The 53,756-nt window shown below is 40.0% G+C and overlaps 1 protein-coding gene and 1 non-coding gene across 3 annotated transcripts; both read right to left on the bottom strand.

Moving 5' to 3' along the window:
- Window positions 1-11,662: 11,662 nt before the first annotated feature.
- On the bottom strand, window positions 11,663-11,799 carry LOC111756588 (small nucleolar RNA SNORA40). The gene has a single exon (XR_002791015.1). It is a non-coding gene; the product is annotated as a small nucleolar RNA SNORA40 (small nucleolar RNA).
- Window positions 11,800-16,569: 4,770 nt separating this feature from the next.
- Stambp (STAM binding protein) lies at window positions 16,570-45,373 on the bottom strand. Of its 2 annotated transcripts, none has more exons than XM_003468992.5 (10): window positions 45,288-45,373; window positions 43,242-43,459; window positions 32,594-32,669; window positions 32,210-32,305; window positions 30,737-31,103; window positions 27,227-27,351; window positions 26,034-26,171; window positions 19,743-19,855; window positions 18,951-19,050; window positions 16,570-17,212 (listed from the first exon to the last, which is right to left on the bottom strand). In XM_003468992.5, the coding sequence occupies exons 2-10, from the start codon at window positions 43,442-43,444 to the stop codon at window positions 17,156-17,158; spliced, it is 1,275 nt and encodes a 424-aa protein (XP_003469040.1). In that variant the 5' UTR covers window positions 43,445-43,459; window positions 45,288-45,373; the 3' UTR covers window positions 16,570-17,155. The 2 variants fall into 2 exon arrangements, with proteins under 2 accessions (XP_003469040.1, XP_063085668.1); XM_063229598.1 differs by lacking the exon at window positions 45,288-45,373 and adding an exon at window positions 44,446-44,684.
- Between the last annotated feature and the right edge of the window lie 8,383 nt (window positions 45,374-53,756).

The following is a 53,756-nucleotide window of genomic DNA, read 5'->3' as shown; positions in this document are numbered from 1 at the left end:
TGTTGTAAGATATATAGTTCCAATGCAAGGATATTCTGTTGGAAAAAGAAAATAATCTAATTTTTTTCTGCACTGACACCACAATCAATACAAGATGACAGCATACAATGTATGTGTAGATTTCCCTCACAAGCTAAGAAAGCAGTCAGTTCTGCAGCAGAGGACACCAGCTGAGTGTCCTCTAATCAGTTTATTTCCCTGGAGCTAATGCCAGGTTGAAGGCTCAGTCCCGAAGACTGACGGCTGTTAGACACCAGTCACAGGCCCAGATGGCTTTATCTGTGCTTCTGACTGACCGGCTCAAATTTAAGTTCCCACAGTGTCTTCCCCAATTAATTCAACTAATTTTCTTGAATGGCTCATAATATTCAAGGAAATTATGTTTGCTGACTTATTATAAAGGCTATTACATGGAATACACAGATGAAGACATGCTGGTACGGGAGAAGGGGCAGAGAGAAGGGCAGGAGCTCCCATATTTTCTCTGAGCTGCCACCCTCCAGGCACTGATGCCTGTTTAGCTACACAGAAGCTTTCAGAGCCTTGTTCTTTGGGGTTTTTAATGGAGGCTCCCTTGCCCAGGTGTGGCTATCAATAGACTGAGTGGAGACAAGGCCCAGCAAGGCTGTAGAGTTGTTTCTTGGCCTCTCTGGGCAGCATTGTTCCCTCCAAGGTACAGGCAGGACCCCTTTGGATTGAAGAGGGACCTACTATCAGAGAAAGTAGGAGGAGAATTTTTTTTATGGCCAGCTAAAGGCGGGGGAAGATTCGAGTTACTGTGACATACTTAGGGTGGCAGCCATGAGTCAGGAACTGTGGTCAAAAACCAAAAAATATATATCTTTGCATAAATGTAGTAAAATTGAAAGTAACAGTAACTAAAGAAAGCTGTATATCAACCATCGCTTATTAAGCCAAGAACAGTGATAAAAACTGAGACAATGTATAACCTGAGTCAGCTCCCTGAGGATGTGATTCTATATTTATATATATTTATAACTTCATAACATACACACACACACACACACACACACACACACACACACACACACACACACATACACATGAATCAACTAAACAGAAAGGAAAAATAAGTCAGTCATGGTATACACACCTGTTATCCCAGCTAACTCAGGAGGCTGAGGTGAGAGAATCCCAAGTTTGAGGCCATCCTGGGCAATTTACTGAGATCTTACCTCAAAATAAAATAAAACAGGAGACTTTAACACAACTTTTTAAATAACTAATAAAATAAGGAAGAAAAATAAATCAAGAGAAATACAGAGGACTTCAACCATAGGAGTAATTTTATTTATGTAACAAGATGTTGAATGAACATTTTTTTTTTTGAGACAGGTTTGCTCTGTGTAATTTGGGTTAGCCTCAAACTCCTATTGAATCATCCTGTGTGCTGGAATTACAAACACACAACACCATGCCCAGAAACGAACATTTTCTGTCTCTCTGAAACTGTCACTCAGCCCCAGTTACCAAAAAGTTCTAGGCACTGGCCAAAAATGGAGTCTTTATCCTAGGGCTGACTGAGAAGACCCCTTTCCCCAGATGTTGTAGTCAGGGGTTACAAGCAAATGGACACTTAATTTAACTAGGACACATAATTTATAGGATTATTTTATAATATTCACCCAAAGACTCATCTGCAAAGGGGTGTGGGAAACCTGTCCACACATTAGAGACTCAAAGAATCCAGCTGAGGGCCTGGGTCCCAAAGAAATGAGTCCAGCTAAAGACCTCGAGCCCAGGACAATGCCCCCCATGAGTCCAGCTGGAGGCCTACTGCCCACAACAATGTCTCATGCAAGTCTGTATCAAGGATCTGTGCTGGGAAGACCCAAAGATCAGTGGTGAAAGCTAGAAAGTCTGCATCAGCAGGATGAAGGATCTGCACTGGAGCCAGGAAGCGACATGCAAGGTAAAGACCAGAGCTCCTCAAAAAAGAATCACAGCCATCTTTAGCTATAGTGAAGACCTGAGCTCAGAACCATGCTGATTCAGTTCAGCTGGGTGTTCCAAGGTGTCCATTAGTGAAGAACATCATGGAGAAAGGAGATGGTCTTCTGAATCAGAGCCCTTGACACGGGGAATGTGGCTCTCCCCTCACCCCCATCCCTCTCTGGCTCTCAGAGGTAGACAGTAATAAAGACCCAAGTGGCCACAGTGCTGGTGACCTGGCTTAGGCAGTATCTGGACTGATATGCCCTAGCCTGAGAAAGTAGGACAAGATGAGAAGGGCCAGGGGGCAGTCTGTGGGCTGACTGGCTGCCTTTTACCTGGGGAGGCCTCTGGGGTCAAATGGGCACAGAGAAGGCAGTTGGAGTTGAACCTTCCCACAAATACCCACTCAAAAGAATGGCTGTCAGCAAGGGCTCCATTCATAAAAGGCTGTGTGTGGTGCACATGGGAAAAAGGAAGATAAAGGCACTTACACTAGACCAGTTGCTCTTATCGAGAAGGGATGCAGGCATGGTATGCACATGGCCCACAGAAATCTCCCTCTGTGGGTGCTGAGAAAGCCCGAATTTGGACAACCAAAGGTTCACAGAAACAGTTTGAAATTTTCCAGCTAAGTCAAAGACACATGTCTTTTTCCAGCCACTCCTTGGAAGAGCTTGGATTCCACCCTGGAAGAGCTAGAAACAAACTAAAGTCCTCTCGGCTTTCCAAGTGTCCTGAGTCTGGGGTTGGCCTGAGAGTTGCTCCAAAATCAAGCTCCCATGATACTTCTCCTTCCCTCATGAATGCCAGACTCAGCCTGGCAAGCACTTGGGTGTGGCTCCTTAGGTGTCTGTCCTTATCTAGTAGACAGGAAGAGCTTGGGGGCAGGGTATGGGGAAGGAGGACTAGAAAGCTTTAGAAGTATAGCTGGGTGTTATGGTTTATATCAAGAATGTCTCCCAAAGGCTTCGTGTGCTCAAAGATTGTGCCTTCAGGAAAGAACTGGGCGACAAGGGTGCTATAGCTGACTTGCTATTGGGAGAGGCAGGGGCCTAGTTGGGCGAGACAGGTTGCTGGGGACATGACCTGGAAAGGTAGATTTCTTTTGCTCCCTGGATTCTCTCTTCCCTCTCTGCCTCCTGGCCATCACACAGTGAGCAGCTCTCCTGTGCTGAGGCCTTCTGTCATGTGGTTTCTAAACCTGTCCTCCTTTAACTTGTGGGTGTTAGGTATTGTCCCCAGTGGTGAGGAAAGTGACTAAGACAAGGGGCTTCCCCGCTGGATTATTCTTTTAGAGGTCAGGCTCTTTACCTGACACTCAGGCCTGCCTGTTACTTTTCCTACATTTAGCTCAAGAAGAATTTTTAGGTAGCCAAAATAACCTTTAACGAGTTAAATGAAGAGGCTGGGGAAAAACCAAACTAGGCAAAGGCCGCTCAGGACCTCATAAAATGAAAGTTTATAGGGTAATATGTTTTGTTGTCTTAAAAGTACTTTGCTTGGCTGGGCATGATGGTGCATGCCTGTCATCCCAGCACCCAGAAGGCTGAGGCAAGAGGATTGCCATGAATTCAAGGCCAGCCTGGGCTACAAAATGTGTTCAAGGCCAGCCTGAACTGCATAGTGAAAAACTGTTTCAAAAAGATGATAAATAAATAAATAGACAAAAACCCTTTACTTCAATAATATCTTATAGTGAGAATTGAATCTGCCTGATAGATTTGGTGACAAGAGCAAACTCTGAGGAGTTTTTGTAGTTACCCTGGAAACGACTGGTCTAGACAACACCTAGAAAACACTTTCCTCTTGACTTCACAAAAGAGGTCCAATGCACCAAGCTTTTAAGTATGAGGTCAGTCTCTAAGGATAGTCTGCCTACAATAAAGCTTTGTATCAAGGGGGTTAATAGTCCTCCTAAATTATGGGTTTCAATCCTCAGTTTTATTTAATTGTTTTTATTTTTATTTCACTCTATGAATGTCTGTCTGTCTCTCTGACTCTGTCTCTCTTTCTCTTTCTCTCCGTGTAGTGCTGGGGCTTGAAACCGAGGCCTTTGCACTGAGTTACATCCCCAGCTCTTTTTAGGGTTACAGTTAGGGTAAGACAGGGTCTCACTATTACTAAATTGCCCAGATTGGGTTCAAATTTGTGATCCTTCTGCCTCAGCCTTCCAGGGTTCTAGGATTATAGGTGTGGATCATGATGCTCAGTTTTGATTCTCTTTGACTAGACCAAGATCCCAGTTTATCCACGTTGGTGGTGGTGATGGTGGTGGATTTGTGCCTTCCCTAACTCAATCAAATGGTCGATTTGTTTATTTGCCATTATACCCAAATTCTATGTCAACTCCTTAAAAAAACATGAAAATCAGGTCTGAGCAATTACAAAAATCATTGATGGCACATACCTATAATTCCTTGCTAGCACTCCAGAGGCTGAGGTAGGAGGGTCACTGTGAGTTTGAGGGCATACTGGGCTACATAGAGAGTTCAAAGCCAGCCTGAACTATGAAGTGAAACCTATCTTTAAAAAAAATCACTTGCAACTTTTATTGTGAGTTTTTTCAGTTCTGGGCCCCGGGTGAATGGATAGTGTACTGCTATTCTGCTTCATAGGCGAGAAGGGTAGAAGCAGCTTTCCTGAGTGCTCATCCAGGCTATGTGCTGGCACCAAGGACTTTTCCATTTATTAGAGAATAAAATCTAATACTGTCTTAGGGTCAGCTCATTGCAAAGCCCTTTACTATCTCATAGTGAGAGAGAGAACAAGAACGGGAACCAAAAAGAGAGAGATTTTTTACTCTGATAATATAGTCTTATTTTCTTGGACAAGGACTGGTCCGTACAAATATAGACCTTAGTTGATAATAATGGACAGAGAAGAGCTACAGCTCAAACTCTGAATGTTAAAGTTACTATCTGTGTAGGTATTACTGTAATTCCCATGCTATTCCCAAGTTCATAACCAAAGGGACAGCTACATTGTCCAAAATCTGATTTCCTGAATTCATTTAAACAGAGAGCCTTTGTGGTTACTGTAGATTCCTTTCTACTGTGAAGTGGAACTCAAGATGGTAAGTGTGCCAGGAGCTATGTTATTCCACTTTGGTTAAAACAAGACAAAACTGTTGAAAGTCGAGAATCTCAGATCTTAACCACCAACAAAGAGTGGTGGCTGCAGCCTTGGCACTTGTCAAGGATTACAATTTCAAGTTCATTGTCATTAAATATTTGTGAAAGTGTCAACAAAGACAAGCTCAAAATAGTTTAAAATTCATGCAGTTTGAGTGCTCAGATGTGACAAAATGCATCTCCAAGTTAAGCCAAGTTAGCAGACAAGTGCCTGCCTTAGCCTGACTATGCTGTGTCCACCCAAGTTCCAGGAGAAGTATTCTTAATGTTGTGAGAATTATTCTTAATGTTGTGAGAATTATTCTTAACATCGTGTTTTAGTGATAGCATCATTTACACAGAAAAACAGAGCCCTCTGCCTGATGTTCAGGCTTATTTTATGATATTATATATTCTGAGGCTCATCCATAGTGGAAATGTAGGTATCATGGTTTATATTATCTGCTTTTATCATCGAAGTCCCTTGTTGCCTACTTAATTCCTATAGTCTCTCTCCACCAGGCATGTTTGATTTATTTTCTCCTTGTAATATTTTATATATCCTAGTAATATGTCTGAGGTCCTTTCCACAAGGTATCTAGAGATGACCTAGGTCAAATCCTATGAGACTTATTTAGTAGGTTACAGTAATACTTATTCAATGTATTAAAATGTATTTTTGGAGTGTAAATAGCCAAAAATGAAAACAATGTCTCCCTCATATGGGTTCTCTTGCTTATGGGAAAAGTTGGTCCTCATTGTCCTGCGTATACTTGTCAATCAAGAAGAAATCACTCTGTGCTCTGTGGAGAGTGTGGTTCCTTTATTTTCTGCTTCTTGAGCACAAAGGAGGATAACATCTAATTTCTGCATACTTTGAACAGTGCTCTTATACACAGTAGGTGCTCAGAAAGTGCAAATTAAATGCATGATCCAGGTCTGGATGTATGATCCATGTTTTGGGAGTGAGGCCATTGCCCATAGTCCAGATGCTCTTATATATCTAAAGCCAGCAGAACTTGGGGATCTTCTTTACATTTTAGTCATATCGCCCACAGTGGTGATGGTAAGGCCCCAGGGTTTTCTTCTGGGCACCCAACATGGGTATCTGTTAACCTCTACCTGGCCAGCATCTATTGCTACTACTAATACCACCAACGTTTTCTTTGGAAACGAATGCTCCTCACTCTCACTGCATGTGGTTCAGATGTGGCACATTACTCAAGCCAAGGATGAAGTCATAACCAAAGCCATTACCCAACAACTCATTTCCAGGACTTTTGTTGGAATGATAGTACCCAGAAGTTTTCTTTTTTTCCTGCTGGATTTATCAAGACAACAGGCTATAAACCTGTAGCTACCAAAGCTATCCTAGTAGAATTACCTAATTAAATTAGTAAACATTTAACATAGAGAAGTCAAGAGATAAAGATAAAATGAGTCTTGATGACAGTAGACACCGGATCCAGCTGTACCTGAATGCTAATTTGAATTGAGTTTTCTGCTAATTTAATTAAAAGAATTTGAACTAACACAAGATTCTGTTTTCATTATGTGGTATCTTCTTGGGCCAAATGAAGTCTCGAGGGTCATAATCAGAAGCCTTGTTCTTTCAAAGCAACACTGGGATTGGGAACTAAAATATTTGTGTGATCTTACTCTGAGTTTACATGAATGCAATTTAAAATAATTTAAAAGTCCTAAATCATGGAAGGATGTGTGTGGAACACTAGGCTAGGTGAAGGAGCTCGAGACTCAGGTATATAAATAAAGTGAGCAGGAACAGGGCACTAAGAACCATTTAAGGTGGCAAGAAGACTAATACTGTGGACAGAAAGGATGGTGAATTTGGATGGGATTGCATTGGTATGAGGCTACTAACTTTTTAAAAGGCAAATTGAGATGAAAAGAGAAGCTGCTGGGTATGGCCCAGCTAACTACAGGGAAAGGTAGAGAAATTTCTAAGAATAGTCTTACTTCCTTTAGTCTAGGAGATGTTTCCATTTCCATCACCCACCTGATAAGCCACTACAATTTGTCCAACATAAATAACACCCTGTGCTCTTAGGTCCAGAAAAATGACAGAAATAACCATAGGTTATTGTAGGAGATCTCTTTTGGAAAAAGTAACCTTTCTCTAGGAATTATCACAGGGAAGATCTGCTAAGCCTATTTAGATATTCAAGACTTCTTCAGGCCGTAAGACCAGGATTCTCTCCTTAGGTTAGATCTTTCTTGGCTTTCTACTGCCAGGTTTTGTCCAAAGATCTCTGCTAGCTCTTACAGGCAAAGTTTATGTTGAACAGGGCCCAGCAGTGAGGTCACACTTGTGGAAGGCTTCCATATATGACATGGCTCTGCTGCTGTGCCCGAGAGCTTTCTTAAAGCCCTTTCAACAATGCTGTCCAAGAATAAGGTCTTGGCTGGGTTCCCATTTTGAAGGGACAGTGGAGTTGTGCTTTCTGAAAATAGAAGGTATTGTTCTTTTTGTCCAGTTAAAATGCAATGCCTGTTCTCTGTAGCACATTTGGAAAACAGTTTAATAAGAATAGAAGGAAAAAAATAGGCAGACATAGGGGAGAATAATCATCTCATAATTCTATTACCTATAGATAACCAATATTAATAGTTTTTTGTTGTTGTTTTTGGTGCTGGGGATCAAATTTATGAATTTATGCTTACCAGGCAAGTGCTTGAGCCACTGAGCTAAATCCCCTACCCCCTAATGTTAATACTCTTATGTTTCTCATAGTTTTTCTGTATATATGTGTCTATATGTATTTTAGAAAGTAACATTTCAGTGTAGTTAAGAGCATCTATTTGGAAGTCCAACACCATAATTTGAAATTCTACAGCCTTGGACAACTTAAATAATTTAAGTTTTGCTTATTTCCTTCAACAATAAAGTTTGTGAATTCTTTATATAGTCTTTGCAAGCATTGTGTTATTTTATCTTAGAGGTTTATAATAAGTTAGCTGAAGTTTCCCCAACATACTTTCAATTTTTTAAATGGTTATTTCATGTCTCCAAGATTAATTTTGAAATATGTTAAGCTTAAAAATGAGTTTTTTAGTGTTCTTACCTTTATAGTTATAGGCTACAGAAGAATTAACGTATTTAAAGCAGTATTTCCCTCATGAAATACAGTACTATCTTTTTTTTTTTTTTTGTCTTTTTCCTTTTTATCAGTACCAGGAATTGAACTCATGACTGCTGCTTGCAAGGCAGGCGCTTATGCCGCTGAGCTAAATCACCAGCCCCTACTATCTTTCCATTGATTTTTCGTCATGCATATCTGAAAAGCTTAACAGTTTTCTTCATAGAACATTCTCCTTTCCTCTCAATTTTGTTCTAAGGTATTTATATTTTTAGCTGCTGGGATGAATGTGATACCACTCCCATTACAATGGTTGTTACCTCTACTGGAAAGGTATTTATGAAGTTTTATTTTATTTTGTTTTGTTTTGAGACAGGCTCTTGCTATGTAGCTCAGGCTGGTGTGGAGCTCAGCCTGTGTATCCCAGGATGGTCTTGAACTCACAATGATCTTCCTGTCTCAGCCTCCCAAGTGCTGGGATTACAGGCATGTGCTGCCATGTGCAGCTGCAAAATCTAAAAATATAACATTTAGGGGACATCCTTGCAGCCCTCTTTTAGGTCCAACCACTTTCTAGAATTCTGACTTATAAGGTAGGCTCTAGTACTTTCTTTCTTTCTTTTTTTTTTTTTTTTGTCTTTTTCATTTTTATTGGTACCAGGGATCGAACTCACGACTGCCTGCTTGCAAGGCTGGCACTTATGCCACTGAGCTAAATCTCCAGCCCCTAGTACTTTCTTTATCCAACTTCATTTAATTGACTATACTACCCTTTGAGACACCTGTGGTAATCAGAACGGGTCTCTCTTACCCCTGACAACATTCTATTTGTTCATAGCAATATTAGTCAGAATTGCCAAGAGGTGGGACCATCCTAAGAGCCCAGTGACAGACGAATAAATAAAATTGGTATCTAATGTTACTGAATACTAATTATTAGGCCTTTAAAAGCCTGTCCCATGCCACAGAACAGATGAACCTTGAGGATGTTATCCAAAGACAAGCCAGTCACAAAATGACAAACAGTCTAAAGAAGCCAACTTCAGAGAGACAAAAGTTAGTGGTTACCTAGTACCGGGCGTAGAGGAAAAAGGGAGTTACTGTTTAGCAGGTACAGTCTCAGGCTTTTGTTCTGTTTGTTTTGTTTTCTCTGAGATAGGTTCTCACTATATTGTGCAGGCTGGCCTTGAACTTGCTTACACAGCCCACGCTGGCCTCGAACTCACAGCGATCCTCTTGCCTCCACTTCCCAAATGCTAGGATTACTGGCGTGTGTCCAGCATTTCAGTTTTCAAAGATGAAATTCTAGAGATCTGTTTTATATTTGAATATACTTAACATGACTAAACTGTACCCATAAGGAATTTAATCTTCACTGCAAGCTATTAAAAGGGTGGAAATTTAATCTGGCGGTGCTGCGAGGCGGGACCTTTGTGAAATGATTGGGATGATACAGTCATGAGAACTACGTTCCTATTGACTGAGTCCTAGTGACTTCCCAAGAAGAGGATGAGAGGCCAGAGAATGCACACACACACACACTCACACTTACACTGTTTCTTGCCATGGTCTTTACCAAATGTGGGCCCTTGATCTTGGACCAGAACTATAAGCCAAAATAAACTTTTTTTCTTCATTAAGTTATCCAGACTCAATTTTTTTTTGTTATAGGAATGCAAACCAGATTAAGAGAAATGTCATCTATCTTTTGTCATAATAAAAATGACTTGACAATTACATGTTTATTGAAAATGTGAAGGAACGCACTCATAAAAGCATGTAAAGATAATGTTCACACTTTTTCCCTCCTTGAAATCTTCCACTTAAGATAATGTTGGCATCACTTATATGTGTAATTTTCTTCTACCAGAAAATAATTTATTCATTGGCCTAGTTATATACACAATATTTTCATCATTTTTTTGTAAACCCTTGTACATTTCTTTTTATATATTTTCTTTGGTTACTTGATTGCTCTTCAAAAATGTCATTATGATTTTATCTACTTACTCTAATTTTTAATTTCTTTTTGAGACAGGCTCTCACTACGTAGTGCAGACTGCCTTGAACTCACTTATGTTGTTCAGGCTGGCCTCCAACTCATAGCAATCCTCTTGTCTCAGCTTCCCAGGGATTATAGGAAGGCACCACATCTAGCATTCTATTTTTAATTTTATCTGTGGTTTATTATTTCCTTTCTGTCTCTCCTAGTATATTTTATTCTTTTTATAATTGAAGTCCAATGCTTAATTCATATCTTTTATATGATATTCTTACAAGTAACTAAAACATTTGAAGTCCTTGGTAAAATTAGTAGAAATTTCAGAAGATCTAATTTGTGATGTTGCATTTTCATCTTTAAATGAAAAATGAATGGCTAGATGTGTAGTTTTTATTTTCTTTCTTGTTTTCCTTCTTTTATCTTCTTTTTGAGATGTTTTCACTATGTAGTCCAGACTGGCCTTGAACTTGTGATCCTCCTGCCTCAGCCTCCTGAGTGCTATGACCACCATATGTGCCACTATGCCCTGCTACTTTAGATGAGCTAACAGGAAAAATTCTTAATTACAACCTGATTCTTATGAACTTCAAAATGGGTTGCAGACATGTTTGCCTATTAAATTCACAGCCTATTTTAAGTGAATTCTTACCTCAAAATTGAAGAACTACATAAAGTATTTTCTCATTTGACATCAATTGTAAAACATAAACAAATACTTATTTGGATGTAAATGCCAGGCCCTGGTGTTATCAGTAAGAATAAAAGAAATTTATTACTTTTAAAATAAGTTTTACCCTCAGATTTATGAACTCTTATAACATATGTATCATTAATTGCTTTATACTACTAAATATCCCACCTCACTTTAAGTTATTAATTCAAACTCTGCTGTATGCTTGAACAAGGAAATTAAAGTTTAGATTACTGTGATAGACTCAGATTTAGGGCTTTCTAAACTTTTTAAGTAAAATGTAACTGGCACCATACTGGTATAAAATACTTGAACCCAAGATTGCTTTTTGGAAATCAATGTCCCTGCCAGAATTTAAAGAAAGTTACAAAAGTAATTTATTAAAATGAAACCTATGGAGACTTATTTTGATAATTTACCTCCTAGTGCATTTAAACAAACATGACCCAAACACTTACAGTAAGATATGACTTCAGCTGCAGACAGACCTCAATTTTTCAACTCAGAAGCCTTCAAGGAGGGAGAGACAAAAGCTACCCTCATCCTCATGTGGACCTATGTACAAACAATAACACTGTATCAATATAGCTGGACTTTTGGTCATGTCCTGTGATTTCTAATTATTAATTCTTTAATCTTGGAACCAACCTTAATGGTTATCAATATCTCCATCATTTTAAACTGCATCAAGTCTTCTTTTAGGCAGGGCCTTACCATGTGGTCCAGGCTGGCCTCAAACTTGTGACTCTCTCACCTCAGCCTCCAGAGTGAGGGATTATAGGCATGCACCTAAGTGCCTGGCAATAATATTCCTTTTCATACACATGAAAACTCGTACAGAATAATGAGCTCTGGGTTCCAGGAGTTACAAAAGAGAATTTACGTTTTGTACCTGCCCATAAATTTTTGTCTTCAAGTTAGATTAAAACAGACACAAATGTTCCCTTCTTTTATCTTCTGAGATAATCTTTTGTATTAGGCAGCTTTTCGTCATTGTGCAAAATACCTAAGATAAACAAAGGAAGATTTATTTTGGTTCATGATTCAGAGGTTTCAGTCTACGGTCAGTTGCTCCACTGCCTTTTGGAACCAAAGCAGACTATCATGGTGGGCAGTATGTGGTGGAGCAAAGCGACTCCTCTGCTGTGGCCAGGAGGCAAAGAGAAAGAGGAATGGGCCAGGGTTCCAATATCTCCTTCAAGGGCAAACCTCCAGGACCTACCTTCCCTTCACTAGGCCCCACCTCATGAGAGTCCTACCCCCGCCCAATCCTGCCATAGGCTGGTAACCAAGTCTTTCTCAGGTAGACTTCTGGGTGACACTTAAGATCCAAACTATAACACCATCTATGATTAACTTTGTTTTTCAAATTGTGTAATATTTAAAGCCATTATTGAAAATTTGCACACATCACTCTGTTTTCAAAAAAACAGTATTTACTTATTAGCTGGATAACTGGAAGAGTATGAGCATTGATTCATATCTTACTGTACGTCAGGCACTCTTCAGGATACTGAGGATACAAGATGAACCAGACAGACATGCTTATGAAGTATGCTGTAGATTTATATGCTAGAAATAAACAAGCAGGACCAATTTCAGCTACTGACATTCTACACGGACAGTAAAGAAGTGGATGTGATAGAGGAGTGGTATAGAAATACTTTCATTATCTGGAAAGGCCTCTGCTAACTGCCCAACCCCAGAAAACCTCTTCTGAGTAATATGGCAGCACTGATGTTCTTCTTGGTTTTTTGTTTATTTTTTTATGGTACTGCAGATTGAACCCAAGCCTCACACATGTGAGTCAAGTGCTCTACCACTGAGCCACATCCCAGGCCCCTGAAATCCCTCTTTAAACCACTGTCTTCCGTAGTTTCTCCAAGATAGTGGTGCCACTATCTCCCGTCTCCTATATCTCTCTGCCCTCGGAAGCTCTTTTAGCTTTGTTTGTATGTCCTCTGACTGCTCATTACTAAGCCTGTTGGTCAGACAACTATGCTGGTAATTATAGGGAGAGCTCAACTTTAGTACAAGCCCAAGATGTGGGGTAGGGCTTCTTACTTAAAAAGACAATAGGAACACATAACAAAACAGTAAAAAACAAACAAACAACAACAAAAAAACAGACACCAAATTGTGGGAAATAGACTACAAATGCCACTGGAGTTTAAGAAAGCCTCTTTAGTGAATTTAGCAGTAAAAGGAATCACTAGAAATTGAACTTAAAGACAGACTTAAGGGAGGCATGTTTGATCACCAAAGGACATAAGAGCCTAGGGCAGGGATGGTGAACATTTTAATGCTTTGACAACAAATAGCTGGCTTCCAAAGGTGCCATAGTCACCACCACTGGCCTAGAGTTATGCAGGGCCACAAGGCTTGATTCTGGATCTAACAGACTCAGTGAAGTTTAAGAGCCCATTTCTAAGCTCGGGTAAGAGAAGCCTAAAGTTTAGATCTTGGTTATAGGAGTAAAACTCACGTAAAGGTTACATTACATTCTTCCTTGATCTCATAAAATAACTGGAACAAGGGGGAGGTTTAAACAAGAGTGGGGTAGTACCAAGGGACAAAGAGGTGTGCAATCATTTTAGGTCCTGGCACTACTCTGGACCTTAAGAAAAATGAGAAGTTGAAATCATTCTTATGGTCCCCAAGGCCTTATTTTCTAGCTCAGAACGTAAGTGTAGGCCAGAGATTTGGAGTTGAAATCTGGTAGTAATAGAGAACATGGATGTGTCTGAAGAGTTATTTAGTTGGAAGTTGCACGGCACAGAAGGCCAGTAGGAGTTTCAAGAGATATAAAAAACAGCTTGGTGTGATGATGCATGCCAGTAATCCCAGTACTGTGGGAGGCTGAGACAGGAGGACTGCAAGTTTGAATCCAGCCTGGACAACTTTGTAACTTAGAGAGATCCTGTCTCAAAAGGCATGAGTTGGGGGACTGGAGAGGTGCTCAGAGCAAAGGTCCTGGGTTCAATCTCAGTATTGGAGAAAGAGAAAAGGAGAGGGAGGAAGGGAGAAAAGAAGGGAGGAAGGGAAAAGGGGAAGGTGAGAAAAAAACCAAATTCCTAAGTTTTTGTAGCATCTTTCAATTCTCATGGATCTTATTTACATACAGATGCCATTTTGTCCTCATTTGAGGCTGGCATATTACACCAACCGTATTTTATAGACTTTAAAAGAGTTTGGCAAGTTTTAGTTTTCACTTGCTGGGGAATGAAAAGTTAAGCCTAGAAGCATAGTCTTAAATGTTCAAACTGGCATTTCCCCTCCAGAGACAATGTTCCAATGATCCTGAATCAAACAGGCCCTCTTAATGCCACTAGCAAGGCTCCACACAGAAAGAAATAAGGCTCGGCCCAGAAGGTACACTCTGAGCTCACATATTTCAGATTCCTGGGCAAATGGTCTCTCAACCAAGGAAGGTTGAAACAGTGAGATATTAAGGGAAGGGGTGGCAAAACACCAAGACTGAATTTAAACTGTTTTCAAGGGAACATCACCTGGTCTGACCCCAAAACTGTGTTCTCAAAGATGAGAGCACTGGGCACAGTGGAACATACCTCTACTCCTAGGACATGGGAGGCTGAAGCAGGAGGATTGCCATGAGTTTAAGACCAGCCTGGCTTACATAACAAAACCTTGTCTCAAAGGGAAAAAAAATCATTTGAAACAAACTGGTTGAAAGATTCAGATTTTTATTCATTAAAGCTCTGCTCTCGTCAGTGTCTAGTCCTTTCAAACCTCACCTGAAAAACATCTTTCATATAATTCTATGAATTATGTGCCCTATTTAATCCTTCCCCTGGTAACCCTGGTCACAAGAGCTGGGAAATGAAACCCAGAAGCCATGAACGGCCAAGGGGAGCGGGCCTCCTATGCTCACTGCTTCTTCACTGTTCCGCTGCTTTCTCTTCACCATGAACTGTTTCTCCTCTGCGATGCCCCTCTGCCATGCTACCCTGCCTTGGAGCCTTTAGAGCATGGTACTCATGCAGCTGGAGAGAGAGCTGGCCTCTGAGGTTCTGGAGTCCAGGTATCAGCCTCTATAGCTGAGTAATCATAATCCTTCCAACACTGGCTTGTTCTTAGTTTCATGGTTTGAGTGCTTTTATTGAAAATATTGTTTTCCTTTTCCCCTAAAACTCTAGCTCCTTATCCCTTCCACTTGCCTACTCAGCCTCCCTGCTTCCAGATGGGCTGGTTTTATGCCACCTCTCTCCTACCGCGATAGAGTAGAGAGAGACTGAATCCTGTGCTCTCAGAGGTTACATAGTAGCAGGTGCAAAGAGGGATCTGTAGACTGATGTACTGCATCCTTTAGCAACTAAGATATCTTGTGCACAGTGGCAGAAGCAAGAAAACATGGCTGTTTGGTGACCAGCTGGTAATGAATGTAATTGTAATACCTTTAATTCACTTGGGCTCAAAAAACATTCACTGAATGTCAATGATGTGCAGAGATGGAAAATACTTCATAATTCTTAGATATGAAGGACTACTTTTTTGGGATTTTAGCTCTGGCTCCACTTGAGAATCTTAGCAGCTTTAAAGACAGAAAAAGAAGACAGAACAAAAACGATGTCTAGCATCCACCAGGTTTAACTGATGTGGGGAGGAGTATGGGCATCAGTATCTCTTTGAAAGTTCCCTAGGTATTTAAAAATATAGACAGGGGTAAGAAACTTATGTGGCCATTGGAGGAAAGTTCTGAGTAAAGGCTAAATTTAGATGCTAGTAGTTAGCAAGCCACTGTAGGTTTCTGAGCAAGAGAGGTAACGTGAAAATGACTATAATGTGCAGCACACACTGGAACAAGAGAGTTAATCCACACTTACTGCAAGGTCCAAGCAAAAAGTAATACAGTCCCAAAATAAGTAATAGAAAGGCATAGATTTCCTGGAAAGCACAGGAAATTTCAGGACTGCTCAGGACAAAGAAGAACAACCAGGCTAATTCTGGGTCAGCAGAGGAGTCTGACCCACTTGGCCTCCTCATTCCATCTTACCCCAAAAACTGCAGGAGAAAGAATTCCTGATACCTTGGGAATTAAAACTTGAAAAGAAGAAGAATATAAAGATTTGATTCTTCTAGGAGAAAGTTCAACGGCCAATAACTTAAGCAATAAAGACACAGGACACAAAACTTTACAATGAAGCAAAATTTCATATATTCACCCCCACACACCATTCTAATATAGAAATAAATCATTATTCTATTCAAGGTATTTACTGCGGTACCCTCATGTTAGGTGTCACCAGTGCCAACATTATTTCTCGGCCATCTCAGAATACTAGGCTCAGCTCACAGAAAAAGAAAGGAGAGTCAATGATAGCTTCATACACATTCCTAAGTGATGCTCAAGTCAGAAAAAAATAGGCACCACAGTGGAATTTGTGACAAGGGATGGCTAGAGAATGTTACCATTAATTGAAGCGTAACCTACTATCCTTAGCTGAAAGTTTGTGGGGTGTAAGGAGGAAGCAGAGGGGTGACCCAGTTGAGACAGCACCAGAAGAAAGATGACTTCATGTCCCTGGAAGGCAGCAGCAGACAGAGGAAAACGCTGAACAATAAGAGTGAAGTGGGACACATCTCAGTGTCAGCACATCTCCAATTCCTTTTCCCCGTACCTTTCCCAGAACCAGAGCTTTCATTCAACTTGTTTATATGAGGCTCCATCAAATGGATCACTCTATAGCCGAATAAGTTAAGTCATTTTATTATACAGGAGAAATATCCTGAAGTATTTGTTAAATAACATAATTCCTGATAACACCATTCTTCAGGGTTCCGAGGCCTCACCATCTGTTCAGACGTAGTGAGCTGCCCCTCACCCTTGTAATCAGTGCCATTAATATTGCCTAAACCGAAGGACAATCCCAAATGGTTTCTAAATGGCTTCCAAATTTCTGCATAGATGCCCTCATTTAGTACAAAGGTAGATAATAAACAAGTTGATAGGTAAATTAGAAGACAGCTGAGAGCAATGGAAGGTTAAAAATTTGTGAATCTAGAAAGAAGGGTATGTGAGTGTTCATTACACCATTCTTTCAATTTAATTTTTGAGTTAGTTGCTGTAGTGTGATCATGCTCCTTTCCACCAGATTTGCCTAAAAATATATATCCAATTCTTTCATTTCAAACTGATAGGGAAAATCAATTCTTCCCCAAGTGATAGCCCTGTCCTATTCTGTCTTTAAAAGCTTCCAAAGCTTTCTGGAAAGCTCAAATTAAGGGGCTACAGTACACTGATAAGGTTTTATAGTCCTCAAGTGTATGAGTCAAATTCTCATCGAAGATCTGTGATGGTCACTGCTCTGTCCACAACAGTCACATGGTTACAACTCTGCAACAGAGAAAATAAAAGGTAAAGTCTTAAAAAATTCTGTAAAGTCATTTTTTAACAACTCTCATTTAAAATGCTCATTTGAACTCTGGAAGCCAGACTGCTACTTAACTGGCAGTGATGGCAATGTGCCTGGTCCTACTTCTAGACTGAATTAATGTCTGCCCATAAATCCTTATTGTTCAAATGTATTCTAGAGTTGTTTTAAAATATATATTTAATTCCAACAGTCAAGATAGTCACTGTAGCTTTTTTGGTTATTGTTAATTAAAGAATGATCAAAAAAACTTATTACACTTACTATCACATAGAAGGACACTCACTTTGGGGCTGCAACAGGAGTCTTTGTAACTAGCAACCTGTGCGGTTGTGTCCTGCCTTTTTTCTAAGTGTGTAGTCTATTCAACAGCTAGTACTTTCATATTTATTACATCCAAGGCAGACTGAATTTTGAAAAAATCTGTTAGAAAAATTCTTCCTTCTATTCAGCTGAAAGCTATTATTCCCTGAGGTCTTAGTTTTCAGGCTGAGAGTGGTATGAAGTATACCTGATACCATTTTTTTATACATGAGCTGTCTACTATTTAAAAGTTAGCCATGAGATCCTTTCTGGGTTTTTTTGTACAGAAATCCTACTTCTTTTTATTTTTTTGTTTTTGTATTTTTTGTTTATATCTTCAGTAGTGGGGACTGAACCCAGGGACTTCATATTAAGCTTTTTTTCTTCTTGTGTTGGTTTATTTATTTATTTTACATAGGCTCTTATTAAGTTGCTAAGCTGCCCAAGCTACGCTTGAACTTGTGACCCAGTTCTTTTTATAAGACAAGTTCTGAGTCTCTTTTCTAAATTGGTAATTCTTCTCTGAATCCAAAAAGAAGTATCAATACTGTAGGTCAGTACAGAGAAAAGTAAAACTATTACATTTAATCTATGGTAAATGGAAACATAGTGGTCTTATCATCAACTAAACTTATTATTCACAGAAAACAACCTCCTAGGAAGGCCCTAAAATCTCCATTATCTAAGCAAATTTCCAGAGTCAAACATATTTAATTTACTAAAGTGGCTTTTTCCCTCTGTATTCACATTTCTTAATGAAGTACAGGCTTACCAATGGCCATTCATGAAGAACCAAACTAACATTTAAACAGCCAGTTACCACAATTAGATACTTTCTACATATTGCTGTGGGAGAGGAGGACAGTGCTGAGGACTGAATCCAGGGCCTCACACATGCTAAGCATACATTCTACTGCTGAGCTGCACCTCCAGCCTCTACCTAACAAGTTCACAGTGAGGCCACACATGCATGACTGTCCCACTGGACACCTTGTACCACCAGATGGGACACTCATGCATGTACCACTGATGGTATAAGCTGCCCAATGGGAAAGTCACACATGTACCAGGGGTGGTTCAAGTCAGTAATCCTCTCCACCACCCTATAAAGAACGAATTATTATACATACTTTACAAATGAGAAAGATGAGGTACTAGAAGGACAAGTAGCCTCAAATATAGATGCATCTCTATCTCTCTCTGTTTCTCGTTATTAACTGGCAGAGCTGTGACTCAAATTTAATTCCATTTCACACTGCTTTCCATGTAGGTATCCTTATTATGAAGACCTGGAAAGGTAACCAACAGCCTGATTTTCCATGTGGAAAGATGCTGTACTGCATTGGCTGGTTCCCTTGCTTGAAATATATCACCAATTTCTCCTACATGAATACACACACAGAACAGAGGTGGATCTTTGCTGTGTGGATGAAATCCTTTCTGGCGACAGGAAGAAATCTCCTCTAGTCCATGGTCAGTTAATTTAAAGAATCCAGTTCTGAAATTAGAAAAGGCAGGCTCAGAGTCAAGCAATGGTGCCCACCCAGCCCTACCACATGCATGCATGCAGGCACATAGACACACACATTCCTGGGATGCACATACATAAACGCACAGGAAAGCTTTTTTGGCCAGGGTACTGGGAACTGAACTCATAATCTTGCATTTGCTAGGCAGGCACTTATGTCGCTGAACTATATCCCTGGCCCTGGAAAGCTCTTTTTGAGACAGCTTCCATATAATGCTGGCTTACAAGATGCTTAGTGGTGAACGAATCATAGTTAAGGGATGATTCATTGTTGCTGCCAAAACAGAAGAATTTGTAGTAAAAAAATAGGACTTGGAATGAAAAAGAAGTGAAAACTCTCAGATAACGTGTTTGATTTTGAAATTTTTAATCTAGCATTAAACTCTTGACGTTTCTATCACTTCAAGTCAAACTTCAAGTTTCTTGTGGACCTTTTTTTTTTTAAGAAAAGCAACAAAGCTGTTACTTGAATATCTTTTAAAATAAGTAAGTTAGGTTTTTAAAAATATAGTGCTTAACAGAAGTCTTTTAGAACAGCTAATTAACAGTGTAGTCTGTGTAGTTTATAAAGAACACGGTCTCAAGAACAGAGTCCTTTTGCTTTCAGGTATTTTCCTTACTGCCCCCTTGTAACAGCCAGAAGCATGTGCTGGGGTACTCACTCCTGGAACTTGGGGGAGCACACAATGGCTATTGACTCTGGCAACATCATCTGGTAGGAGCAGTGGGTGTGTAGGTCGACACTGGAAAGAAAGGCGGTCTGTGTGGGATGAGTCTGAGAAGAGAAAACAAGGTGAGAAGTCTTGGTGAGCACAAAGAGCCACAGCAGGTCCAGGAAGCGAGGCTGGCCCAAGGAGCTCCCAACAGCTGGTCCCACCTCCTCTCCAGGTATGTACAAAGAGATCTGCAATTAGAGGGGCACCCTTGAAGTTCATAATAAGGAAGGAAGTTCTTTTCCAGTTTAGTAAACTAGTATAATACATATGAAGAGATTCATGTTTTTGTTTCAAAACACCCTGTTGTACATTATATATGCAATTTTTGTCAAAAAGAAAAACAGATGTTTCCATTATAAAGTCCTAGAAAACAAGGAATAAAATGAACAAAAGTTTACAGAATAGAGGAATAAGCAAATTTTGGAAAGTGGAAGAATTGTTTGTAGTGAGGAAGGCAGTGAGAAAGGACAAGGGGAGGAAAGTAACTTAGAAAGAAAATAAAGTAACTTAGATGTAATCCACTGGGACAGAATGGCAGCTGAATGGCGGGAAGTTTGGGAAAGCAGTGTAGGGAGATGCCATTTTAGTTCCTGGGCGGCTGGATACATTAGAGACGCCCTCACATACAATGAGCAAAACCCTGGCCTGGGACTTCATGAAGTTCTGCTGGACGGGGTGATTTATGTCTGAAAGAAATGTAGTATTAAGCCCAGAAAAATGCACATATCATCCTAACTCAATTACAGAGAAGATATGAAATAAGACAGCATATTTCATTTAACTCACTCATGTGACCTTCTCAGGAAGCAAGAATAAACTGAGGACCAAGAAGATTGAAAGCTCCTTGCTTCTCATTTGAAGACAGTGGAGATGTCTTGACCTCTTGTAGCAAGAGGGAATAAAGAAGAGAAAGGGGAAAACTTTTTCCTCTGTACACTTCATAATGGGAACTTCAATCTCACTGGTTCATACAGTCTAATGGGTTCTGGAATTTTTGCCTAGGTGGTGAGCTGTAGGCTACAGAGCTTGAGGAGGGAAGGTATCAAAGCAAAGGGCAAATGGGAAGCCATTAAATTAGTGGAGTATGGAGAGGGTCCAGCTCAAGCCTCATCTGGTGCTTTGTGAGGGAAATATCTATCGATGTGTAATGCCGACACTTGAATACTATTGCAGAGTGGAGATGAACTGAATTCCAAGGTCAGAATGGGCAAGGCAGAAGTCAACATTGGGGTCCACATGCCTGGAAACTGAGTAGGAGGCCCACACTAGGTGGTGTGTCAGACATTCACACCCATACAGGTGTTTAGGTGTGGATTCTTGTAAGGAGATCTTTGTCCAGCGTGTGGATGGCATTATGGGTACAGAGACGCATGAGGGCAGGGGTGTGTGTGTGGGATGTCAACACTGATATCAGTGGAGGTAGAGTTATATGGGATCTGCGCTGCACACTCACTAGGCCAGGAACTGCCTCTCTTGCATGAGAACAGGAGACAGGTCTGGGGTTGCAGGCATCTAGGGCGTGGAGATTGATTTTGTGGGAGGCAAGAGTGCTGGAGGCCTGAATACTCTGTGTCTCAGGTGTGACAGGTAGGTGACAGCTGGGTCTTGGGTGTCACAGGGAAGACAAGTGAGAGTAACTACCCCTCTTGGGTATGATGACTAGAGGTGAGCCCAGTGTGGTGGTCAGGCAAGTAGGGACAACCAAGGATACCTGCAGGGCAAAGATCACAGGCACAGCAGCAGCAGAGAACAACAAAGGCACCTATGCCCGGGGGCTGGAGATAGGAGAAGACTATTTGTGGATGTTTTCTGCTCTGGCCTCTTGTTCTTACACCAAACAGGAAGACTTAAGGACTTTGATGTTGAGTTCACCCTGAGATCCATGGAACTGAGGCTGTTATTATGATGGGCCTCCATGAAAAAAGTAAGTCGGTGTCCTCAACAATGGTGTATGGTAGCTGGTATGATGGCACATGCCTGCTATCCCAGCAGTCAGGAGGCTGAGGCAGGAGGTTCAGCATGAGTTCAAGGCCAGCCTGGGTCACACAGTGAGTTCAAGGCCAGCATGGACTAAGTAGCAAGAAACAAACAAATGAAAACAATGGTGAATGGCATGAGACTTGGGTGCTTGGGACTTCTTTTGGGAATTTCTCCTTTTTATCTTCTTGAAGCAGTGTGAGTATCTCTTTGGATGATTCAAGCTATGGTTGTTCTAGAGTCTCACTATTTTTAACAGGCTCCTGGAAAGCTCTCTTAATACCAATGGAGACTCACCCATTCCAGAGCAGATGGTACATGCTGTCCCATATTTCAACATGATGAAAATCAAGGACTTAATAAGCCACAATGCATGATTCTTTTTTTTCTTGAGATAAGTATTGTTAAAAAGTCAAGCATAAGTCTACAGGCAAAATTTACTCTGTGGTTAAGGTACCACCTTGGGAAGATATGGGAGATAGGGGCTACTCGGATTTTAGGGACTCATTAAATCAGGTAAAGGAGACTGCTTCTTTGGCAAAAGAACAAGATGCTGAAATTTGAGGGACATCAGTTAAAGCAACATCTAAATGGGCAGTATTTGCTTTCATTCATTCCCAATTACTTATGTTTTATTAGGCATATTATTTGTGCCCAAACAGACAACTATATAGACTTATGTTTGCCTTAGAGGGGTGTGATTCTTGGTAAGAGGAATGGAAAAAGTAAAATCCAACATGACTCAAAAAGGACATCAACCTTCACTGGCTAAAAAGCACAGAAAATAAACAGGTACAATTGACTAGTGTTTTCAAATGTACTGTGCAAAACTTGCAACTCCAGAGAAGTTTGTCAGAAGCACAGACTCCTGTACCCTCTCCTGGAAACAGCTACCATGAGAGTGAACACTTTTTAAAAGCTCACCAAGTGATTTGGATCTGGAGCCCTGTCTATGAAACATCATTCCACAGCATGCTGAGACAAGCTTATGCAGAATGGAAGAGATCTGTGGAGCAAAGTGTGATCTAAGTGGGTTCTCAGAGGATGTATAAGGATTTTGGTGACCATGAGGGAAAAGAGTTTCTACCTGATGGTAACATACTCCTTTAGACTAGCAAGGAGCAGACTCTGAACTAACACTGTTCATCTCATGGCTATTAGCCTGGAATTCAAGGTATACGCAAAAGAGGTCTACACCAGCCAATCAAGGCCTAAAATCTAAAGTTGGGCGGCTTGAAAGATAATAAAGAGATATGACAGGGGTTTGGTAAATGACCCTGAATTTAGAAAACCTTGCTTTGTTCCCCTAGCCCCCTTTCAGCTACTATGCCTTCTCTCCTCCTCCACTTCTCAATGCCGTCAAGTTTCTTAGACAAATAGTGATGGTTACTGTGTCTACTCTGCTGTGGATCGAAGAAGGCACTTTCATAAAATAACAGTATGCCAAAGCAGCAGAGTGAGCAAGGAACGCTGAGGGGCCCCTGTGTGTCTGGATGGGAGCACAGCAGCCACAAGGAAGAGCAGTGAGGACAGAGAAGGGCTGAGACAGCGGGGGAGGAGGCAGCCCCCAGTACTGGTGGTGGTGGGCTGCCAAGAGTTTATGATCAATGTTTATGATCAATGACCATGCAATGCTTTGGCCCAGGGAAGCGGATTTATACAGGTGCTAACACACAGAAGGAAGAACTGATCTTTTGCATTCTCCTCCTGAAATTTTAAGGTCTGAACAAAACTTATGATCTGCTTTGTTTTTAATCTCAAATTAGGAAGAAATGGTGCAGAAATATCATGGGGGAAATAGTTGCACAGGCTCTAAATTCGTTCAGAGCTGGGCCCTCAATGATACTTAGAAACCTTTATTTATTTGCGGACAAGTTCTTCCTGAAGTCTAAACAGTAATTATCCCAAACTTTCCCCCAACTCCTCCAGTTTCTAAATCTAACTCTAGCAGCAGACCCAGACTCCAAAATCAAGATGATTGGTCTGATGAGTTTCCTTGACTTCTCTAAATATTTCACAACTCTCTGTGTCTCTTTCATCCTTTAATCCTGTCTTGGAGGAATAGGTGTTTTCTCTTCCATGGCAAGATGAATTCCTTTTGTACCTCTGATTTGATATTTTCCTTCTGTCACATTATCTTGCTTCTCTTGCCCTTCTGTCCCTCCTCCACCAGCTCACTGGAAATAAAAACATTTAGACAACTATACCTCAGAATATGGGTGAATCTTCAAAAGGTTGATAAAAGAAGAAATAAAAATACTATTGTATAGCTCCATTTATAAAAATGTCAAATCCAAGCAAAGTTAAACTATAGTGTTTAGGGATACACATGTAGGTGGTATCTATAAATAAAGCAAGGAAGAGATGATGAGAAAAAGCAGAAGTCTCACTTTTTCCAAAAAGGAAACAGGACTGGATAGAAGGTCCCCGAAAGCACCTATTCCTCTACTTACGTAGGTATCCATAGATGTTACTTCAGGACTCACTAAAGTGCATGCAAGTTAGGTTCAAGTCACCACACCACCTCTCTCTTTTCCTATAAACTACTCAAAACGGCAGTGCCCACTTCACGGTTGCCACAGCCTCAATCCCCTGACTTCTTAACCCCACCACTGCCTAAAACCCCATACCAACATCCATGGTGACTTCAACCAATCCGACAGGTTGGTCCAGGTCCTCGCCATGCTGGAGTTCTCTGTGTTATGTGGCACAGTCAGTATCCCAAAACCTCTTCTTCCGGTTTCCCGCCTTTCCGGTTATTTCTGTGCCCTAACATGGACCTTACCTTCTCAAGCACCTGCTTTATTACCAAAAACTTATTAGCTTATGTCCCAAGTTGTTTCTCCTCTTGCTCTCATTGCTCCTTGTTACTTTCAGGGCCAGCTCTGGGCAGAAGACTTCCAGGTCTCCCTCCTGCTTTGACCTGGCTCCAATGGCCTGATAAGTACCTCCAACAACCTGATGGCTCATAAATCCCTTACAATCAACATGCTCTGAACTGAACCCCACTTCTAAAGTCAGTCCTCCTCCTGGACTCCTTTTGTCTGCTTCGGAGATGATCACCGCCACCCCCACACAGGCCTGAAATCTCTGAGTCATCACTGACTCTTACTCATTATCCTTTATTACTCATTCCCCAGTTCCTCTGAAGCCCATCACCTCCTCCTCCTCCCCAAACACACTGTCATCATCCTTGCTCTCATCTTACTCAATTTTATCACCACGCTAACCTCTAAAATGATCTTTCCATTTCAACCTACCTTAAATAGCCCGTAAGTTTCCTAAAGTATGACTTTGGTCATCATTGTCCTGCTCAGAAACGTCCCCCTCCCAATGGTGCCCCTTCAGTGAGCTCCTCCTTGACCCATCTTGTCTGACTTTTCATTAAGCACACTAGGTAGGAGCTCTCCTTCCTCTGAATTCCACCGTGCCCTACTGACACCTCTTGGGGCTCTTGGCACACTCCATCTCAGGGGAAGAGTTCTTCACTGTCTATTTCTGCAACCTCTTATGAGACTAAAATCATATTTTACAGACATTTATATTCCCTCGCAGATAGGGGGCAAGTTTTCTATCACCCATCTATGACAATGGAGGGGGTTGCACAACAGTAGGCAAATCAGTAAATATTTATGTAACTAAACTGAAAAAAAGGATGAAGGCACATGAGATCATCTCACAGGTCAGTGTCTCCTGTTCTAACATACAAGTATATGTGATCTTCTTAAATCCAGAAATAAGCCAATTTGTTTGTTGGCAAGTCACATATCTCATACATGAAAAGCAGCCAAGGCTATGAGGAGGGGTTAAAAGAAATAGAAAAAGTTAAGAAATAATCTTTAGGGGAGGAATTATACTTTACCAAAACATCATGAGAAGTCTACACAAAGTTTGAAAACATGTATATTGGTGGTACTTTTTGTTTACATAAAGGTATATCTTGCTTCATAAACACTGAAATCAAAACTGGAATGCAAGCAGTCAAATAAGCTTGAGGAAAAACAATAAATAATCTGGATTTGGTTTAATTTGTTCCAAGATAAATCAAGTGTGGTAGTGCACATCTGTAATCTCAGCACTTAGGAGGATCCGTGAGCCTGAGCTACACAGTGGTCAAGGCCTGCATGAACTACATCGTGAGACCCTGCCTCAAAACAGAGAGAGAGACACACAGAGAGGGAGACAGAGAGAGATTCAAACAGCGTGCTTATTGCACAATGAAAAAAAGAGAAGACAAGCACTTAGCTCAGATTTTCTTACATGAATCCAGCCCAGTGTGATGAGACCCTGCTGATCCTGTATGAGGAAAAGTTCTTCTTCATTCTCTGTGTTGCAATAATCAGATCCAGCACTTTGCTTGGGGATGAGAACGTGGGTAATGGTAAATTCATTCCTCATCTGCCAAAGAAGAAAACAAGCACCATGACGCCCTGACACTCTTGCAACCCCATTGGCCCTAACAGTGAAGAGTTAAGCACGTACACAGTGAAGGCCTTTTCCCATCCCAGTGTGGGTCTCTTCTGCGCTCCCTGAATCCCTCACCTGAGGGTTTACAACCATGGCTGCTCATGTGCGTTGCTGAGTGCTCTGTAAAATGACGGATGCTGAAACCAACCTCAGAACACCATCTGAGACACAGCCTGGAGACATTACAGCCCTGTTCACACCTAAAGCAAGTTTCTCTTTCACTGTTACATTCTTCTCCTTCAAGGCTCAAGTTAAGTCTCTTGCATTTCATTCATGGCTCATTCTGCAGTCCTTTAGGTACACCCATTCAGTGATCTTTCCTTCTTCAAAATTCCTAGTGTTCATACTGTACATACTACTCAACATGCTTTTCATTTTTTAGTGTATGTTTTCCATTTCTCTAAATTGAATGGACACTTTTTGTGAACATGTATGAGGTCATCAAAAACTACACTGAATGTTAAATTTAAAAAATTACAGCAGAAGACACACTGCCATTCATCCCAATTAGAATATTCTGCTTTGTCTTAAATACACTTACCTCATCATTCTTATCACTTTCTGAAGCAGTTTACAATTATTTAAGGTGTGTGGGGTATTTTGAGAAGGATTAATAGCACTACATCTTTTATAGTAATAATTTTTTAAAAATCAAACATTACTAGATGTTTCAATCACATCTCATATTATACGCCTTATATTCCCAAGCCCTACCACAAAGCAGGTGCTCAGATGATATACAGGCACACCTGGATATTTCAGTGTGATTAGAATTTCTAACAATAGCATTAATCAAGTTAATTCATGACACTTTGGAAAACAACCAAATACAGAGCCACCAAATCTAAGGGACCATATTACATAGAGTCCATGGTTTCTTCTGTGAAGGGCCTGGAATAAAAAATAACTGACCCTGAATATGTTCTGAGTCATAGAGGCCAAGGGGAAGACACAGTCTCAGTTTAGAAAAGGCCGTTTGTTTTTACCAGTTTTCCACAGAGAATTCCACAAGTCTCTACTCCCCGGGCAGTGTTGGCACTGGCTAACTGAAGAAATTGTGGGCACAGCCTCCCAGGCACCACCACATGTCGCAATCCGTCAATTGTAGGAACTGTAGTGGGAAAGAGAAAAAGGTCTGAGACCACAGGACTGAGTCTCCTGAAGCAGACCTCACAGCTGGCAGCTGCGGTTCCCCTAGCTTCAGACAGTGAGTGGGCATCTCATCCTGCTGTCACCAAAGGATTGTAAGGTCTCTTCTTTAACTTCTGGCCACAGCTTATTGGGAACCGTGATGGTTAACTGTAGATATTAACCTGACTAGATGATGGAACACCCAGAGAACTGGTAAAGCATTATTTCTGGGTGTGTCTGTGAGGGTTTTTCTGAAGGAAACTAGGGTGTGGGTCCACAGACTATGGAGAAGCTGTCCTTGATAGGAGTGGTCACCATACAAACAGCTGGGGGCCTGGATGGAACATGAGGCAGGAGAAAGGCAATTTCCTTCCTCTGTATCTCCTGGAGCAGATACCACTCTCCTATCTGTAGCATCAGGTCTCCAGGACTTGCATAGTGGCCTCCTGGCTTCCCAGGCCCTACATTCTTTAGCATGTGGATGTAGCTATGTTACCAGTGTTCTAGGATATCCATCCTGCATAGAGTCTGTTAGGGGACTTTTCAGCCTCCATAATAACATGAACCAATTCCTCTGAGAGCTATGGGGCCGCGGCAGCCTCCATCTAGATTTCAAAGGATGTTAGAGACAGCCTGGGAGACCAAGCAGAGACTTACCACAGGGCAAAGCCACCACAAAGAGTCCCACTAGGGCAGTATAGATTGCAGCCTTAAGTGGGGGATACCCCCTTAACACAACAGAAGTGCAAGACCCCCCAGCATGTAAATCCAGCCTGCAAAGCTGAGACTCAAAACATTTGAGAGCTGGTGGGCGCACAAAGCCCAGCAAAGCCACAGAGATAGGCCTGTCTGAGCCCTTGAGGGTCCATGTCCCAACCCAGTGTGCCCAGGATACAGGACATAGAGTCAAAGATTATTCTCTAGATATGAGACATAGTATTTTCTCTACTACATTTTAGACTTACTTGGGACCAGTTAGTTACCCCTTTCCTTTTGTCTATTTCTTGTTTCTGGAATGGGAGTGACTATTGTACACCTGTCCCACCACTGTATTTTGGAAACACATAACTTGTCAACTTTACATGCGCATAGCTGGAGAAGGATGAGTTGTGTCTTATGTCTCACATATATCTGATTCAGATGGAACTGAACTTTAGACTTTTGAGTTGATGTTCTTGATATCACAATGAAAAAAAGAGTAAGCTTTAATCATTTAAGGTAAGACAAGAATAAACTGCTATTTGGGGGGAGGGTTTGAGACAGGGTCTCACTATGCAGTTCAGACTGGCCTTGAGCTCACGCTGTAGTGTAAGATGGTCTTGAACTTATAAGGATCCTTCTGCCTTACTCTTTGTTTGAGAAAGAGTTTCACTATGCAGTCCAGGCTGGCACTGAACTCCTAGAAGTCCTTCTGCTTCAGCCTCCTGTGCTGAGATGACAGGTGGATACCACATGGCCAGCTTAAACTACTACTTTAAAAAGATCCTTAGATATTTGCAGATACTCTGACAGACTCTAATAAAAAGGATTAAAAAAAACTTCCCATCCAAGTGAACTTTTAATTTCATAACCCTCTTTCATCTCCTAGGAAGATCGGGGTATGTCTTTCAAAGAAACACATCAGAGGGGCTCGGGCTATAGCTCAGCAGCACAGTGCCTGCGTGGCAAGTACAAGGTCATGAGTTTGCTCCCTGATATTTAAAAAACACATTTAAAAAAAAGGAAACACATCAGTATATATTCTTGACAGTGGAAAATTATTTAGTTAGTTATTTACTTATGAATTTGATCTTTTATAAGAAAGCTCAAATACTAAAATAAAACCTCAAGTAAAAAAACACATAGCCTGGTTTCCCCTAAAAAGCATGAAGAAGCTACTCATAAATCTGCTTCAGGATGCTAAGAATGGACACAGTTCCTGAAGAGAGTGCCAGCAAGCTATGGGTAGAAAGTATCACCTGTATTTTCATATTAAAAAAGTAAAAAATGGTTGGGTGTGGTGGTGCGTGCCTCTAATACCAGCTACTTGGGAGGACAAAGTAGTAGGAGCAGGGGTTCAAGGCCAACTTGGGCAACATAACAAGATCCTGTCTTAAAACAAAACAAAACAAAACAACACAATGAAATAAAAAAGAATGTTCTTCTCTAGCAATACAGATTTTTTCCTCTCTGTATTTCCAGAGAGGAAACACAGACCCAGAGACTCACAGTCAGTCACACAGCAGCTTGATGACTATATCTAAAGAGGGTAAATTAAGGTTTGGCATAGGCACAGTCCTTTGTTTTCAGTTCAATAATCACTTACTAAGCATATACCAAGTAGGCACTATGCTCAGCCCACAGGGAACACACTCAAGCCCTAACATGTGGGAAGTTAAATCTAGTTATTGACAAATGTCTACACTAGTGGGTAAGTGATCTAAATTGTATTAGAGATAAAAAGAGCTCTGGGAGTTTTACAGAGAACAGAATCAATTGGATTAAAGGGACCTGGAAAAACTTCAAGAAAAGCAGAGAAGGCAGAAACAGTGAAAGGAAAGTCTAGACAGAAGGCAAATGTGAACGAATCTATTTGGGTAAGACAGTCCAGGGAACATCTTGGAAACCTGACAGTCTTCTTTAAATGACCACTTGAAAGTTAATTCTTCCAAAATTTACTCTAATGATCAAGTATACTCATCATTTTGCCCCAATTATACTCTTGATAACCAATTATTGAGTTGTTATGGCTGACCTGATTTATTACCTACTATGTCCACTGTTTCCCTGGACTAAAGTTCTTAACGATTAGGAATGCTTTTAGGGCAAACACAATTCAGTAGCTCATTTTGGGTTTTTGTTTGTTTTTTTAAGAATCAGTCACTGAATTGCACAGTAGTATTATACATTTAAAAATTATTTTTTACAAAAATCCAACAGTGGTCTCTAATTCATGAAACGTTTCAAATCTCTATATGACCATTAAAATTAAGAGTCCAGGTGGGTGTGATGGCATGTCTGTAATTGCAGCACTTGGAAGGCTGAAGTAGGAGTATCACTGTGAGTTTAAGGCTGTCCTAGAATATATAATCAGACCGTCTCAGATCAAAAAGCCAAAAATTTAAAAAAGCTGCGTGTTTAACTTCCAATGATATTAGTAGCTTTTCAGAAAATTGATCTGACTGTAGCTAAATTATATGGTTTTAGCAAAGGCCACTATTATGGGAGAGACAGACAGTGTGATAGGACACAATATGACTCTACTTAACAAATAGGCTTCTGTCACCAAAGCTTAGGAAGTGGCATTGAGGGGATACTCATACCCTGAATACTTACAATTAATGGCTACAAAAGGGGTGGAAGAGAATTTCAGCAAATGGACTCACTACTTTCAGAGTTGATCAGTGCTCCAGGTTTCAAGGACCTGTCCACTACTGGTGGCTTGGCTGGCCTTAGGGTTGAATTACAGTCTGAAGGCTGTGTGGATGAGACAGGCGAGGTGGGGAACACATCTAAAGAGGGCTTTTCCAAGTCAGGTACCAGTGGGCCACCTTGGCCAGGGTCCACCTTCCCAAACTCCTGTACAATTTTTAGTCGCTCCTTTTCCAGTTCCTGGTTCCGGATCATCTCCTCAAAGGCATGAAACTGTTCCTGTTCCAACTGTTGCTGCTTTTGTAGGGCTACCCTCTGTCTTTCCTTTTCCAGCTCCTCCTGGATGGCCATGTTCCGGGCAAATTCCTCCGCCTCCTTCCTCTACAAAGAGACCAAAAGAAACAAAATCTCTATACTAATACTTCACAACTCAGAAGAGGAAGTCTTCTCAGCAAGTAGACTGCCAATATGTACTTCTGCTCTGGTCTGTTTTCCTAACATTGAATTCATGCTTCCCTTGGGAGCTCTATGGCTACTAAAATAGTCCTCACGACTTTCTACCAAGCTGCTGAATATGACCTTCAAGGACAGTTAAAGTCTCATAAAGTCTCAGTCCTCTCAGTATGCTCCCTTGATGACTCTCCTTATTTTCTTTTTTACTGAAATCTTGATGTACCTGTACCCCACAGCCTGTATCACATACAGTTCTATTCTCTATGTATGCATACATGCCATGTATAAGCTCTGTATCCAAGTAAGGTTATAAAATAGAACCAAATCTATACTCGTATCAGCTATGTTGGGAGTCCCTACTGATTGTGAACCCAAAATGAAGCCTCTAAAATTTTTCTGATGATCAGTTCAACAGAGTGACATATAAACCAGTAAAAAATACCAAAGTTACAACCTCCATTAAAATGTTCACTCACTCAATGCCTTAGAAATGTTCACTTCTCTGTTGATTTTTAACACTACAGTACAGCACAGAGCCCAGAAGATTTACAATGACCTATACGAGCCTGCAGTATACATTCACGTGTGACACACACCACTATAGTATCCTGGGCATTTTTCTGCATGCTTTTACTGACACCTCCCAACAAGAATCATTGGAGGACAGTTTGAAAAATAAAGTACTACAAATACTTTTGGGTATAACCAAATGTGAATCAAACCTCCAAATTCTAAGATCTATAATCGTAGGTTTTGGTGAGAACTTTTATTACTTTTGAGGTTATTGCTCTAGACATGGCAGACAGGTAATAGTTTTCTGTCATTCAAGTCACACTTTTGGACAAGTAGGCTAAATCTGTTAGAGTTCTCAGCCTAAGCACTGATTTTCTATGCTTGAGTAACTGTCCTTTGCTCCCAAAAAAGCAAACTATGACATTAAAGTGACAGAATCTATTGATAGAACATTACAATCCCAGGGCACAATTTAAGAAAAAAAAAAATGTCTTTTTTTTTCTGTGCTGTTATATACTGACCTTTTCTTCATTATATTGTGCATATTCTTTGGTGTATCGTTTTAACAATTCTGCCTTCAGTTCTTCTGCTTTGGGAAATGCAATTTCCTTTAACTTCTGAGATACGAAACAGAAATTGAGGCTTAGAACAATACTAATGCCAGTTAAATAGAGAATAGCAACAACAACAACAACAAAAAACCCACCTAAAATTGTAAGAGAAGCAATATTTCAAAAAAAGCCTTACAATACCCCCTACTGTATGAAACTTGCTGCTTCATAGCTGTTTTGGGGAGGTAGTCTTAGCTCCTATTGCAGAATTTGGTGCTCAGATGCAGACAGTTACTTTTATCTTTGTACTGCTTTGAGGCTTTTCAATGGCCAACAATGAAAATGAAGACCCACCTTTACTGTATCTTTCTTTTCAGGAAGGCTAACCGATTTGTAATCTCGATGCTTTGGCAGTTTCTCAATAAAAAGCCTAAGGAAACAGATCACAGAAATTATGATGCAAAAAAACCTGTCACATGTCCTGTAAGACCCTGAAGCAACGCATACTCTTTCTTTCTTTCTTTTTTTCTTTTTCTTTTTGGAGACAAGGTCTCACTTTGTATTCAAGTGGACCTTAAATTCACAGGATCCTCCTGCGTCAGCCTCCTGAGTGCAAGGATTATAGGTGTGTCTACCTTGCCCAGTTTCAAAGCACTGCCTTTATTCTGTGGCTTCTGGAGGTCCAGGGAAGAAAGAACAGGCATACCCAGGCATATCAAGTTGCCTAACCATCTCCACAACAAGAAACCTTTTCCTTCTCTTCCAAGTCAGGTGTGTGTCAGCAGAAACTACACTCCTAACAAAAAGGATGACAAAAGAAATAAAACAAAAACCTATTCTGCGCCCAAAAATGTACTGTCAAAGAAAGAGATTCTTTCCATGCTGTGACATGACAGGCTTTCAAAGAAGGCCTGGGTGGGTGTCTGCCTCAAAATATTCTTCCTTGGACAGTTTAGCAGCCAGGTGTAAGAGGAGAGAAAAACCATATCATGACTACTCTTGTAACCTTTAACTCTGACAATTTTTTCCTTGGGATTTGTATTCCTTCATAGAAAAATATTCCTTTACATCACAAGTATGGAAATGCTTAGATAAAGAATGTGTTACAGGCTCATACTATGTGCATTATGATATTTGATGAAAAGTGTTTAAACATTAGACCCTAGATTTTTTTTCTGTTAGGTACTGACCTTGGCTAGAAAGCTCAGTGTGGAAAATAAATGAGATTCATTTACAGATCTCAATGATTTGCAGTGTTTACTTAGGAACAATGGAAACAATTACAAGTCCAGTGACTGATCATAGCAAGAAAGTTGCAGACTCAATTTCAACACCAGCAGGCTGGCTCTGGAGTAATTTTCTAAACACTATGCCATACTGCTTCCACGAGGCCCTTGGAATGCCCGGAATATAGATGACTTTTGATAGTTATATGTAGAAACTGAGATCCAAAACATAAATTGAGAGTAGCTTACCCACAGTGTTAAATACTGTCCTGTAGTTGCCATAAACTCTTTTTTACCTTCTACCTGCAGTAGGAGTGCAAGGAGGAGGAGCTTCAGCAAGCAGAGAAGATTCCTCATCCAAACAAACCCTCTGTAGATAAGCCCTCCTCCTTCTGTTCTGTATCAGGCACATGCATGAAAATTTCACTTCAGTCCAATGTGACCAGGTTCCTCAAGCAGAGATGAATTCTAAACCCAAAACTATTCTAAAAATCTTCCCTTTGGATTAATAAAAAAGACCCAAAAAAGTTTTTCTCAAAGTCTATATTTAAACCAAGTACACATTCATTTGTTCAAATCATAAAATCCCAAAGAGGCTATTAAGATAAAGCAGTTCTTACACTTTAGAGATTTATAACTTAGTAGCTCACCCAATTTGGCCCCAAAGATCAAGTTACATATCTTCTCCCTTCAGAAGGCTGAATATGCTTGGTATTGAGGCCCAAATTAGCTACAAGAGCACCACATCATACAAATACAAATGCATTCTGCTCACTTACACTCTCATTACTGAACTAGCCTGTATACTTCCTATGGGCAGGGATTCCTGTTTCATGCTTCTTTGTGAAATCCACTGTATCGCACAATGCCGTCTATAAAGAGGCGATCAATAAATGTCTGATGAATGAAATGGTCTGATATAGAGAAACCAATAAAAGTAGAATGCAGGGGAAATATAGTAGATGACAGAAGAGTGGGAATCAAAACTTTTCACCATACACTTTTTAATATACTATTTTGATTTCAGGTAATTAGATGCCAGTGTTTAAGTAAAGATACAACTTCCCAGCCTGTACATGAATACCTTTCCCTTATTTCAGCCACCAGAGTCAATTTCCTGAACAAGGATGCATAGGAGAAAGGACACTTGAAAACGGACAATGAGCAATAAACCATTAACCTTACTGGATGTCACAGCACTTACAGAGGCCAGGTCTGGAGTGCTGGATTCAGATCCTGGCTTTGCCATTTACTAGGTCCATGAACTTAAGTAAGCATTAATCTCACCATCTTTCAATTTACACATAAGAATTATATAAAACAAGGTGTAGTAAGGCACACCTGTAATCCCAACACTCAGAAGGCTAGGGCAGGAGGATCATCACAAGTTCAAAGACAGCGTTGGCTACATAGTGAGTTTAAGAACACCTTGAAATACATAGCAAGACCCTATCTCAAAAAAAACCAACCAAAAATTATGTATATATGGAGACAACTAATACCACCTGTTAGAGTTGCTGTGACACATACAGAGGTGCTGAGCACAGTGCCTAGCATACAGTGATTATATGATTATTTTTACTAGTAAACAAAAAATATGAACAAGAATAAGCAAAAAGATGTGTACTCTAGAGCTGGAAACTTTCTAGGACAGAATAACAGTAGTGCGGATGCATACTTTCTCTGGGGTTATATCTGGTTACAACCTGGAGAGAGGAAATGGACCAAAGTAAACAAAGATGTGTTGGCAAAAAACACAAGCAAAACAGCTGAGTAAGCAAGGGATAAGAATAGCTAAATGGAAAAATAAGTACAAAAGGTGAATAAATACAAGAAATGGTGCTCAATTCAAGCACAATGAAAGATTCAAATTGAGATATCATTTTCACCCATCAGACTGGTTAAACATTAAAGGTTGATTATACTTGGTATATACCATAAGAGCAAAGGGAAATGGGTCTTCAAACAGTATGAGCAGAGTTTTAAATGATACTTGTTTTCTTAGGGGAGGGAAATGATAGAAGAAAATTCTCAAAACTTAAAATGTAAACACCATTTAAATTCACAGTCTTACCACTAGGAACTTATCATACAGTAGCACAAAGATATACACATGTACACACACATATATATGACTACTCAATACAGTATTATTCATAAGATCATTTTCCAACAGGCAAGGAATCAAGAGGGGGAGGGAAGTAGTACGAAAGAGAAGGGAAGGAAAAAGAATTAAGATGCATTATAGGGGCTGGGGATTTAGCTCGGCGGCAAAAGCGCCTGCCTTGGAAGCGCGTGGTCGTGAGTTTGATCCCTGGTACCGGTTAAAAAAAAAAAAACATGCATTATATACACGTACCAACTTCCCATGATGAACATAAGCATTACGTACTGCAAATATGTGTTAATAAAAATTTAAAAATTATTCATAAAGGCCGGGGATTTAGCTCAGTGGTTTAAGCGCCTGCCTGGCAAGCACAAGATCTTGAGTTTGATCCCTGGTACCAAAAAAAAAAAAAAAAAAAAAAAAATTATTCATAAAAGTAGGAAAACTAAGAACTAAAATAGTTAACAATACAGAATTACTCAAATTTGAAAACAATGTCATCATTCTCTTTTTTATACAAAAAATATTCATCGAGCACCTACTTTGGGGTAGAACATTATTCTAAAGGTTGTACAGTGAGTGATCTATTCAAAAATGTCTCCCCAATGTAACATACATTACCACGGGGAAGCAGACAATATACAAAACAAGTGTGTCATTATTAATAGGGAAGAACAGAAAATAATATAGGAGGGGTAGTGAAATATCAGTTGGAGGATTTAAGAAAGGCATCAGAAAGAAGGTGGCATTTTAGTAAGGGCCAGAAGTAAGTCATAAAAAGATCTGTAAGACTGTTCCAGGCAGGAAGAATAGCCCTGAATGAGATAGCTCAGCACATGCTCATAGAAAAGGATAATATTCTTAAGAATAAATCAAGTTACAGAACAGAATACAAAGTATGATGACACTCATGCCTCAGAGACAAAGGATACATACGTACTTGCATGTGCATTCACACTGTCTTGTAAATACAAGAAACATGACAGTGGTCACTTTTGGTAGATGGGACTTCTCTTTTATATGTTCCTTGTTATGTTTGAAAACCCATTTTTTCTAATTATGAATTCTGTGTAAAAATAATTCAGTCAAAAAAAAATCAAGCAGAAATTTTGTAATGTGGTCAAACTAAGGATGCTTGTCCTATCTGTTTCTTCCAGGCTTAAAAGTTAATCAGAAAAGTAAGCACGATCACAGATAAACCCTTCTTCAGTGAATAAACCCTACCCTTGGTAAACATTTTCAACATAGGTAACAGTTCATTTTCAGAAAGAGGAGCTGTGTTAGAGGAGACTCACATAGCAGACAGGAATTGTGGGAATACTCTAGTGCTTCTGTGTAGCCTAGCTGATGACCATAAAAAGCTGTGAAAGAATCCACTGCCCGGTTTATTGTCTTTGCTCATTGTCAAAATATGTACTGATTTAATATGTTGAAGATCTTTCTTCTACACTGGGGTCTGCAAAAGGCAAAGCATTCCTACACAAGGAAAGCACTAAGAGGGGAGATGTGCCTGAGATCATTAAGATGCCTGAAATGCTCCAGGAAAAAGGACACACTGCCTTTTAAATCCTGAATTAACATACCCACAAAAGGTGTACAGCAATGATTCTCAGTAGCGGGCAGGCAGAGGAACGCGGAGGGTAGATGCCTAATCTCCTCTCTTCTCAGCTGTAGCAGCTGGCAAAGTGAGTTGCTCTCACTGATAGGAGTATGTCGAGTAAAGCACAATAGAAAAACAAGCTGAGGCTCTCTGAGCTAGAGCTTCTTTATAAATCCTGTGGTTGTTAGTTTACAGAATCAAAATCACTGTCTTGCAAATAGCTACAAGAAAAGCAAAGGTAACTAACTACATTTATTGCTTCAGGCCAAGACAACCCAATGAAGTCCCAAATAAAATCCCAAATCCAACAAATTCTCCCTTTTCCAGCTCTTCTCCAGGTCTAGTTAGTCATATTAAATGGTCTGATAAATGGAACACCTTACACAGGGTCAGATTTCCTGCATTATTTTCTCAAAGTGACACAAACTCACATAAAATGTCAATTTCTTGGGGGCTGGGGATTTAGCTCAGTGGCATAAGCGCCTGCCTTGCAAGCAGGCAGTTGTGAGTTCGATCCCCGGTACCGATAAAAAAGGAAAAAGACCAAAAAAAAAAAAAAAAAAAAAGTCAATTTCTTAAGTAGCTCTGTACTCAATATTATTCTCTTGCCTTTGGAGTTTGTTGCTAAACTCATTCTCTTCTAGACCATTAGTCTCTCCCACAGAGTTTTTCTTTTCTTTTTTTTCTGTTGTTGCTGTTGTTTTGGGGATTGGACCCAGGGTCTCAAGCATCCTAGGCAAATGATCTGCCACTAAACTACATCCCTTGCCCTTTTTATTTTCAGACAAGTGCTCACTAAGTTGTCCAGACTGTCCTCAAACTTGCAGCCTTCCTCCCTTGGCCTCCCCAGTAACTAGGATTCAGGTGTGTACCAGTAATACTAGCCCACAGGGTCCTAGCTTGATGGGAAAACATGCTCTAGAATCTCTTGTTTTCTGTTGTTTCATTTTTTTCTGTTTTTTTTTTTTTTAACGTTTGTAATACATAATGAATACGTTCACTGTGGGAAGTTAGTACACACACTGAACTTTTCAGTTAATCCTTGTCACTTTCCCTTTCTTCCCTCTCCCCTCCATTCTCGATCCCCTACCTATCTCCTAGGTCTGCCTCCCTACTTCCGATTATCTTTGCTTTTCTTGCTTTTACTCTTTAAATTATTTATACCTTGGATTTCTCAGTCAGTGAAAAGGAATCTCTCCTTTTAAAAGTACATATGTGCATACATACACATATAAATACATACATGTTCACATACTCCTTATTCCCCTTCAGAGACTTTGTGTCTTAGTTACTTTTCTCTCATTGTTGAGACAAACTATCTGACACCCAAAGTTAAAGGGGTAAAGGTTTCTTTAGATTACATTTTGCAGAGGTTTCAGTCCCTTATAGTAGATGCAGGGTGTAGTGTTCACACCCTTAATCTTAACCAGAACTATGCCAAGCCAATCAGTGGACTGATACACTAATCAGACACCTTTAATTCCAGCATCACTCTGCCACCTCTGAAAAAGCCCTGTGACCACATGAGGCTTTAAAGGCCACCTAGACACAAACCATAACACCTTCCTATGAAAACTTGCCCAAAGACTTATCTACACAAGCGCTTAGCTAAGTACAGGTAGTGGGCTGAATCCACCTAGCCACCTGTTTCTATAAATTGTTTGTCACTAGAATCAGCCACATACATTCATTTAAGTACTGTTTATGGCTGCTTTCATACTGCAAAGTTTTAGTGGTAACTGAGATCAAATGGCCTGCAAAGCCAAAAATTTTTACTATCTGGCCTTTTAGAGAGAAAAAATTTTCTCATCCAACCCACTATGTCTATTTTCCTACTGTCCATTTATCTTTTCCTTCACTCTGGCCTAGTGTTTCTTTAATCCTTCAAGAAATATTCCTTCTCAAAATCACCAATATCATGTTACCAAAACCAAAGGTCACCTTTCTGTCCTCATCCACCTAACACTCTCCTTCGAACACAGACCCCCTTTGGTTCCTGTGACAACATTCCCTTCTGGATTTCCTCCTGGGTCTTAAGCTTTCCCTCTACTAACCAACCTCAGAGCTCTGTCCTAAGTTCCTTCTCTTCTCATTACCAAGGATTATTGATCTGCTGATATTCTATAGATCTTTCTGGGATCTAGGAAAGACTATGACCTATTTCAGGATAATTTTAAAGATATAATATAAAATAAAAAATTACAAAAGGATCTATTTTACTAAAATACAGTTTTAAAAATATAAAAGAATTATAATATGTATTTTTTATTAATCTGTTTATTAATACACTAAATAAAAGGATCTAGTCATGGGTCTAAAAATTCCTTACTACAGTTCTGCAGTAACAAAAATCTAGATGCTATTTTGGGATCCTAGCAACAACTGTAATGTGACATGAAAATATCTTGATTTCTATAGGTGACAAAATTACAAATAATATGATTATTACTTTGGTTTAAGGTCTCCATTCAAAATGGAAGAAAATGATAAATCTCAGTCAATGGGTAGCAAAAAGAAAAGATATTTTTCTCACTCAAGTTTACAGACTCCCAGAATCCTACCAATGAACTCTTGTGAGGAACCTGGATCCCAGGTTAAGAACTTCTTCACTAGAAGGCCTCAGCCATTCCCATGGCTTCAGAACCATTTGCATGATAGAATCAACTTTGTATGTATTTCTAGCCCAGTTCTCACAGTGGTACATACAACCTGATATTTGACATCCCTACTTGGATATTGCACAGGTATCTCATACTGAAGAACCTTTCCCTGAACTCTAGGATCTCCCCTCTTCCCAACCCTACCCCATCACCTACTTTTTTTGTGTGAGACAGGGTCGTGCTGTGTAGTTCAGGCTGGCCTTGAGTTCACTAGGTAGCCCAGGCTGATCTAGAACTCACAGCGATTTTCTTGTCTCAACCTCTCAAGTGCTGGGATTACAGGTGTGTGCTACCATTTCCAGCATTCAACCCCTTTTTGATACCACTCTCAGTAAATAGATGACTAAGCCCTAAATTGCTTATAGCAGAATCCTGAAGCCAAACTATTTGATACCATCTTATTTTCCCAGCTATCAATAAATTCCTTGGGCTCTACCTTCATGAATCAAATCTACCTCTTCCCATTCTGCATAGTACTTCAGGCCACCAGCCTTCTGAACTGCTGCAGCAATTCCTAGCTGGTCTCTTGCCTTCCCTTAGTACTGCCTCCATCATTTATAGCACAATAGCCAATACTCTTATTTTAAAAATACAAGTAAATTTATGTCACAGCCTCACTTAAAATTTTTCAATGGTTTTCTATATATTCTCAATATTAAAATGCAAGCTCCTTACCATGGTTTAGGAAATCTTGCAGAAATCAGTCTAACTTGCCCCTCCAACCTCATTTAGAGTCTTTCTTCCACCTCAATTTCTACACTCCAAGTACAATGCTCATTCAATCCCCGCTGCATACTGAGGTCTTTCTTACTAAGAATTTCTGAGCATAGAAATACCTGTGTTTCAGTGCTCTGCCCTATGCTCCTGGAAAGACTAACTCAATTGTTCCCATCAGGTCTTAGCTTAAATTTCACCTTCTCAGGCAGACCTTCCCCTGACTACTCTACTTAGATTCTTTTGGCGAATCTTTCATAGTACTCTTTTTGCCTTTGTACCGTCCTCTTTATATTGTATTTATTTGTTCATCTATCTTCCTCCTTCTTTAGAAAAGAACATAAAGAAGAGCAAGAGACATTTTAATTACTACTATGTATCTAGGATCCAGCACCAAGCAGATTGCAGATAAATTCAACATCTATTTCTTAATTGAATGCATTCCTTGCACTGAAAGCATTTTCTATATAGAACAGTAGGACACACAAGACCTTTCTAAAAGTACCTGGTAGAGTAATTCTATGATTATACTGAAATTTTTCAATTAGTGATTCTCTAAAGGAATTGTGCCCCTGGGCAGCATTTTGAGAACAATCTAAGATAGCTGGAAAAAATATGAGTCAATGAAGGGTATACATAAAAGAGTACATAAACGTATATATATCAGTGCCTTGGTTCACGAACTTCTTTGCACAATTTTGGTCATAAACTGAGTTGGATGAAAACCAAATCAAGTTCAGTAGTTAGGCTCAATGTTGATCTTATAGGGAAATTTGATTCAGTTCTTCTTCAGATCAGTTTGCAATGAGAAACATGGAGAGAATTCAGTTTGTGAACCTTGGTACCACTTATAAAAAGTAGCCAAAGAAACTCAGGAAATTCAGAAAATAAATTTGGTGGCTAAGAATGAGAAACTCCTATCAGCAAAGGAAATGTAATCACAACCCTATGAAATACTAGCAATATTGAGGCCAGGACAGTATGATGGCATTATGAGTACAAGAATTCTGAGGAAACAGGTGATACTTCTAAACTTAAACAAGACAAAGGCCAAGCAGAGTGACATACACCTGTAACCCCCATACTTGGGAGGGTGAGGCAGAAGGATCACAAGTTCCAGGCTAGCCCAGGCTATATAGTGAGTTCAAGGTCACCCTGGACTACACAGGGAGACCTTCTTTCAAAAAACCAAACAAAAAAAAGACAATAGCAATCCTTTCCTCTACAAAAATTAAAATATTAATCCCAGGCAGTTCACTTTTCCACATACTTTTTTCTAAAGCATTAGTTCTCAATCAGTGCAGTCTTGCACCTCTGAGAGTATCAGGTAATGTCACAAGATATTTTTGATTGCCTTGGAATATAGCTCAGTTGCATAAGCACCTGCCTGGAAAGCATGAGGTCATGAGTTCGATCCCTGGTACCAAAAAAAAAAAAGGTTTATTTTATTATCATTGATATGGGAGGGGCTGCTATTGGCACATAGTGGATGATACTAAACATCATACACAAAGGCTGATTCACTATCAAAGTTAGTGTTCCCACTTTAAAGGAGTATGTGATCCCTCTAGAAGAGTAATGTGATAATTGCTGTGCATATGGATCTCTCTGGGAGCATACAGGAGTAGATAGGGAGATTTACTTTGTAACTACATATACACCCTTTTATACCCTTCTAAATTCTATCCAAAATATGTATGCCATGTAGTTTTTAAAAAATAATAAAAACTAACCAAAAATAGTCAGTATACCTCATGAGTATGATTGTAGAAGGGTATTTTCAACTCATGGAACACTACTATGGAGTGTCAAAAGAACCTATGCTCTGGAACAAATCTTGAATTGGGAATTACAAAACCTAGGTTTTATCACCCCACACTACAGATCCCAATCATTATTACTAAATTCTGAATTTCTTTCCTCATACAGAGAATGGGAAAATGATGTGCACACAGAACTGTGAAGGTCAAATGAAATTATGTAGGTAAAATACCCTCTGAACTACTAAGAGCTATACAAACATATGTAATTATTTTTAAGTATTATGAAATAACAAGATTAGAAATGATATAAAACCTTTAACTTACTCCTATCCTAAATTACATATCTCTTTTTTACTACTGGAGCTTTAAGAGTTTTCTTTGAAATTTTCCATGTATGCTGCCTACTCCGAGAAATGACTCATGATAAAGGCCTTATTATGATGAAGTACACTGACTATAAGTAGTCAATAATTACTTAATGACTTGCACAATTATATCAAAGGTTAAGAAGAGGAAAACGTTTTTCTTATATCACTTGATTTGCTACAAAATAAGCAGAGAAGAATTTTGGCTTGGCTAGACATCAAAAGTAATCCTATGACTCGTTGCCTTAATAAAGGATGGTAAAAGCATTCATCAATATATAACATGTCTAGTTGAATACCAACTTTTGTCTAACAGCCGGGCCATGTGAGCATAAGCCAAAAAGCTGTTTCTTACTCATTAAATCATTGAGTCATGAAAACAACACCTTCAATACTCATGTCTTTGAATGGCAAGGACAGTCAGTATGTAGGAGCTGCTAGCAAAAATGATTAATACTGAGGATGCTGTAAAGTTCTCTAGTTTTAGCAATTATGAGCTTAATAAGTGAGTGCAGTGAGGGAGGCGTCAGTCACCAGAAAAGAAAAAGGAAATCGTAGGTGTCTTACGTGATATACTTGTTATAGAGGATGAAGGCATGTTCAATGTTGCCTTCCTCAGAGTAAATGGATGCCATTCGAATAATCTCAACTCCAGAGCGGAAGTACCGACGGGGTGGAATGTCTTCATTCACCTCCACTGCACTGCCCAGCTGTGAGAGAGCCCTCACCCGGTCTTCGGGTGGGAGGCTCACATCTCCATGGTCAGACATCAGGACCAAGAAGTTCTGAGACAGAAAATAGAAAACAGATGGCATAAAACCATGGCCCACTTCATCCCAGCACAGTTTAGCACAGTGTTTTATCTCGCCAACCTTCCCCTTAAAAAGAAATTAAAGAGAAAAATACCATATGCTATAGCTGAGATCAAGTAAGTGTTTCTCCTATAAGATGGTTGTAACTCTCAAAGAAACCTAAATTACAATGGTGAGAGGATTGGGAAACTCAAAACCCTCAATCTTTGTGCATTAATTAAGAAGTACAAGGAATATAACCATATCGGGCCATGGGGGATTCAATTCTATCCCTCAGATGAGACATTCCCTGTCATTAGGTGCCCCTGTCTAGAGTAACATAAGAGTTGACACTACCTTACAGTTTTCCCATTTTTTCTTCTCTAAGTTACCTACTTGCATTTCCTCCAGGCCCTGACAGAGTGTGGTGAACTTTAATGACTATTAAGTGACATCAATTTGCTGATTCTGATTTAACCTATGAATAACCAACATTTTCTTTGGTACATTTTTCCATATTTGAGTGTCCTGTTAACCATCCTAACTATGCTCACTAAGCCACTCTATCAATCAGTCTGTAACATCACTGATTATCCTGACATGCTATTTAGATCTTGAAAAGGACAATCTACTCATCTTCAAAAACTAAGCACACTGAATAACAAAAGCATAGTCACCTTGCATTGAGAGAAAGGCATAGGGACAAGACTCTAATCTGGGAGTTTTCTCTCCCTGGACCCCAAATCCCAGTAATTTCACAATCTTTCTAGATACGTTTGCAGCTAGTATCAGTTCCCAAGTTCCAATCAGATAACATCATTTTCTATAATCTCCAAAAAGTGCCTCAGCATTTGATACACACTGGATTATAGTACACCCCAACCAGCACTTGTAGACTATGTAAGCTTTAGTAGAATTCATCTCAGAATTTTCGTGGCCCCGAGTCCACTGACCCTGTCTTGTCTTTTCCACCCATATACCTTCTTGCTCCTCAACAGAGATCTTCTGCTTCAGTGGGGATTCCAATCTCACTTGTTTGCCACTGTTTTCCTATTCCACCCTTCCCTCAGAGATAGTTATCTCCTGGCCAATTCTATCTTTCGGTTTCTTCAATATTCGGGTTACATTTCATCCATAAAACTTCCTCTCTGAAATCTCACTAACAATACAAAAGCTGTGGGGACTCCTGGAACGCAGAAGCATTCGTCTCCCACGGAGTCTCTTTTAGATCTAAAACCTCCACAAGTTGCTTAACTGGCAAACCCAGTGCAGTCCATCAGAACTAACTTGAAAAGGGATGCTCAGGGCATCCCAGTATCTCTAGGAAGAAGTACTTATAGATGGAGAAAGAAGCCCTTTCCCGGGGCCAGCAACTGGGCTGGGGAGACAACACGGGGTTGAGCAGAACTCTGCAGAGGAAATGCTACATTCACAAATAAGGGAGGGTGGCCTGAAGGACTTGGGAGGAGGCAGTGAAAGGAAATAGCAACAAAGCGCGGAGACGGTGTACATAGTACACAGGCACCTGACAACTGCTTGAGGCGCCCTTTTTGAAGACATTCAAACCCAAACTGCCAATCTAGTACAAAACCGTCTAAAGGTTTTGGGTCGTTCAAAAACATTAGCCAAGGAAGCACTGGGCCTGGCCAGGTAGGCTCCAGCCGGCGGGAACCGGAGCCGTCAGGGGCCTGGGTGCGGCGGGCCAGGCAGGGAACGCGGGGAAGGACAAGGCTGCAGGCCCTACGCTCAGCAGCGGACCCCTTCAGGGCCCGGTCACGCTCAGAGCCCCTGCCCCACCACATTCCCGGGACCCCTTCCCCACCTTTCCTCTCGGTTGACACCCGGAGCTTCCGGAAACGTCACGTCCGTGCCACGCCCACTCACGCCAGCTTGTCAATCATTTTTCCAAGAGTTTAGAACTAGAGGTGGGAAGTTGGTGGGTGGGACTAGAGGCGTTACCTGCGGGAAATCCGGCCAATGAGGACTGAGTTTTATAGTGGCCATCTTGGTAAAGGAAAATGAACCAGAAAGAAAGCGGATCCCAGTAGTTACAGGAACCAAACAGCTTGTATTTGTTTCAAAAATTGTTTTGTGAAGAGTAGTTTTCGGCCAGATAGCCCCTCCATCACACTCACATAATCCCATATGCAAGAAGGGATTACTGATCCAAGCACACCTGCAGACTTGGCAAAACTAACCAGGATTTGTAAATTAGGACCAAAAAAAAATACGAATTTATGTTTCAGGTTGTTTGTATTACTTTCTATACATAGCTGGTATTTGGAGATATTCGGAGCTTTTATTGCTTAGCAAATAACGTAAGACCAATGATGAGACCTAAAATGTGAGTGATTAAGGGTCACTGCAAACCAATGGGAACACAAAGATCTGTATGATACAGTTCTTGTATTTAAGAGCAAGACAAGGTGACAATAGACCCCAATTACTAACTAAGTGGCACATTACACACACACACACACACACACACACACACACACACACACACACACATATTTGAGTATATTCACACCCTCATTCCAGTAAGGTTCTAGAAGCCTGCTATACATTCTGTCTTAGGAGACTTTGTATATTACCACTCTAAAACCTTATGCCTTGTTTTAAAATTTGACTCTCGGGACACTTTTTAAAAATGTATTTGGGAACCTTCCTGTGAATTTGTCAGTATGATGATACATCCTAGCCTTCAAGATCTGATTTAAAGCCTCAGCTCAGGTGTTGCCTCCTCCACCAAGCCAGCCACCAAAGCTCATAAACCTTGTTGTGTATGTTTCTCTTGGGATTTGGTGTGACCGTTGACTTTTCATACTCACTATTTAAAGCACTTTTTGGATCATTCTTCTACTCCCAAAAAGCATTAATGTGTATGCCAGTGCTATGGTTCCCTATTAACTCATGGATTCTGCAGATAAATCTGGGGAGACAGTTGTACACAGTACTGTACCACGTACTCTGTTTTGAAAGTGCCCCAAACTTTTCTTTTGACTCTTTCTGCCTTGCATGTAAACATGGTGGGCTGGATCTAATGAAATTGATGCAATAGAGATGCTGGTTACAGAGCCTACACTGTAGGTGGAGTCCTAGTGACACAGAAATATGACTCCCTACCCACTAGTTGTCAGATGTGCTGAGTTTGTGTATACTGAAATCAAAGAATGAATTTTGAAGGAAAAAGGAAGTTAAGAGTAGGAAAGATTTAATAGAGAATAGGAATTACTCCTGAAAAAGCCAGATATGGTGGTGCCTTCCTGTCATCCCAGCACTTGGGAGGATGAGGCAGGACTGCCTGAACTACAAAGAGAGAGAGAACCTATCTTTAAAAAAAAATAGCTGCGGAAAGACAGGAGGAGTCCCAAGTGGTTTGCCACTAAGGTCTTTTTTTTTTTTTTTTTTTTTTTTTTGGTATTGGGGGTGGAACTCATGATTGTATACTTGGAAGGCAGGTGTTTATGACACTGAGCTAAATCCCCAGCCTCTGGTCATTTCTCTGAGAATGTTTATAGGGCAAAATCATGAGGTGGGTACAATGTGGGTTAAACTATAACAAATAAGATTACAAGTGTAGCCACTTAGCTAATAGTGATCTAATGGGGAAACACGACACATGGAAAAGGAATATGACTGACATCATTAACTTTGGTTTATCTATGACTTCTAAAACAAGAATGTTTTGGGAAAGAGTTGGGCCCAAGTCTTCTGGTTACCCACTCAGACCTGGTCTGCATTCTGGATTTAATGCACTGGATGGTAAAAATTGCAATATAATCTCAAATTTTCATACTTAGGGATGTAAATCTGTCCATTGTGATTTTTAATCTTGAGGCTTTGCCTACTGCAAATATGCCACCAGCTACAATTCTGATGTTACCACTTCTCGCTGACTTCCTTGAGAGCTCAGTCCCTCTCTGACTGTATATTTATTTTTATCTAATTTAGCTGCCTATAATATTGGCAGGAGCCAATGCAAGACAAAACCCAGGTCATTCTGCTGTTCAGTAAGTATTTACTAAACATTTACTATGTGTCAGTTTGTGTTCTAGTGTTGGGCATACAGCAGTGAACAAATCCAGCAGAGAGATACTGTTATTGTAGAAGTGCTGTTATTGGGGAAGCTAAACTAGTAGGATAGGAAGCAGGTACATCTATGTTCATTAAGCAGTCTTCAAAATTTCTCTTTTTTGCATTGTTCAACTTGACATAGTAACAGAATTATTTTTGTTGGTTTTTTGAGATAGGGTCTTGCTGTGTAGTTCAGGCTTGCCTTGAATTCATTATAGACCCCAAGCTGGCCTCAAATTAATGGCAATTCTCCTGTCTCACCCTATCAAGTGCTGGGATTATAGGCATGTGCCACATGCATGGCAAGTAACAGAATTTATAAACATCTTAGATATTAAGATTACGATAAATGGACTTTAAGAAGCTATAACTATGTGAGGACTAACATATAACAGGTATGTGCATACTCATAAACACCATAGTCACCACGCATATGCTACTCCTGATATAAGTAACTTAAAACTATTATAGTTTCTTAAAATAGTGGTTAAGGGGCTTTGGAAAGCCACATCTAGTCCTTTTCTGGTGGGAATTTGTAAGTTGACCAGAATTTTTGGCATCTGGGGCAAATGTCAGTACTCTTGCCTTCCTAGGGACCAGAAAAAACAAGCAAGGAAAGATTGGACAAGGAGAACATTTGATATTCTTTGTTTCTAGCTTAAATGGCAAAGCTGAGAACAAGACCATCTTCTACATGCAGCCAGAAATTAAAGTTATAAAGATCGTGGTACCTTCTTGGCGTAACTGAGGAAAGCATCTTATTTATCTCTGCCCCACAGATTGTAGGTCAAGAATTGAAGATATCTTATCAGCAAATAGGTTTCAGCTGTTCATCTGGTACACCAAGACTAGCATAGAAATTGAAGTGATCTTTTGCATTTGTACCCTTACATAGCTGTGAACACTTTTCCCAAACATAGCAGCCTCCATCTGGGCTCTTGCAAACACCAATGTCATAACCTCCTGCATTCCTGCATGCACATTCTTTGGCAGCATCAAGGAATTAGAAGATGAAATTCTTACCTTGATGTGTAGCATCAGGGTCTAAAATTTTTTAAAAATGCACACCTGTAATCCCAGCACTCGGAAGACTGCAGCAGGAAAATAGCCACAAGTTCAAGGCCAGTCTGCGCTACATAGTGAGTTCAAGGCCAGCCTGGACTACATAGCAAGATCCTGTCTCAATATATATATATATATATATATATATATATATATATATACCTAAAGAAACCTTCTGCAGGATCTAAACAACAAGGAAAATTCCAGGTAGATGTCATTTGCCTAATTTTTACTCCTCTAATAAATTCCATATCCAGAAGGTCAATTTCATGAGTATAGGAATGTCATCGAGTTTTACCTAGTATAGTACACTGTGGACCCTTGACTTACAAACTTAATTCATTCCTGAGGGCTGGTTTTAACTCAAGTTGTCAATTGAAGGCTTGGGCTCTTCTAGAGAGCCTTCAAAAATCTCTCTCCTGTATACAGGCAGATCTCAGTGTTCTTCGACATTAGCTCAGGATTTCTCAGTTAACTCCATACAGAAAAGGATGTTGCTTTGTTCCTTCCAGAACTCTTTAAGGGTTGAATCCGTATCTGAGACCATCTGGAAATACAAGTGAGCAGCATTTGGGTTGTAACTTTGTCTATAAGCTAAAATTAAAATTCTAGTCATAACCCAAATTGTTTATATGTCAGGCCAAGCATAAGTTGAAGGTTCACTATATTCTTACACCATCATCTAATAATCTTTTTAAAACAAAAATTTTAATCCATCTTTCCTGAATTAAAAACACTCCAAACACCTTCAATGGCATGGAATAAAAATGCAAATTCCTTACTCTGTATTGCAGTGATTCAGCCTCTGCTGCCCCTCTGACCTTTTCTCCCCTTTCCTCGCCACTGACTCTCCACCCACACCACCTGCATATCTGCTGGTCTACTCAAGACCTTTGCACAGCTGCTTCCTTTGCCTGGGGTGCCTTCACTTGACTGGTTCCATCTTGGGCATTCACATCTCCAGTTGAAGAGAACTGTGACCTCTACTCTGTTACTTTTTGGCAGTTAGTCCTATTTTTCCTTCATAGTTTTTATCACAGTATGATATTATTTGAATTGTTTACTGTCATTTACTCCCCACTTTGCAGTAAGACACAAGGATTTTTCTTTTGTTTGTTTTGTTTTCACTTACAGCTCTATTGCCAGGGCCTACAATGGCTTGATCCCAGTTGACACATTCTTTAGTGTTCGACTAGTGTTGACACAAATTGTTGTCTCGCTGTCTCCAAAATGAATTACAGGAATGGACTAGCCCTATCACGGTGGTGGCTGAGATTAACAATGAAAAACTGACTATTATATTCTTAGGACCAAGTCTTCCCTACAAGGCAGCTAGGGCTAAAAGCAGAAAGTATCAAGCCTTCATTAACTGAGTAAATATTTGTTGAGTATCTACCATGCTCATTAATCTGTATCAGCAGATGGATCTGTATGTAGCCCAGAAAAGGTCTCATTCTGCTCCCATTTGATAAAATCAGTAATTTAAGAACTACAGCAAGGGGAGAAAAAAGTTTTATTCAGGAGCTAAAGAACAGAGAAGTGGGAGCTTTACGTGACAATCAACCTCTCAAATCCAAGAGGTTGAACAATTACAGATAATGCACATGATAAGAATAATGAGGGGGAGAGACAGCCTAACAAAAGGGAGGAATGGAATATTCATGTCTTTTTTGGGAATGGCAGAGATCTTCCAGGAAGTGGGTGCCAATTTTTTTCACTAGTAGTATGAGTTGGAGTTTTTAGTCATGGTAGCTGGTAGACCAAAGGCTAAGGCTACAAGGGGGACAGACACAATATGAAGACAGAGATGCCAGTCTTTTAAATTTTGTTCCAATCACCTTATCAAACATCTGCAGGCCCAAGTGTAAAGTCAGTGTTTCAGCAAAAGTGGTCTTCAAGTCCCTGAAAAGTAGTTCAAGCAATCATTATCATCGTAACCCCTATTATCATCACAACCCATAACCCACAGAGCAGAGATGTTATCTACAGCAAACCTAGTGAGAAACTAAGGATATGTTGTTCAACTGTATGACTCTGTGATTACTGATTTTTTTTAAAGTCAATTAAGAGTAAGTGAACTAGAGAATCGGCAACTTTTGTATTTAGGTTTTTCCTCAGTAACAGCATGACAATAATGAAAAAGAAAAATTCAGTTTCCACTGTTTTAAAATGTTTATAGAAGAAGGCTAAGACCCACTAGAGGGACAGCTTCTGAGATCCTCAACAATATTCTAGATGCACTCTCTGCATTGTGTCACTACCACAGCCTATCTTGAACACTGGTAGAGCATTCAGAAAGCAGAAATGGGATTTGTACTAAAGATAAATTGTTCACATTGTTAAAATTTCTACCTATGAACCTACTGGGAATATAAAATATTTGAATTTGAAAAGTAAATATTTGGAAAGAAAAAGATTTAGGATGAAATGTTTCCAATATAGGGAAGTGTTGTAAATGCACAGTATTTTAGGTCTGTTTGTTATCACTGGATTCAAATGGTGCTCCTTTTCAATTGGAGTTGGGATGAGGCTACAATAAATGCCATAACATTAAGATAAACTTCTGGTTTGGAGCTCCACCTACAGTTTGTTTGAAGATCGGTATATCCTGTCACAGAGAATGACTAGCTTGGAAGAAAGCCTTTATGCATGCTTGGAAAGATAGCTTGTGTGTGTGTGTGTGTGTGTGTGTGTGTGTGTGTGTGTGTGTTGTTAAAAATAATGCTAAAATGTGCATAAGGAATCAGTTTTACTTTAGATATATTTCTTTCTGGTTACCTGAAAACTGTGAGTTACATGATTTATTTCCTAATATGTAATTCAAAACCTTTCTTTTAGGTGTGAATGCCATTCTCCAAATTGCAAATTTCAAGTAGAGTTAAATGACATAAGACACTTAAAAAAAAAAACAAACTAAAAAAACCCCTAAAACATAAGACACTGTAGGGTTATTTGTGTGGCACACTTTGAGTGATTTGTTACAACTTTATATTTGTTTTATGTTTTTCATTTTAAAAATATTGGCCAGACATTGTAACTTTTAATGAGGGATGAATTGCATACCACTATATTTATATTCTTTGAAAAAAATCTAATCATTCAATAAAAATGTACTGATTATATTCTATGTGCCACACATCATTTAAGCATTGGACACATACTAGTAAACAAGGCAGACAAGAAGTTTCTTGCCCTCAAGAATCTTACATTTAGATAAATAAGGAACAAAATAAAAGATAATTAGTAGGAAGAGAGATAGATCCTCTGCAAGTGGGAAGGAGACTAAGAGATGGAGGGAGAGAGAACAAGGGAAACATAAGAATTAAGATGTGTTATGTACATGTACAGCTTTCCATGATGAATGTAATGATTATGTACAATAAACATGTACTAATAAACATTAAAAAGAATCTTGAATTTAGTGATGGGTAAGACATCATGGACTATAAACCATTAGCATGATGAAATAAATTTTATAGTATATTAGAAGGTTGAAAGTAATACAAGAGAGATGAACCCTGATTAAGGGAATCAGATGGAGGGAAGAGACAAACTCAGAGAGGTGATTGAAATTTCAAATAGTTAAAGAAGCTCTTGTTGAAAAGTTAAGATTTGAGAACAGACTTGAAGGAGGCAAAAAGCATTCTAGGCAGGGAACAGCAAGCGGGCTCTCTGCAAACTGGAGTGGAGTGATAGAGAGGGTGCAGGACCAAAAACTACAAGGTCTTAAGTTTAAAATTATGTCAAAAGATGGCAGGATTTCAGAGTGATGCAGGCAGCAGTGCAATGTTGAATCTCTTCAAATCCTCTCATGGAAATAGACCAACCCCGCCCCCCAAAAAAAGAAAGAAAGAAAGAGAAAAAACAGAGTATGAAAATGGATGACTATTGCAGCACTGGGAAAACTAAAGCAAGAGACTTGTGTGTTTGAGGCCACACTGGACTATTTAGTGAGACTTGGTCTCAAAAAACTGAAAGAAGGAGAAAGAGAAAAAGAGAGGGGAGGACAGAGAGAGAGAGAGAGAGAGAGAGAGAGAGAGAGAGAGAGAGAGAGAGAGGTGTGTATGAGAGAGAGAGAAGACAGGAATGGAATTTACCACAGAAGTAATGAATCAAAATTTCCCTATGAATCCCCGAAAAAGGGTCAATTACTAAAGCACACACCAGACCTCTCTGGCTCCTCCCTGGCCCTTGCACTTGCCCCGGAGGATACAGTAGACTGGGCGTGGGGAGGTGAACATTGGGCCAGGAAGCAAAACTTCATCTATATTTATAGCCCCTTTTCATCACTGATATTACTACCTGTACTCTGCCTTCTTCAGATCAACAGCAGTGTTAGATTCTCAGGGAGTGCAAACATTACTGTGAGCTGCACTTGTGAGGGATCTAGATTGTGTGCTTCTTATGAGAATCTCATCCTGAACAATCTCCCTTCCAACCTTACTCCCACACTCCCAATTGAAAAAATTCATCTTCTGAGAGATTGGTTCCTGTTGCCAAAAATATTGGAGACTGTTGTTTTAGGGGAAGGAAGTTTGGGACTGTTTGTATTAAGCACAGCCAACAGGAACTGGGCAGTTGGGGGTGGGGATAAAAATGAGGAAGAAGAAAATAAAAGAATGAAAGAGATGAAAGCATTTGGAAAAGAAAAAAGCCACTATCTCCTGAGAATCTGCCATGCCAGGACTTGGGGGACCAACTGTTATAGCCTAGTTCTAACTATTGTGCCTCATTTCTGTTTTGTATGCACCACTCAGTGCCCCCTTCCCTTCCTAACTTTCTAAGTTAAGTTTCAGTTTCCTGAGAAAGCTGTAAAAGCTTTAGGTATCAGTTTCCTGTAACTCCCTCCCCTACCCCTCATCCAGCTATCTGTAATAAAATGTGCTGTTCTTTAAGAACACAACCAAGAAAGCAACAATCCAGCCTTCCTGATCCAGCCTTCCTGGTAAGCAGCACAAGCCCAAACCCACTGGCTCAGGCTGAGAATCAACATCATCCCCCACTCCCCAACCCCACCCCGTTAGCAACTGGATGGCTCTGAGGACAGGCTGAGTTGATAGCAACTAAGGTAGTAAAGCAACTAAAAGATTGTATTGTTTGGTTGATTATGCAGGCCTGGAGCCAGAGGTCTGAGCATCTCTTGGGAGGATGA

This window comes from Cavia porcellus, unplaced genomic scaffold (assembly GCF_034190915.1).
Source record: "Cavia porcellus strain 051 isolate PalLab524CR breed Dunkin Hartley unplaced genomic scaffold, mCavPor4.1 scaffold_18, whole genome shotgun sequence".
Lineage (NCBI taxonomy): Eukaryota > Metazoa > Chordata > Mammalia > Rodentia > Caviidae > Cavia > Cavia porcellus.
Note: the sequence above shows the minus strand (reverse complement) of the source record. Positions and strands in the feature narration are given on the sequence as shown.

What these genes read in the sequence shown, in the direction of transcription:
- Stambp (XM_003468992.5), bottom strand. Translation starts at nt 43,444, where the DNA reads ATGTCTGACCATGGAGATGTGAGCCTCCCACCCGAAGACCGGGTGAGG. An exon ending in ACTGATCAACTCTGAAAGTA is followed by an intron (nt 27,352 to 30,736) that starts GTGAGTCCATTT and finishes TTCCCACTACAG; the next exon opens with TTCCTACAATTGACGGATTG. An exon ending in AAGATCCACCTCTGTTCTGT is followed by an intron (nt 17,213 to 18,950) that starts GTGTGTATTCAT and finishes TCTCTGTTGCAG; the next exon opens with AGTTGTAACCATGTGACTGT.